Raw genomic sequence first — 52,712 nt, 5'->3', positions numbered from 1 at the left:
TTGGTCTGGGCATCCAACCTTCGCTGCTGGCTTCTTGTGGGGCCAACGGGAATTCCAGGTTGGGTTGAGCTGAGTGCCTTGGAAGCCCCATAGTTTGCCTCATCGCTGTTTGTGCAGGCAAGAGCTCAAGCTTTTCTAGGCTCTACAACACCCTCCCCCTTCGGCCTCCACACAAGAGGACTCCCAGAGGCTCAGTTCCAGGTTTCTCCTGCCACTTACAAGCAGAGAAGGATCACTCCCTCCAGGCCTCAAAGCCACATGCGTGCTGGGTTCTCCCCACAGGCTAAGGGCATTGCCCAAGGCCCCCACCTACCCACCATCAGCGAGCCCAGGTTGGAAGAAGAGGAAGGGGCTCCAGGAGCTTGGCCATTGCACTGAGCCCCACCCTTAGCAGAGCAGAGTGCCGAAAGGGACAAGAAAACTGACGACGCCCCATTCCAGGCCTTTGAACTGGATGGTGGGCACAGACTTGCTCACTCTGCCACCTCCCACCACCACCAGCTGCTACTTTTCCTCCCCTGGGCTTTCCCTACAGCCCGCGGCCATCGAAGAAGAGCCCAGGCTAGGAGAGGCGGGCTGGAAGGTGCAGGAGCGCCGCACAAATGCAAGTAGCGTGGTGTTCCTTCATCTTCTAGCCACTTCAACCCGTCTGTGCCACCAGCCCCCTCTTGCTGCAACAGTACCATTACATTGTCCTGGTTGGCGAGGGCTGCACTGCTTTTTGCATGTTGCACCTCCTGTAGATTTGCACATTACATGTGCCAACCCCTACTGTGAAGATTTCCAACCCTTCCACAGGTCGGTCCCATATTCCAGAGCTGCAGTAGTCACAAGACTGGCCCTTTGGTCATCCCAGAGCAGGTCATCCATGGCAGGTCAATACACCTGGGTGAGGAGCAGCTGCTCTTGGGTGACCAAAGGGTCAGTCTGTGACTACTGCAGCTCTGGAATATGGGGTCGACTTTCCCATCAATGTCAGCAAGCCACCTCGGGGTAGATTTCCCTCCCCTGAGGTTGGTCTTACCTTCCAGTTCCAGCTCATGTGGCTCTACTCAAAGTAAGGTTTGCGCTTGGTCAAAGGGTGGGGGCCAGCAGGTGGGTGGGCCATGTGGGTGGTGCGAGCCTTGTGTTCCCACGCAACCTGGATTAATTGCTTTGGGGGAAGGTGCTTTGGGGGGGGGGACATTTCTCTGCAAACCACCAAAATTTTCTCGTGGACCAGCAGTGGTCCTTAGTCCACCAGTTGGCGACCACTGTATTAGACAACGATGGCAAACTACACACCATTGACAGGAACACAGCACAAAGTTGAGCTTAACTCAAAGGATGTTTATTCAGGTAGTCCTTGACTTACAACAGTTCATTTAATGACCGTTCAAAGTTAGAATGGCACTGAGAAAAATAATTTATGACCATTTTCATACTTATGACTATTGCAGCATTCACATGGTCACATAATCAAAATTCAGATGCTTGGCAATTGGTTCATATTTATGATGGTTGCAGTGTCCTGGGATCATGTGATCTGCCCTTTTATAACCTTCTGACAAGTAAAGTCAATGGGGAAGACAGAGTCACTTAATCATGTTACTAATTTAACTGCAGTGATACTTAACAATGGTGGCAAGAAAGATTGCACAATGGAGCAAAATTCCCTTAACAAACGTCTCCCTTAGCAACAGAAATTTTGAGCTTAATTGTGGCCGTAAGCAAAGGACTACCTGTATACGCCAAGACACAAATAGCTAAAATGGTGCTCCTGTGGCCCTTTTGTTTAAAACTGAGGAGACATTCTGCCATTCAAATCTTTATTCCTAAAGTATTTTTATTGATGTGTTTCAATACTGCATTCAGAATTTAAAAACTGCAATGCTTTCACTGAATTTTTTTTTCTGAGTTCAGAGTTTACATAGATAAAAAAGTTTCCTGTTAGAATTTGTCCCACAATTTCAGAGGATAAAAAGGATAGCTAATTGCTCATCCCTACATCCTTAAATCTGTCAGGTGTTTATAGATCACATAAGCCAAGTAGGGTAATGTCACACTTGCATCTTTAGAAGCACTGATTATTATTGGTTTGCTGTATTTGGCAACTATCAAATGTGAAGGCAATGCATGTGGGCCTTTCTGTGGGAAAACCTGGAAGCTGGTGAACATGACTTTTAGTTGTTAGAAGGTATCTTTTTAGCATTCTGCATAGTACTTTGATGGATCTCTATAATAGGTTTACCAGCCTGGTCCTGTTTAATTAAACACAGTGATTTCAGATACATCTAATTCCACACAGGTTCACACATTTCAGTTGCATAATCTGTGCAAAATGTATCTTTCCTTGCAATAGAATTTAAGCTATCTTGGCAAGAAATGTTGAGGAAAAGATTGCTCAACTGGTTCTGCTAAATCACAGAACATTCATATTCTTTGGAATGTTGTGCTTTGATCTCCAGAATTAACTTGGTTTTGGATATAGATTAGAATGTCAATATGTGCCTCCCTGTATGTGGAGGTTTTTTATTTAGAACCAATGAAATATAAGATGGGTCTACAAATATGTTTTTATAGCTGAACATGCTTCCCTATCCTTTTTGCATTAGCTGTGGAGATTTTCAATACCTCAGTTCTAGCGTTTACTTAACAACCACATATCTTTGAGCGCATAGATAAGCATTGCCAGCCTGCTTTTATAATGGTGGCCAACTCTCAATTTTTTATTTATTTCAAACTGAGAACTATATGAGAGTATAATACCACTATCTTCATTGTGCTAAAATGGCAACTATTAAGGTAGTCACTAACCTGTTGTTTTTCAGTACATATGGCATAGGGTAATACTTAAATTAAGGGATACCATAGCTGGCATTCCTCTTGCATAATATCTTGATTTCTGTTTGATGAGCTGGATAGAAGGTTGAGGTCAAAGAGGGCCTCTCCAACCCAAAAACGTGTAGCAAATATGTACTGGCAAGGAAACTGGAGAACCATAGAAACAGAGTAGCTACAAGTAGTCAGATTTTGGCTCACCAGAAAGAAACATGTGCTACCTTCTAGGAGGAACCCATTGTGCATGTCATCGAGCTCAATATGCATGGGGCACCAGGGTTCCTCTGCTACCAAATATGCATAGGCATGAGGAAAGAAAGTGTGGTACAGTGCAATCACTGGTGTCACATTGAAGCTTGAAGTCTCCACATGCAAGGCCTGGAAATCCAGTAGATCCTGAACCCAGGAAGCCAGAGCCATAGAAGGATTGAATGTGGTCAGCAGCTTGTGGTGGTGGGTATTAAGGTAATCAAGAAAAGAATGTTCTCTGTTCTTCTCAAAAGCCCAACACTCCATCCATGTGCCTCTGTGATGCCAACACTCTTAAGTACTGCAGAAGAAAAGAGAGTGGAGCCACATCTTCCAAATCACAGATACTGGCTATATACCCATGGTGAATCAGCATTTAGCCATTAACAGATTGTGAATCTGGTCCTCTTTTGGTATTGTTAGTTCACAGGCCTTACAGTAAAAGGCTTCCAAGACTTTCAGGCAATTGTGACTACCTTCACTTGCAACTTGATACCTGGAACACTCTACACCAGTGAGGACATAATGAATTCATGGAGGTCAGAGAGGCCCTGACATACAAAACAATAGACTACCTCACATCCATGCCCATTAGCATCTTGACACCATATTGTATAGAGTTCAAAATCCTCAAGGAGGCAGGCAGCACATTCCAAGAAAAGGCAGTCAGGGAAGTGCTTCACAAGTATGCGAGGTGGCTAAGAAAATGTTATTAAGAACAGCCACATCCTCCTCAAAAACCAGTTTGATTTTGGCCTGTATCTGCCTTGAAGAGTCCATCTAGAACTCATACATCCCCTTATCTTTGGCTTATATTTCTCCAGATTCCAGATGAGGTCAGGTGCCAAGAAGCACTTGGAAATACTGTTTGTAATGCAGCTAGGCAGCCTCAAGCTGTCCAGTTGAAAGGCTCTTGAATAACAGTAGGAAATTTTTTTTAATTAATTTTGAGGAAAATCTAATTTGAGCAGTTTTGTGTACCCATGTTCTATATTATTGGTGCCTTTGCATGTGGTCTCTGAAATGAACTTTTATTTATCCTGTTGCAGCAGTGAGAAGATTGGCTGCACAGCCTCTATTACTCTGCACCTAGGCCCCAAAAATCGTCTAGTGGTAATTGAGGCCAGAATTGGAGCACAATCACTGCCTGACAGAACTGGAATTTGCACACTATTTCAAAAGGCAACAGCTTGTTCTCCCTCCCTAAAAGAAGGTGAATTAGCTGTAAAATGTTGCCAAAAATTGAAGAGGGGAAGCCACTAGGAAATAATTGAAAAAAATTAATAAATAATATTTATACAATTATATTCTACTTTTTCAAGATAAGATGGAACTTTCAAGTTGAATAATATTTTTATTATTTTATTATTATTACTTTTATTTGGCAGTATGTTTAAGATTTTATACATGGATGTGAACATCCAAAATACGGGTTTACTATAGATAGTATATATAAACTTCCTGAAATATTCCAATTTGAATAGATTCTCAGAATTTATTCAATTTATTATAGCTTATAGTTTCAATCAGACATTTAAATTCTGCTGATTAGAGTTCCTAATATGTATGCTTAGCTTCAAGCCTGATAGTGATTTCTAGTTTTTTAAAGTGATATATTTTATAATAGATAATTAATGATATATTGAAAAAGTGTAATTTCCATGATATTTTGTGGCACATGGTTAGAGTGCAGTCCTGCAGGCTACTTCTGCTGCCTGCTGCCTGCCTGCAATTTGGCAGTTCAAATCTTATCGGACTCAAGGTTGACTCAGCCTTCCATCCTTCCAAGGTCGATAAAATGAGGACCCAGATTGTTGGGGGATATATGCTGACTCTGTAAACCGCTTAGAGAGGGCTGGAAAGCACTGTGAAGCAGTATATAAGTCTAAGTGCTATTGCTGTATTTTAGTTACATTGTTTACTTATTTGTAATTTATTCCTTTACATGTTTTTAATCTCTTTTTGTTCTAATCTTCTAAAATGCTTAATTTATAAAAAAAGGAAAATATTTTTAATTGTATGCATTTATATGATTATGTTAACTTTAATACGTACCATGACGTAATGTTTAGTTAATCAGTACTGTTCATGTGCTTCCCAACAGCGGACAAGGAAAAATCTCAGGAATCTTTGGTAAGCATTACTGAGGCCTGTACACATATATGAATACACATATACAGATACAATACAACTTACAATCACAATTGAGACCAAGATTTCCATTGTTAAGCAAGGCAGTTGTTAAACGAGTCACCTGATTTTTGCCATGGTTGTGAATCACCACGTGAATCTTAAGTTAAGTGAATCTTAAAGCTATTACATAAATCCGGTTTCCCCCATTCACTATGCTTATTAGAAGCCAGCTGTGTAGGTCATAAATGTTGATCACATGGCCCAGGGATGCTGCAACCATCATGAGTACATGACGAATACATGACAAATACATAGTGCCTGAATTTTGACCATACGACTGCATCAGTTATAAGTGTGATGACTAGTTGTAAGTCACTTTTTGCAGTGTTGTAACTTTGTAACAAATAGTTATAAGTCGAGGACTATTGTGTGGTACACATTCAGATGGTGGGGGAATTTTGACCAATTTTTTTGCTAAATGAAAGTGTATGTGGAAAACTCTGTATGGAAATCCTCCCATTCTTCAGATTCAATATAAATGTAAGTGCATGAGTTATTGTTTCCAATTAAAAAATCTTATGTATATTACTTCTGATTGTGTCATAAACAGCTATGTTTAAAGAAAATAAGTTTCTTGTTTTACCTCATTGTGGCATTTTATCATTAAGAATCTAAATTCTATTAAGGATAACTTTGTATAATGTATTAAGTCATTTAGATAAGGCATCTAATAATGTTAAGGAGGGAGGAGTTTTTCAGAATCTGTTGTACAAATTTACTTTATTTCCATCCTTTGGAATAAGCTACCTGTTGGTTTGGATTCTTCTCTTGTTCATTCTTCTAAATTATGCCCTACAACATCATAGCTTGTGTATTATATGATCAGAATTAAATTAAATATAGCAGTATATCACAGATTTAAATAGGGGACATTAAATGGGACATCTGAGTTCCTTTCCATAAGTTGTATATTTTTACATTTCTTGGGAAGTGATTTTGTTTTCTACCATTTGCTTTGAAATTATTTTTAACTAGCTGCTGGAAATCAGATAGTATCTACAGCATATAAGGTAAAAAAAAGTATATTAAATACACTTGGAAATGATGCCTCAGCATTACAAAATTAGTATCTACCAGCAACCATATGGGACAACGTACCATTCTTGCTTAAAGCAAGCCTTTCTATGAATTAATATACTTTGCTTATTCTAAAAGGAACCCAAGAAGGAAAAGAACAATATAATAAATATGGGTATATTTTTATATGTACTTTTAAAAACCATCAGTAAGAACAGTTCCCTTATTTGTTACAAGCAAAAAATATGTTTGTTTACTGGGATTTTCATATAAATGTAATGCTGGAGCTGTCAAATCTAACTTTTGAAAATATTCATGTGAAAGAATAATGTATATCCACTTCAGTATGCACGTTTGTACACATGAAATCCAGTACAGAAGCCCGTCACCTGAGTTCCCATAAATTCAGCCCAGGAATCTCAACATTGAAAACAAATGCCTTCTGTGTGGATGCTGCTAGTCTGAAGAAATTCATGCATTGCAACACTGGTCAGAAGGGCCCAGCAGAGATTATATTACCCGAGACTTCTCAGAAAACAACAACTGAATGAAAAACTGTTGGTGACCTTCTACCGCTGCACCATAGAGAGTATCTTAACTTACTGCACCACCCAATTGTACAGTGGCAGATAGGAAAGCATTCCAGAGGGTTAACATCATTGCCTAGAAGATCATTGGTTGCCTCTCCCCTCTTTGGAAGAGCTTTATAGCTCCCGCTGCCTTAAAAAAGTTCAAAATATTCTCAAAGATCCATCTCATCCTGGGCACTCTTTTTTTGAACTGTTACCATCTGGCAGATGGTACAGAATAATAAAAACAAGCACAAATAGGCTGAAAAACAGCTTCTATTCCAGGGCAATAGCTCTTTTGAATTCTACTGTATAGTGCAGTGTTGGTGTGGTGTTGCGGGTTTTCTGTTCAATATGTGTAGTGTGAAGGATGTGTGTTTGTGTTTATTTTCATGGTCATGATAGAATAGAATAGAATACTTTATTGGCCAAGTGTGATTGGACACACAAGGAATTTGTCTTGGTGTAAATACTCTCAGTATACATACAAGAAAAGATACATTCGTTAAGAATCAAGAGTCATAATGTACAACACTTAATGATAGGCATAGAGTATAATCAGCAATCAAATCATACTAGGAAACAGTCAATATAAATCATAAGGATACAAGTGACAAAGTTACAGTCCTACAATCACAAGTGGGAGGGGATGGGTGATAAGGAGTGATGAGAAGAGCAAAGTGCAGACTTTGTAATAGTTGAACAGTGTTGAGGGAATTATTTGTTTAGCAGAGTGATGGCTTTCGGGAAATAACTGTTCTTGTGTCTAGTTGTTCTGGTGTGCAGTGCTCTATAGCGTTGTTTTGAGGGAAGGAGTTGAAACAGTTTATGTCCAGGATGTGAGAGGTCTGTAAATATTTTCACAGCCCTCTTTTTGACTCGTGCAATATACAGGTCCTCGATTGAAGGCAGGTGGGTAGTAATTGTTTTTCTGCAGTCCTAATTACTCTCTGTAGTCTGTGTCTGTCCTGTTGGGTTGCAGAACCAAACCAGAGAGTTATACAGGTGCAGATGACAGACTCAATCATTCCTCTGTAGAACTGGATCAGCAACTCCTTGGGCAGTTTGAGCTTCCTGAGTTGGTGCAGAAAGAACATTCTTTGTTGTGCTTTTTTGATGACGTTTTTGATGTTAGATGTCTAAAAATGGATCATTTGAGATGCAGTCATAGGTATATAGGGAGAAGTGGAGAAAGCACACAGCCTTGGGGGGGCCTTGTGCTGATTGTACAGGTATCAGATGTGATTCTGCCTAGCTTCACCTGCTGCTTCCTGTCTTTTAGGAAGCTTATGATCCACTTACAAGTGTGTTCAGGTACCACTAGTTGGTTTAATTTACTTAGAAGAGTGTCTGGAATGATGTGCACTGAAGATGGTGTTTGATTTTGTTGTACAAGGTGCAATGACAAAGTAAACTAAACTAAATCTGATTCTCTCCCAAACCTATGATTTTTATTATTTACCTGTCTCTGCAGGTAAGAAACCCAGTTTGAAGTACAAATGTGTGTATTTAATATATAATGCAGTAAATCAATATATACATATATTATGATGGGGATGATGGGTGAGGCACACACTAGAAGGGAAATGTATACAGATAGGCATATTTTTCTAAGCTTGACCGATCCAGAGCTCCGAACCCTGGATCCCAGCCATTTCAGCTGCAGTGTGCCCTCTGCTGTCTTTTAATCAAAACACGATTCCCTTCCTTCTGGAATCCACAGCAGTAGAACCATATTTGCCGGGCTTTCACCCAAACCCAGGTTGCAGCTGAAAACAGGCTTGAGCTCAGGGGAATAAACCCTCATCACTCCGTCTGGCCGAGCAAAGAGGTGAACCACGCACTTCCCCTGCTGGAGCTTCCAGCAGAACAATCAATTTAAAATGATGTCACCTGGCCAATGTTGAAAAATTAAACTGAGTGATGCTGAGAGGAGACGAGAATTGACGGGTATTAGGCGGAAGGTTTTGCAGTGTTAAGAGGTGACATGTGAAAGAGAGTAGCTCTAGGCATATATAAAGGGCTTTGAATCGGGAAGCTTGACATCGCAGCACATTGATGAGATGAGAATGCAATTCCCTGCATTTACACTCAGGGGTGGGATTCTACAGATTCACGCCTATTCGCTAGAACCGGTTGCTAACATTCTAAGCAGTTCGGAGAACCGGTTGTTAGAAGAAATAACTGGCTAATCCTGTAAGGAAGGCAGGAAGGAAACATTCTGGTGTTGCTTACAGAAACTGCCTCTCCGTTAACCCTTATTACATTCTTGGCAGGACTAGACTTCCTGTCTCTGGAACTTCTCTGGAAATTTTTCCCCTCCTTTGCTAGTACTTTGCTTGTGTGGAGTGTCCACTCAAAGTTACACTGGCACTGAAAAAAGTAACTTATAACCATTTTTCACACTTACGACTGTTGCAGCATCCCCAGTTACGAGAGGCCAGGCAAGGAGATGCATGCCTCGATGTGAGTGATGTTGAGTTGGCCACGTCCACCCAGTCACATGACCACCAAGCCATGCCCACCAACTAAGCCATGCTCACAGAACCAGTTGTTTTAAAAAAATTGAATCCCACCCCTGTTTACACTGTTGCAGCATAAATATTTGTTATTGCATGCAAAGCAAGCTTTGAAGATTGGGAAAATGCTTCAGTACCATAGTAGTTCCAAGAGGCCAATCTGCAAGCATATCTGTGTGCATGGGTTAAGTATGAGCAAGTCTTTACACTTTGCACATGCTCAACAATGCTGTCACTTTCACAGCCCCAAGACAGCCAAACCCAAAATATGTTATAGTAGTTATGGTACTGGCCTATAAGCAAAGAAACCCAGATGCTAGTTTCCCTTAATCTACTGGATAACTTTGACTTGTGTTCTCTCAACCCAATCAATCTCTTAGGGTTGTTCTTGTGAAAAAAAGCCCATATCTTTTACTGCATTTATGTCTACTACTGTATACCAGACACACCTATTATCAGGTCCAAAATAAACCTGTAAATCTAGCAGAACCGGGACAATGTTTCTAAAGTCGTTTCATGAGAGGAACAGCAGCAGCTTGATCTTGGGTCAAATGGAGTAAATATTTGTGAATAGTATAGTGATTATATCACTAGTGCTATCTGCAATCCTCATGGTCCACTGTGTCTGATATCTATTCAGATTATTTAGGTTGTTATAGCTCCTGTTTGAACTCAGTAGGATCCTGATCTCTGATAGACCCACTATAATGACTGTACTATGTTGAAAGCAAATGGAATTTCAAGTATGATCCTTCACCTCTTGTAGGAAGAGAAACTCAAATGGCAGGATGGATTATTCTATAAACAATTTATTTCTGCAGATGTAAAATGTCTTTGAATAACAACTGTTTTTTTTTCACTGCCTTGCTGTTTTGCAGTTCACAGCTCAAGTACTATTTTGATGTGACATTTTTGCTAAATTAAGATATTATAAATTCCACATGAACACTTGCATATGTTGCTACATACATTCCTCCTAATATCTGCTTTTTCAAAGGCACGAGCTTGCTGAAAGTAATTTTTTATAATGTGCATGTAGTCCAACTGATTTCTGATGCTTTTATGAAAATTCCAGAATTTGCTTTATCCATTAATTCTGATTTTTATAGAAGGGTGGGAGAGTTCCTTTAAATATTTATACTTTCCATTCACAAGTCACAACTCTGTGAAATGGAGATTGGGGACATAGGTCCATTAATGGCTACTGGGCTGTAGAACTATTTCCAGTTGAGTTTTCAAGACCAGTTGTCTGAGGTAAAGTTATACTTGAAAACTTCCAGCCTGGTTCTGCTACAATTGGAGACCCTCATACATGTACAGTGTGGATAGTTCAAATATATACCTAGATTTTATCCAAAGATAAATTAACTCAAATCAGGCAATTCAGTGTTTTCAGGATCTAAGGCAAAGGCAGACAAGATGCATAGCTCAGGATTGATGTGTTAGATTGTTGAGCGCTAAACTTGGTTTTATTATCCATCCAAATAATCTTCAGTGCTATGTTCTTAACATCAGCATTACCCCTCAGGACATCTTTGAAACATCTGATAATTTTTCATTCTAAATTCCTGACTAGAAAATATTTGTGAGAACTTGGGGCCAATACTGATATCTTCCTGGTTATCTTTTAGTAAATGGTCAGAGTTTGCAGGCTTGCCCACAAGTGAAGTGAGTGACTCAGCTGTGCCATTGTTTACTTTAGCAGATACCAAGTAGGCTCATGATGAGCTACAGATACAAAAGCTGATATGATAGATGAAAAATACAACCATCTTGAGAGTGGGCACAGTTGACATCTAGCAATTCCATCACTACCATAAACAGAAATCTATGACTTATGTAGCTTCTTTGGGGAACTTAGTTGTTCTAATTGAAGTCAATACCACACCAAGGAAGATATTAGGTTAATCTTCCTTCCAAGGTTAACATCAGATCAATAATCAAGTAAATAATATCTCAATCAAAAAACTGCCAAAGAGCCAACAGCAAACATCCCAACCAAATAATCTCTAAGTCCACCCCCACCAACACTGATAGGGCAAGCCACCAGAATATAACTGAAAGCATATAGCACTCCTTACTAGCACTGATGATGTTACCTAGTTTGGTTAATGAAATATCTGCAAGAAAACAAGCAAGCTGAGAGAGCACCAAGGACTCCTCATGTCAACCCTGAATTACAAATATTCTCCTTTACAAGGAAGATATCTTGGAATTTCTAATTAAGGAGCAACTCTTGACTGTCTTGCCTGAGGAAATGCAGAGATGGCTAAGGGAATATCATCTAGAAATATGTGATAAGAACAGAAAGAATAGTTCCACAATGGACAATTCAAAAGGCGAGGTCTGGGAAGCACATCTAAGATAGTAAGCATCCTCCCTCAAACCTTTTGAGTTTTGAATAGCCCCATCATAGATTCAGACTAGGTCTCCTTCAGATCTCTGCATGGAATTTCCCCCTTGGCTGATCTTAAGCAATATCAGTCTGTAGGGCATGTTAAAATAGTTTAGAGTCTTAAACCAATTCTTTTTTTTAGAAAGGGGGGAAGAACATATAACATGTTAATGAAGTGTTTGGTGCTGTTACTTTAGGCTTATCTTTTTAGCAAGTATCTTCTTTGGAGAGTCCTTAACAAGCCAATGCAGCTTTTAATGACAAAAGAAGATTGTGGCATTATCATTCATGAGGAACTTGTCAGGGATTATTTAGAAAACTTAAGTGCCTAGGGTAGAGAAAATATTCCAAAATTCAGGGAGGAAATGGTAGTGGACCTATCTTTTCATACTTACTTAGTCATTACATCATATTTGTCTGATGACCTTTGACAGTGAGAATCTTGCAATCAAATTAAACCTTTTAGTGGAGAAAAATATTAGTCATTTAACTGGATGGAATAATGGTCATGATAAAGATTAGAGAGCATGCTAATACATGGCAAGCAGCTTCCATATTTTTTTCTTTCTTAGCCATTCTCTATTGCCTAATGGGGACCAGAAGATTCTAATTTAACCTAAATTAGGACTACCAGATCTGGGAGTAAAAACCCAGATGCAGCAAAAGTTAGGTGGTTTTTTTAAAACCATCTATTAATCATCCAGATGTTTGCAGTCCGGATTGGGTATATTAACTGCTGGAGGTAATGGCTGGATTCATACAATAAGCTAACTTATTTTGTTTAATTTTGATAATTAACAAATTATCATGACGCAAACCATGGTAACATAATGAGAACTGCTATGGACTGACATGTTATACAGCTTCATTAGGAATTTAATTTAATAAAGGAATTTGGATCTTCTTTGACTCAATCAAAGACTCCAAATATAATACCATTCTGACTATCATGTTGTTAGATTAAATATTATACTGAATATTTTATTTACTAGACTTTATAAATTTATAAATACACACTCACGAACAATAGTCAGTTTGGTATAGTGGTTAAGGCATCAGGTTAACAATCGGAAAATTATGAATTATATGCCAGTGGTAAACCACTTCTGAACAACCTTGGCAAGAAAACTACTGGGACTTGTCAAGGCAGTCTCCAAGAAATGAGCACAACTGATTGGAAGAAAAAAAAAACACATTAATATTATTACTGAAAGTTTTGCATATTCAAGGAATCACGTGATATCCGTATCTATGGCAAGGATTTAAAATATAGAACTAAGATTATTTTATAAACAACCAAAGTTTTACAAAAGAATGTATGGTTTTTGAATTTTGTGGAATGTTTTTATTTCTGTGCTAATTTAGCTGATGAAAAGTTCTGTTAAAGCATGCATTTCTTAATAGTGTGAGGTTGCAATCTCTTCCTCATAGAGTAATACATAGCTGCAATTGTTTATTTAGTTTAAGAGGCAATGATAGAGTTACGTGGACAGTGCTTTCAGTATAGAATTTGGATTGCCAGGGGGCATTATTGAGATGGTCTGCTGACTTCTGGCAGCAGATTGGATGCAAGGAGTCTTTTCTACTCCAAGTATAAAGCAGCAAAGAGCCATTTCTTAAAAAATCTAGCAAGAATCCATTTCTTTTCTAACCAGATGTGTTAGAATTATCATTTTAAATTTCTAATCACCATGGCAATCTCATAAATCTGCACACTAACAGTTTGAGACATACTATATCTGTGAAGATATACAGTAAACAAATTTAAATCTAATTGGATTTTAAAATGAATAATTGATGCATCAGTATGATGTATTACTAAGAGATAAACCCTATTATATTTAGATTGATTCCCAGGTACATGTATCAAATTTTTGTGTATATTTTGCAGGTCATTTTGGTGTTGGTGAAGTGTCCTATGAAATGTCCAGATCCAATGCCAGTGGTTTCAGTTGGAGCTTGCAGGTGATTCAATTCCCAAAATATTTCATATGGTGAATATATTAATAGCTTAGCTTGCTCTGAAGCACATTTTAAAAATCAGAACCATGGGTTTATGGCTGAACTACAAATTAATAAAATTATCAATTCCCAGTTGTGAGAAATGAAGAACTATAAATTCTGATTTCAACATTAAACTTCTTTTAATGTGCAAACTAGAAAAAAATAAAGCTTTAATAAAAAAATTACAAAAACATTTTTTTCTCTTAAAAAAACTAACATTTACATGTGCAGCTATAACCATTGCAAAATTCCAAACATGCAGTTTTGGTACGTCAACAGTGTTAAAGGGATTAAAATTGGTAGTGTTAGAAGACCCTGAAATACTTACGATGTGCTTGACAGGAATTTACAAAGAACTAGATGATGAAATTAAAAAACTTCTACTTGCAGTACACTCAATTGGATTTTTGTCCCATCTTCAAAACACAAGATTCTTCCATTCTTAGCCACATCAGTTTTTAAAGTCACCATTTCAAAAGTTTGTCATGTGCTGCTGAGAACTATTGTCTGACAAACACAAACTGTAAATTTCCTTGGAAATGAGGCCAACTTTTCCAAGAGAGCTAATTCAGATGAGTTAAATCAAATTCCTTGTATTTCTGACCAGGGTGTCTGCTAAGCCAAGTCATTCTCTAGGTTGTATCTTGACTCTGGTGATTATTTTTGGAAAACAATTCTATTTTCAGGAAAACAAACATCCTAGGACAAAAAGGTCTAATAGAAAAGTTCCAATGAACCGTAAATATTATTGTGAATTTTACCATCCCTTATTGAGGTAAAAACAACAACACACACACAAAATTGACAGATCAACACCTCTATCACAGTTTCAAATACACAATTTTCAAGATCTCCACGAAAGAGGCACTAGATTGAAGGCCTTTAAGGTGACATTCCATTACACATTACCTAGAAATTTCCCCAAATTTGTAAAAAATCTCATCCATCATTCATTAGCTAATATATGACTGGATAAGCTTCCATCCATATGATTTTTATGCATAATCAATTAAAGACATTTTTGCACTTAAGAACATGACTGATCAACCTGAAAGCGAGATTTATTTTTTTATTGTTTAAGGACATTTGTAAAATTGATATTTACTAAAGACATTCTGTATCCAGTTGCAGAGCCTCAGCTATCTGAGCAGTTCATTGAAATATAGGCCCTTCAATTGAGTGTGCAAAACATTTTGAGATCGGACCATTCCATCCTTGAAATGTTCCATTTTGACGTGAGAGCATCTCTTCTGAGAATACAAAAGGAGGTCCAATCTTGAAACTCATTTAAAGATCAGACAGCTTTCGGTATATTCAGGTATCAAAGTGTACTGACATTGAAGCATTTTGCACATTTCTATGGTCAATCACATTTTGATTTCTGAGGAGGGTGAATTTCCACTAGCTTTTGCTGTGTGATTGTCTAGCTTTCTTCTGACTGTGGTATCAAGAAGAAAATATTTCTATTATCATTGAACGTTAGAACTTTGCTGCTCTTCTCCCTTCCCTTCCCCTGGATGATTTTAGAAATTAACAAATAACAAAACATTCAAACAGGTGAACTGAGCTACTGAAGGCATTTTTGCTTTGATCAATATTTAGGATAACTGCCTTGTCATCAGAAAGTGGTTCTGGCTTCTAGAAGACTCCAGGGCACAGAACATTTCCCTGATTTAGAATTATTTCTTAAAAAATTATTTGCACATTCAAGTCAGCTATACTGTGTTTCTCCCTAGGATTCAAGTCAGTTAAAGGATTCGCCCATGTCCTGCGTTGTTTGCTCCACACTGTACTGTGGTTCCAAACTGCCTGTGCATTCACAATACCCGGCCTTTCGCTCTTGGCTCCCTTGCCCTGAATTCCGTTTTGCATTTTTTCCACACAATGAACAACGGCTTGATTCTTCTCGCATATGGGTCCTCATGTGGTTCACCAGGTTGAATTTGTGCAAGAATCTTTTCCCACATTCAGTGCACTGATGGGGCTTGACCCCTGTATGTACTCTCCGGTGTCTAGTGAGGGTAGATTTACGTGAGAAGTTCTTCCCACATTCAGGGCAAGGGAAAAGTGCCTCTTGTTTGTGCAAGGGCTGTTTTTTTGAAGCTAGCTGACTGTTGGGTATCTGGTGAGCAAAGGCAGCCGCTTGCAAATTGGGAAGAAAGCGACTTCTCTGTCTTTTTGAACTTTCCTGTAACGGATACTCTTCTTCATTTTTAGTCTGGATTTCATCACCTGCTGGATTAAAAGAGAAAAAAGAGACTGATTTCCCCCCCCGGCAGCCATTGTAATTCCACAACAATTTTGCAAAATAAAATACGATAAGAAAGAGTAGAAGACCAGAAGTTTATGGTTGAAGAATTATTTGAACTTGGATCTTCTTAGTCCCAGAGTGACTCTCTGGCCCAATTTGGTCCCTTCAGATACGCTGTTTTTCAATCCCATAATCCCTAACTAAATGACTGTATTATCAGAGTTGACCCAAGATATTTGGAGTCTCAAAAAACCTTACCTACTGAGGAGGCATGCTCATTCAGCTCTTCCTTATTTTCTCTGCACAGAACCTGCTGGGTATCTGAGACCACTTGCTCACTTTCTGGTAAATTCACAGACTCCTCAATCATATATGGCCCTAGCACCTGAAACAGCAGTTAGACACTATTCAAGGCAAGGGAATACACCAAGCAGAGGGATACAATATTGTCAGGGGAAGGTAGAATGTAAGCAGGAAAATAGCAACATATGAGAAACATCTTCAATCACCTTTAGTGACTAGGGAAGCCAGTGGTGTAAGATAGATTCAAATATATCTGACTGTATAGGTGTCAATCCAGGAAAAAACACTTTACACGTGCTGAATTTAACTTAACCTGGGAGTCACCAAATCCTAACCAGACAATGCCAATTCTGGGCTGGATGCTGGATGTCACTATCACCTTGCAAAATGCATGAAGTCTTTTATTTCTGGTAGTTTAGAATTCACACTTGCTTGACATAAATGAACAAAACTTGATTCTCTCCAAGAGTCTTCTGGTATTATTTCTTTGAATTTTAATAGTGTATAAGGTTGCCTGTATCAGCTGGCATTCATTTAAATCATTCAGGTTCTCTCAGAATGCTGCTCTGCCCTAAAGATAGGAAACACTTTTTCTAGTGAAGGAAAGGGACGTCAACACTTGTGTGGTTAAACAATGTAAGACAATAAATGCTCCATGTCGCTTCCTCACTTTCAAGTTGTTTTCTCTTTGTGAACAAACAGAAAATTTAAAAAGCAGAAATTGAGTAAGAGCTAAATTTCAGCTCAGTGCAATAAATTTTCATAAATCACTTTCATTACATTTAAAGAATAGTTGTATATATAAACAAAGTAAGCACCTTTTTTAAACTATTAAAACGAACATAGCATTAACCTTTTTGGAAAGGGATATGATTTTGACATTATGGATGTTATCAAATAAATACTTGCCAGTGAAATAGGTGCTCAAATGGCCTTTGTAAAACTTGACCATTTCTATTATGTAAATCAGAACTGAGCCACCCTTTTAAAAAAATACACAAAAGAAAAAGTTTCTCATGGGAACTGGGCACTACTTAATAAAATTGTAAAAACAAAAACAAAAAAAGGGGGGAATGTTTCAGCAACAACTAGCTCCCTGAAGGTAGGTAGTGTCCCCCCCCCCGTCCATTCCCCCCCCCCCAGTTCCTGGATACTATCATGAGTCTAGGTAGAAGCTGGTGCTTTTAAAAGTGATTTAAAACTCTAATTGCATGTTAGGACATAAGCTCCCAGGTTTCATGCTGGAAAGTGCTCACCTGTTGATCCCATCTCTCATTGTCTTGCTGCTTCAGAAGAAAATGTTCTGCCAAGGTTACTGCCTGAATGCAGGTCTTTGGACGATATTCTTGAACCCATTCCTGCATTTCCTCGGGCAAGATAGTCAGAAACTGCTCTAGGATCAACAATTCTACAATTTGTTCCTTAGTGCGGCTGTCTGGCTCCAGCCAGCGATGGCAGAGCCCTCGCAGCCGAGAACACACATCACGGGGCCCTTCAGCCTCCTGGTAACGGAAATGCCTGAAATGCTGCCTCTGCCTCTCCAGACTGACAGCATCTTCTCGTAAGATTGCAGCTTTTACCTTTCCATAATCTCCACTTTCTCTGGGATCCAAGCTGTTGTAGGCCTGGAGGGCAGCTCCATTGAGGGCTGGCACTAACCGGGTCACCCACTGTTCCCGAGGCCATTTGCAGGCCTCAGCCACATCTTCAAAAGTAGTCAAGTAGGTCTCAATATCTTCTGTTAAGGTGAGTTCTGGTACTTGAAGATTCCTCCATGCAGGTGATTGGACTGGGGTAAGTTCTGGAGTTGGCAATTCTTGCCCTTGGATTTCCCAGCGTTGAGGTGCTTCTAGTCGTTCATTCCTGGTTTGCTGTGGTGTTACTAGCCGGATACCTCCTCCTCCTGTTCCTACTGGTACAATACGATATGTTTTTACAGAGCCTTCTGACATTCCTAACGAATCAGAGCCTGCTGGGTCTGGTTCTTTTTCCATTTTCACCAATGGTTGCACTCGTTGTTCAAATGGTGTCTGACACGGAAAGTACTGGGCCACCATATTCCGCTTTGCTGCTATTTTTCTCCTCATTCTTTGTTTGGATTTGGAGTTTATGTAGGCTTCTGCTGAAGCTTCCAATAACTGGTCTGCCAACTAGAAAGGGTATCAAGTGGAGAAATTCCTTGAGTGGTTTGGATCTCAAACTAGAGGGATAGACAATGACACAACAAACAGGAATATGAACACAGGTGGTTTTTTTTTTTAAAAAAAACTAAGTTACAATAGAACTACCTATTTTAATATATTAATTGATGACATCAATACATAAAGATTTTACAATTACATGCTACCAGAACAAATCAGACTTGACTGTCCAATAGGATGTATAACTATAATTAACATCAAAAGAAAGCTCGATATGACTAGAGAGGTAGGTTACAAAAGAGTACATAAAGCTAGTATTTGAAAGATAAGATGACACATTTCACATGTCTTTTGCTTTTTCCAAGCTAATCAACCTGCATTAAAAATTATTTAAACTAATAGTACCGTAAAATGACTGTGTGGACTTTCAGGTTAGCTAAACTGGAGAAAGCAGGATATTTTGATTAAAGTTATCTGTTCAGCTATTAAAACTACAATCCTTTGTATATTTGAATTCAGTAACATGGCCTAGAAGACAGGAGACTGAATTCTATCTAGTTCTGCTTTGAAGCTGTACATGAAAGTGTAACTTTGGGCTAGTCATTCTCTTTCACTTGAATTAATCTCACAGGATTGTTGTTGGGAAAATAGGAGGAGGAAGTAGGATTAGATATGTTCACTGTCTTGAGTTATTTATAAAAAGATAATAGAGGCAAGATAAAAATTAATAAATATAATTCTTCTGGAAATATATATTCCAGAGGTTCATAGTTTTCTTCAGATTGAAAACTTTGCAAAATCTTTTCTTGACAAGCACCCTAAAATGTTTCAGTTTGCAATTATCTGGTGATACTTGTAACATACTGTATAAGAATTCAACTTTCCCCTTTTGATGATTATATTCCAATTTTATTAAATGTAATACTTTCTATGTTATAATATCTCGAGAATTGAACTAAGCATGGCATGGAAGAGAAAGAGGAAAGCCAATCAATGAGAAAAGGGTAAAGTCTAAATTTGATTGGAATAAAGAAGCAGAAAAGAATGGTTTAAACTATTATTAGTTTTATGTTACTTTCCATAGTTTTTATAAGTTATGGTTTGAGGCCAACTCATTTATAATTTATCATAGTTTATGTTAAAAACTGTTGTACTAGCCTGTGGGCTGGAAATTTTGCATCCTCTAGATGTTTTGTCCTGGACCTTCCTAAAATTGATTATTCTAAGTTGTGATATCTTGAATAGTTTGAAAGGGGGACTAGGTACATTTTCTACCATCTAGAAAAATCAATGTTTGTCTCTAGGGCAGCATGACTCTAAACATCAACTGCATGATAATATCTTGCTTCTGATCAGGGCAATCTAGTTGTAATAAAAAAAATGCCGGACTAAGTTGGGCCCTTGTCTTATCCAATGGGGTTGTTCTTATATTCAGTAGTTATTTAAGTTATATTGCCCTATGTTGATAGAAATGATGGAAATTGAAATCCAAAACATATAGAAGCATTTCACATATTCCACATCAGAAACTATGAACACAAACTTTCAAATTCTTCCATCTACATGAAAAGAAATATTTTAGTTCTTATCAGATATTGTGTTAAATCAGATTTTGTTATATAGGCTTACTGAAACAAGAAATTATGTATTGTCTTTGCCATTAGTTCAGCTCTGAATTCTACTGGCTGAATGGTGCACAGGGCATTGAGTCAAGAAATGCCAAAACTTTTTCAACATGTACCAAAAACTGCATAAGGATTGACCAGATTTTTTTAGTTGGTAATTCAGTGGTGTGAAATCATGGTGGAATTAACTATTATACATTCTAACAATAATATATAATGCAATCAATCATGTTTACAGTAATAGTATTTTTAGCTACCTCCATTAAAAATGTGCCAGCTTTATCCATTATCCTGAGATTGATGTTTAAAAAAGAAAAAAAGAAAATTTTTGGGAGGTGGCATTTTTAAAATATCAATCTGATTTACTCCTATTATATAATCTGTGACAAGTGGATGGAAGCTTTTCTATTCAGGCTGACCAGCAAGACAAAACTAAGAATTATATTAAATCTTAATTTACAGATCATAAATAGCCATCAGTAGAAATGTAACAAAGATAAAGTGCCTTTTCTAAGCATGCAATGCTGGTCAAAAGTAAATTTAGGATTTACAAGCTTATGCCTCACTAAAAGTGAATCCATCTTTCCAAATCTTCCTTGCTTGCTGTATGGAGAAGAAAGGGACCAAAACCCTTAGAAAGCTGTAATATATCTGAATCTAAGTAACTCTTAGAAGTATCCAATTTTCTTTAATAGGGACTTTAGACCACCATACCAATATCTAATTCTCTGCAAACAAATTCATTGTTCCAAACAGCAGTTTTGCTAACTAAGGCATACTCAAGATATTAATGAAAGAAGATTTCAAATAGTTTCAAACAGACAAAGAATATTTTCAAGTGTAAGTACAATGCCAGGATAGATAGGGAAGAGGGGAGACAAAAAAATGAAATCTTACTAGTTTTGAGTCTTCTACTCATCCAGCTTTGCCAACCAAAAACTGTAGGTTCAGTCCAGCATGTGCTTGCTTGCCCACTCCAAATGCTTTACTTGGTGTCAGTTTTTTTAAAATACTTTTTAAGACCCCTCCTCAAAGACTTAGTTGACTCCTGCCTTTGTAGCCCTCACTTTCTTGAACCTGTTATTCAGGAATCCCACCCCCCATCTCAGAGCATGGTCAGATTAACAGAGTTGTGCAACAGACTAGGCCTCATTGCACCATGTGGTCTCACAACCCATTTTAGATTTCCCACAAACAGTGGGAAACTGTTAGTATGCATGCCATTGGTGTGCTTGCAAACAAAAGCCCAGCCCATAACAGCATTAACTTCACAAAAGCAAGCCATCAGCTATCCAGACTGCCTGGCTCCTTCTTTTTCCAGAGGTCTGCCCAATAAATATCTTTATCTTTACATGCACATCATTTTTATATGATGCACCATTCTATAGCCACAGAATCTAGCACCTCCATTTTAAAAAAATGTATAAGCTTGCAGTTGGGTCAGACTGATCCTGAAATAAGAATGCGCTCAGAAACAATATAAGTAACACCAACAGAATATAATGTTCCTAGAAAGAGAAAAAGGGTTGAAATTATCTAATGGAACACTTCTCAATAGGAAAAGCATAACTAGTTGATTTCAGGCTGTCATGAATATTTGAAATATCTATTCACAAGAAGTTTTACTTTTACTGAAGCTTATTTGCTAGTAAAAGCTTTTAGGAGTGATGTTTATCTGAATATAACATTAAAGACATCATTATATTCACGTACAAGCCATGGTTAACTGAACCATAATGAACTCAATCCAGTTTCCCCCCCCCCCTACAAATATCAGACTGACCACAGGGGTTGATTTCACACAGCAGGCTAAAATGAGGTGGGCTATTTACTGTGCAAAACACAATTGTTATCAGACTGTCCAGATGACTCAAACAAGTGGAGTCAAATGACTTGCCTCAAGGACAGGTTTAAATTACAATGATAAAGCAATTTAAGATAAAGGCCCCTTTGGACAGAACTGATTCTATGGAAATGTGTTACATCCATCAAATTTCTCTTGGCAACAGTACAGATGTAGTTCAACATTTCCTTCTTCTTGGATATTTTCTTAAGTAACTTCCCTCAAAATTAAATAAAACAGAGGCCAAGCTGCCCTGATCTAGATTTAAGACAATTAGATACAAAAGATACTAGAACTACCCTTGGAGTGGAATGGAATATGAGGGTGTGTTTCAGAAAGTGTGTGTTGGGATGGGGCAGTATATAAATCTGGATAGTAAACACGTATCTTCCACTGATGTAATAAAGCCATAACCGTAGATGCCCTTGCTTAAGTATAAGCTCTACTGAAACAATATGGTTTGTATCTAGTAGGCACTAGAAAGGGTTTGCCCTTTTAAAATACAAAATCAATTAATCCAGCATTCAAAAAGATGTTTTATCATTGCCCACCAGCCTTTAATTTCACTTATTTTACTTCTGTACCTCCATCCTAAGCCTGTGTACAGTATTGAGGAGCAAAGCTCGCTGCGTTCAATTAAGTCCCGAAATATAACGCAGATTATATTTGTCTAAGAGCCAGACTGAAGCTGCGTGCTGGGAGGAGTATTATCTGCTCCGCCCATTGATTATTAGGAGGAAGATTAAAAAAACCAAACCCCTGAACAGTACAGAACTCCTGAAGAATATTTCTGATCACTCCTACCCCAAGATCCCACCTTTCCCTTAATGTTAACGACTGTGACAAGTTCCTTCACCCAGCTTATCTTCCAAGCCAACAGTGGATTTTTTAAACTAGCACACATTTATCATGTCAGCAGAGTACTTAGACCCTTTCTCAATTTGCTTCCTCCTTCCCTTTCCCAGCCAGTTTGCAGGTTGCACAAAAGTCTTTATCAGGAAGAGATCTCTGATCTAAAACGGGAAGTGACCGGATCCTTTAACCTAAGCCCTTCACCTACGGCGTTACAGCTGATGGAGCAGTTCCAAAGAGAAGAACTATACCTTTGTCGAGCCCTGGCTGAAATTAAGTTCTGCCCAGCAGCGTGCACTCAACACCAATCCCAGTAAGATTCGCGACCATGGTTTCAAATAAGGAATCCTGGTAACGCAACTTTGCCCAAGGATGCCGCAGACTATTTCCCTTGAGCTTCTGCCAGCGGATAATTTCCAAATTAAAAAAAAAAAAAAAAAGGTGCCGGGGCTCAAAGCTGCCCGGAAGCCACTTCCCCCTGACCCGGGAAGTCCTTCCCCCTAATCATCCCAAAAATGTAGAAATTGACTTCAGTGATGCATTGCAGCGGGAAGGTATTTTGGAAATGTTGGGAGGTGGTTTTTTTTTTTTAACCCTTTTCTCTTCCATCCTTGGGTGCTTATTCATTTATTCCCGCCATTAAGGCTTTCTGTGCAGAAAAGCGGCTCCCGGTGTTGCGAGCAAATTCTCACAGTGGAAAGTAAGGTGAGAACGAGTGAAAGGGGCAGCGCTTTCAGGGTCCTAGAACCGTCTGTCACGATTAGGGAATTAAAACTCTTTTTAAGACGTTTAAGAGTTTAGTTCCCCAATTCCCCGATCCCGCAAGGCTTAGAGGATTCGGTGTAGAAGTTTTTAAGAGTGAGTTTGGGGTGAGGACACCAGAGAAGAGGAGGCTTGGAAGAAGACGGTAGGGATTAACTATACCACTTTGGTTATTGTGGATGTAGGAAATACAAATTGGAATATATTTCACATACAAATTTCATGCAGGTTGCATGTTTGTGTAGCAGACTTATAAACTAATCAGTGAACCAAACTTGGTTCAGTAATCCTGAGGTTTACTAATGGCTAACCCCATTTTTACCTCACTTTGAGAAGCCTGGACCTGCTAAAGAGGTTTGCTACCCACTCCTTGCTTTGGTTTGTACCCCTTTTTGGTTTTTCATCCAAAAAGCCTGAGTATTTCTATTAGACAGTTAATCTTCTTAAATGCTGTAGTGTTCTGTTTTAGGGAATCCTCCCCTAAAATATTTTTTTTTGTTTTTAAGATGGCCATTTTTCAAATTTAGTCTGTTGCTGTACCTTTAAGAGCAGTTTTATTGGCAGATGACAGTGCTTAGTTGGCCTTGGCTGATGTCAGAAAAACTAAGCAGACTTTGGCTCCGTTAGTAGTAGAATAGGCATTGGAAATCCAGCCATTATAGGTTAGACTATAACGTGGAAAAGAAAGAAGTCATCAGCTTCAAAAGACTCTCACGATATTGTATTTTAGAAATCATTTGTTTGGACCCTCAATTTCTGGATAATAAATGAAGTCCAAGATCACTGTCCTGTAGTTTGTTCAGGTCAGAATCAGTTTTAATTCCTGATTGTTTGCATATGAGCGGAGGAAGTGATTTTTGAGGAAGCAAAATAATTAACTGCAGCCATCTGATTTGTTTTGGATATCTTTCATAAGAGGTGACGGGATTCCCAGGAGGGAGAAAATAGTATTATTAGAGGGGGGGGGAATCACTTCTCATGAACTATGTTGCTTCTGGATGTTTTAGAACATATCTCCCATAAGTCCTAGCTACTGACCTGGGATGATAGGAGCTGCAGTCCGAAACTTCCTAAGGGCATCCTATTGAGTGTCATCTTTTAGGAAGGCATCTACTTCACACAATACTCTGTTGTAAGGATTTTTTGTCTTTATCTTTGCTCAGCAAGCAAAATACCATCTTTAAGTCAGTGTTTCAGTTCTCATAAGAAGCTAAGGCCTATATGAAAAATATTATTTATCTAAACCTAGCTCTCCTTGTAATTTGGGGGATCATTTTACTCTCCCAACTTACAGCATTTCCTGAAGGTGCAGGTTCTATGTCATACAAGCAAGAGAGAATGGCACCCAGTTATAAACTGGAAAGGTTGCATTGAATATTGGTAGCCTATTTGTATATTATATAGGTACAAGAGCTGTGCCTAAATAATGGTCTTCTTTATATTTTCTCTGTAGATATATACTGCTTGTATATTGCAATAGACCTACAAGAAAGGTTAATTTTTACAATGGAGACAAGATATCCAGTTTATTCAGGAAGAACAGGAAATGAGAGAAGAGGCCTTTCTACTTTGGGGGTGGAGTTGCTCAAAGTTCCCTTCAACTGGAAATTAAGGGGGCTTGGGTCAGATGGCAAGAGTTGGGCATTATGGAATATCCCTCCTCCAAAGTGAGATCAGCCTCACCCCTTATTTCCCAGAAATCCCTAAAGACCTGGCTTTGTTATCATGCCTAGGGTTCTCGGGAGACCAATGAGCTCTTGAGGTGGCTCATTGCTAATCCAATTATATGGGGCAGTTTATATGTTTGTGTTCAATATGTTTATTGTGTGTGTGTGTGTGTGTGTGTATGTATGTATGTATGTATGTATATAAAAATAAATAATTTTGCCACACACTGCCCAGAGTAATGTCTTGGGAGATGGCTGTATAAATTTGATAAATAATAAAGCATATTTCATCCAGAAGTACAATTTTCTCCTACTTTCCTTGTGTTCAGGAAGACAATGAAAATGACTTTATTTCAATGGGGCTTTGGGCTCCGGAATGATTTCATGTGTATCTCTATATTCTTGTGATTTTTTGTTGTTATTTGAATTGTTTTTCTCAGTGGGGAGATATTCAATTACATTGATTTAGAATCATGCATATAGGAGTGGTCTCTTGAGTAATCAAATACTTTGCCACCCCAGACATTTTGTGGGAGACATTTATTCTTGAATGCCCTGTCATCAGTTTAGACCCCTGCCTTAATATCCACTGGCCACACTAATGATTTCAATTCGTGCTTAGTAATATTGAGTGGGTCATAAGATTCTTCTGCTGAGGTACCGTAACTGAAATGATTGAGTGTGTTAATGTCTGGCTTTTAATTTCTCATTTTCCTAGGGATCTGCAATCTCTCTTGTTTTGATGAAATCCCAGAAGAGAAAATTGTGTGGAAACATCTCCCACAGGACTTTTTCAGTTAGGGAGCCTAGGTATCAAGGACACTGCAGAGTTATTGAGAGAGATATAAGAAAAACAACTTCAGCACACTCAAAAATGCCATCTAAGAAATGGTGAAAAACGAGGTCAAAACAGTAGAAATAAAAACCAATTTCAGTTATTTCCATATATCTCAGCAGACCTTACTGCAACCTTTTAAGGTAGCTTAGCATCTCTATTAAAAATTGAAGTCTAAAATTAGGGCTTTACCTAGTGCAACTGGGTGAACTCTGATTAAGACTAGATTTGAATGGGACCCCTGTCCCCCAAACTAAAGCTGTAGATTTAGTAAGATATGTTGTCATGGAGTCAAATCTGATAAGCTCTAATCATCCAAGTATAGAACTATTTAAAAATCTGAGCTGCAAAAATCTGAATGACTACTAGATGGCAACACAGACATACAGAAACCTCATTTTTAGTACCATCTACTGGTCATGCGAACTGATGGGTTGTAGAATATAATCTTTGGAGAAGCACCACTAACTCTCTTATGGGGATATTTAGACTTTTGTAGCTATTAATTTGCTTTACTCCAGAGCACTTTGGGATATTTTTTCATTAATTTTTAAAAATGTAATTATTACCCAGTTACTGTCCTTCTATTTTACCTTTGCTATATGTGGCAAAAGTCTAATTGTTATGCATATAATCTGAGATAATTTCAAAAATGATGCATTGGATTCCATTATTTGTACAACAGCACTGAACAGAGTGGCCTCTGAGCATTTTTCACATTTACAACCGTTGCAGCATCCCTGTAGTCATGTGGTCAAAATTTGGATTCTTGGCAACCGGTTCATATTTATGACGAGATCATGTGAACAGCTTTTGAAACCTTCTGACAAGCAAAATCAATGAGGAAGGCAGATTCACTTAATAGCCATGCTACTTCCTTAACTGCAATGATTCACTTAACAACTGTGGCTAAAAAGGTCATAAAATGGGGAAAACTCATAAATGTCTCCCTTAACATAAATTTTGGGCTCAGCTGTGATTATAAGTCAAGGACTATCTGCAGTCAAAGCCTATTAAACTGATTTAATCTGGGAACAAATCTGAACTGGATCACTTTAAAGAAGATTTAAGACTGTGGGGGAAGGTCTTGTTGATATCCTTGACCAAAGCTTATGTAGCCTTCTATTTAATAGGGTCTTATTATGCTTATCTTCTTAGCTCAGGCAATATTGGAGAGATGCTGCCATCTGCTGAGAGATTACATGCAATGTTATTTACAGGCTTTATCTTGACAATTTGAACAGGTGTGCCTATCCTAGAAAATTCTCATTTGTTTAGGAAAAGTATTTGACTTAAGGGTCTGTTGTAGCACATCTTGTCAAATAGTAGATCATTAATGCATCTTAGAAACTTTGTTAATTTCACTCCCTCAGTAATCTATTTCATTGAGGATGACCCCCACAACAAGTACCTGTCCAAAAAGTAAAGTCACATTTATATCCAAGAGAAAAACAAAGGCCAGTTTTTAATCACAGCATTAAATCTTTATGCAGAGTAGTTATTCTATTCATTATATAAATGGTATGTATACCATCTATTCAAGATGTCTGGGGTGGTTATTAGAGAATAATCACCTTCAAATTCAATAAATCCAAAATTCTTTGTATATTGATAAACTCCAAGTGTTGCATAATTCATTTTAAACCTATTGTTCCAATTTCCAAACTTTATTAACATATTTATGGATATTAAATCAAACTACAAAAATAGTGAGAGAAACTCATATTATATTTTTAAGCATGAGTGTACCTTTGAGTTATTGTTGACTTTTGGTAAAGGCTGGAGTAGACACTGCAGTTTGTTTTTTGGTAAGGTTTTTCAGCAGTGGTTTACCATTGCCTGCTTCCAAAGGCTAAGAGTATAATTAGCTCAAGATCACCCAGCTGTTTTGTGCCTGAAGCAAGACTCAAAACAACTTGATTTCTGCTTGATGCCTTAATCACTATACCAAAGTGGTTCTTTTTGTAAGCATCTCCTTCATTATTTTATATTGCCAGCGTAATAAAATTGACAACCAATCAGAAACATTATCTTAACATTATCTTTTTATTCTTAACTAGATCGTTTAATCCTTTATTGCTCTCTCAGATCAGTAAAAAATCTCATTTATTATAGGAATCCATCTCAGGCTTTGCTGGGATTAGGAATGCATCCCTAATTTTTAATTAGTGGAGGATGCATACATACTTATGTTCCAAGGTCTTAATATAAACTTTAACAAATTAAAGCAGAAATATTGGGGTGGTAGGTGTTAGTCTTAATTTTCATTCTTTCAAAAGTGATGTTTTCCCCCCAGGCACATATATATATATATATATATATAGCATGGAATAAATATAAATCTATTGGTGGGATAGATTTAGAATATAAATCTATTGGTGGGATAGTGTTTAGAATACAGTATTACCAGCAAACTCTGCACACAGGAGTTCAATCCTGATAGGGCTCAAAGTTGTCTCAGCCTTCCATCCTTCCAAGACTGATAAAATGAGGACCCAGACAGTTGGGGGCAATATGCAAATAATGCTTCAATATTGTAAACCTCCCAGAGAGTGCTGTAAAATGCTATAGGGTGATATATAAGCCTAAATACTCACTATTGCTACATTTGTGCCTAGAATGCTTGCATATCAATGCACCAGTAGAGCAATTTGTGATGCATTAGAACTTAGTGAGTTTGTAAGCAATGCACTGGTACTTTCAAGGGAATGACAACCCAGAACCTAGTAGATTCTAATGGAGGTTGTAGCAGATTACATTGCAGCAAGAAAAGAAGCAGAATAGATGCAGATGTCCCAGTTTCAGGCATAGGATGACACTGTAAACTCAGAGCCCAAATACCTGGGGGCTGACTCTGCTTCCCAGAACTTCATTGCCAGCATTCACACACTTAGCCAGTTGATCTCCTGTAAATGAATAGTCAAGAATCAGGATCATTCAACAATACCCACTTCAGTTTAAACAACATAATAGCATTTAGCACATCTTCCAATGTCCAAAATTCACATGAATCTAGATGCCCTGTAAACTTTAGGAAGTCAACTCTCAGAATTCTCAGCAGCGGCTATTATGGCTGGGGGAATCTTAAGGAACTGATCCATCAAAAAAGTATTCACCAAATCTCTTTTTCCATAAAACAAAGATTCCCTTGAATCAAATTCCTGGTTTGCCTCATGGACATTTCAAGGTAGCCTTGGCAATAATGTACAATTGATCCTACTGCCTTCTTTTAAGATGCTTCTTCAACTCTCAGTCTGGGAAGCAGTCCCAGGATTTCCCCATGGTCTCCAAGTACTAACAAGATGTGGTATTGATTAGTTGTTTCCATAATCACCCCAGGTAGATTAAGGACTGTCACTCACTTGTATTTCTTATCCTGAGATAGATTTCCTTTGACAAGCTGCTCTCAATACATCACCTGAATTCACTTGGAGCCAATGGACAGCTTTTCCTTCCAGCAGTTCCCATTCATCTCTCTTCTCTGCAGCATTCAAATGAAGCCAGAGAATAGCCAGCACTGTTGCCCATATATCTGGGGTCACCTGAAAGCAATGGTAGGGAAAAGATGCTACATGAGCCTTACATATTATTCCTGTACAGAAGTGCAAAATATTGTTTCCAAATGATGGCTAAAATAACTATTCAGTAACAAAATCAGAAATACAAGCGAGCTGTTATCCGGAATTCAAAACAATAGGTTGAAATAGATAATGGATTCCATGGATTTAACAATAGTTAAGACTCTATGTTTTCCATGGAGTGAAATTCAATTAAGACATCTTCCCTACCTTTCCAACCCCTGATTATTGGCAACCACCTCCAGGGTCTAGTCCACTCTGTGTCCTAATGCTGAGATAGCTTTGTTGAGTGAGCTAAATGCTCCGTAATATGTATGAAGTATTGAAGATGTTAAAATATTTTTAGGAAGGGCCACATAAGATGGCTGTGCCCTTCCATCCCCCATCATGGCAAAATCAGGGATTAAGGGCAGAGTAAACACGCATTGCCTTGTCTTCCTACCTGTTATGACAGCTCCTACATTCCTAAAAAATGCCTGCTTACTTTCTATCAGTGTCACAGGTTTTTTTAGTTTGTTCTGAACTCTGGAATTTGCTATCCTCTAGATTTTCTGGAATACAACTTTCACAATTTCTTGCTTCTATCCTTGCTACCTGCAATGGGTGATTTGATGCCCACTGCATTTGGAAGGTTCTAAAATGCTTACATGATTTTAATTCTGTAGTCCTTTACCTCAAATTAACTGGACATGGACTCAAGAAAGCTTTTTCTATCGATAGACAATAATAAATGAATAAAGCTTTTGCTGTTCATTACAGAAACTTACATGGGTTGGTGCTTTGTCTGAGATCTCAGCTTCACTCAGGTCTAGTATGGTGGCTAAGGCAGGCCCATGAGGCCAGGAGCCATCTGCATTCTGCAGGGATACCAACTTCAAAAGAGGAGATTCTTCTTCCTTAGTGCTGCTTCTTGAGCTGGTGAAAAAGGGGATCTTAGAAATGGAGATGTTCAAAACCCATCAAAGTTTACCTTCAATTTCCTCTTAGCTGGTTGTTTTACATTGAATGTGTCAACTTGCCTGTTCAAAGCTTTTGCTGGATGGGGTGATTTTCTCACTAAATACAGAAGCAAAAATCATAGTGTAAGAGTGGAACTACTATTATAACTCTAGATTATTTACTTATTTAATCATATCCATATAACTGATCATCTCACAAATGTTATCTTCACCTTTTCATTTGCTGTCCATCTTAACTTTTTACCAAAGAGACTACTCTTAATAAGGTGAAATCGTGTTTTAATAAAACCAAATAGGCTTTAAATAAAAGAACAAATCCATTCTGATATTTACATTTTATTTTTGAGTTGAGGCAGGGGAAAAAAGAAACAATGTTAATCCAGGTGTTGTATTTTAGCTTTTTTAACCAGAGCTGGAACAATGGAATTAGATCCTTTTTGTGTTATCTACAGGTAGTCCTCGGCTTACAATAGTTCATTTAGTGATTGTTCAAAGTTACAACAGCACGAAAAAAGTGATTTACGGCCATTTTTCACAGTTACAACTTTTGTACCATCCCCATGATGATACAATTTTGATCATGTGATCAAAATTCAGATGCTTGGAAACTGGTTCATACTTATGACCGTGGGAGCATCCCAAGATCATGTGATCTCATTTTGCGACCTCCTGACAAGCAAAGTCAATGGGCAAGCTGGATTCACTTAACAGACGTTACTAACTTATCAACTGCAGTGATTCACTTAACTGTGGCAAGAAAAGTTGTAGAATGGGGCAAAACTCACTTAACAAATGTTTCACTTAACAACAAATTTGGGGCTCAATTGTGGTCATCTACCTGTATTAATATGAAACCTTGAAGAGATTTAAAAACAGGATTTTGAAGTACAAGTCTCTAGATCTCACTTACTGGTTACTAAATTGCCCGTTTCATCCCTCCTCTATGTTTATCTTTTAAATCTGACTATCTGCAACATCAGACATGAAACTTTGGGTGATACAAATCCTAGGGCTCTGCTCAAAGATCCAATGTTGAACACTCATATTTTTCCACCCCATTCTACTAACCTCACAAAAGCAAAATATTGGATATCAGAAAATACAACATAACCTAAAACAAAGATATGCAACCAGGTTATTTGTAGGACCACCTGCCTCTCTCATTTGTGCTTGTGAACAGGTTATGTTTTAGGTCCCTTTGTCACCTGGCTGAATCGAAGAAACATGTCTTTTTTATGCAGTACCTGCATCTTGGATTGATTTGTGTCCTCCCCCCCCCCCCAAAAAAAAAAAAACCTTCAAGATTTGATTAACCTCAATCCTGCCAGCTTTTCAAAAGACACTAACAATCTGTTTTTCCCCCCTGGATATTTGGGATGTTAAATGTACCCATCTCAGAAGGCTGGCAGTAGGAAGTATTATTTGTTCTTATTGATATTACTGTTGATTATTTTAGGTTAGCCACCCAGGTTTGGTTTGGCAAGCTTGGGTAGTCATATAAATAAATGGAGAAGGAGAATCAACAGCCCCCAGGTCCGGAGGTGGTTGATGAAGAAGAAGAGGAACACTGGGTCTAGTGCCTGACGTGCGGCTGCACAAAAGGCAGAAAAGGGGAGAGCAGTGGAAAGCCCTGGCCGATCCTGGGGAAGGAAGAACCATCTCTGCTAGCAAGGCCGCACCTAATTCTGGGGATAAAAAGCAGGGGGCGGAGATGAGTAAGTGTGGCAGACAACTATTCATCTTCCGGCTGGCTGGACTTGTTAGTCTGCAAAAGAAACTTTTTGCCGGGGCTTCTGGCATTCCTAATAAAGGAATCTTTTGAGTTCACATCAGAGGGTTTGTTGTGTTTGGGAAGCTGGGTCAGAACAATTTTAGTCACCTTGCAGTTATTGACACAGCTACATTCCATGTTTGACATACGCAAAATATAAGGGACATTTGTCTATGGAGATTCTCAGTCATCCAGGTCATGGTTGTCCCAGAGGTGCTTTTTCAAGAGGCAACTAGACTTTCTGGTTAAAGAAAGTCTAGTTGCCTCTTGCAAAAGCACCTTTAGGATCATGGACATTTGTGAAAATGGCCTTTTAAAAAAATAGCCTTCCACTGTGATTATGGGAATTACCTTTACATTCCATTTGTGGTACAGCACATCTCTTCGCCCTCACATTGAAAACTGAACCTAACGACCGTGAGCCGAAATATGTTCCATGATCTGATTTGGCAGCTGTGGAAATTCCAAAATAAAACATCACAGGACAACTTTTGCAATAAAAGCTGTAAGTTAACGTTTCCTTCTGTGTCTTTCCAGTCCTTCATGAGCTCTGGATGGTTTAGATCAGTACAATATTTCTCAACTTCAACGTTTAAGATATTTAAAACAATTAGTCCCCTTTAATAATTTAAACAATATAATTAAAAGATGAACAGCGGTAGATGCAAGCATTTTGTATTGACTAGTCAGTACAAACTTACAATAGCACGGTTAAAATCAGCATAGAGATCTAGCGAGAATATTAATTAAATGTATAACGTGTGTGAGGAACCAACCAATGATAAACCTTACACCCATGAAAGGTGTAGATTGATACACCGCTGTTACTGCATGCACAAAGGATTCAATTGATTGATGGAAACTGCTTCAGCAAACCATAGAAAATGAGAGTTCCAGCAAATCATGGCCATAAGATGCCTTCTTTGGTTATCACGAGACATATACTAGCTAAGGGTCACCAAGTCGATCCAAACATCACGTTCTAAGTTTTATTGTGCCACAGGAACTCTCATTTTCTGCAGTTTGCTGAAGCAGTTGCCATCAATCGATTGAAGCCTCCTTTGCGTGTTCAGAAACAGCTATATCAATCTATGCCTTCTGTGGGTGTAAGGTTTGTCATTGGTTGGTTCCTCGCACACGATATATGTTTAATTAATGTTCTTGCTAGACCCTCTATTTTATGCCGCTTTTAACCATGTTATTCTAAATTTGGTACTGATGGATCAGTACGAAATGCTTGCATCTACCACTCACTGTCCATCTTTTAATTGTACTGTTTAAAATTCATGGACTTTTACTCCCAGAATTCCCCAGCTAAGTGAAGTCCACATATTTTAAAATTGACAAGGTTGAAATGCCCTCACTAAAAATCATTGTTTCAATCAGTCACTAAACGACAGGTTTCTAGAGCTCCTTATTATTAACAATAAAACTGCCTGTTTCATTCCTCCCGCCATGTCACAATACTTTACATTTTGTTACCTGCAGCTTCAAAAATAAGACTTTCAGAGGCCCAAATGTTAGGCATTGTCTTAAAGGACCAATTTTGGATTCCCAACAGTTGTTTTCATCTCAATTCTGCCAGCCTCACAAAAATTAGTGATTGCAGCAAAACTGAAAACAACATTACACAAATAATATTTTACAAGTATTTATTGTATTTATTAATATGAGCAAATGCACTCCATGTTTGATCTTCATACAGAATGTAAAGAAAATTAATGAGAATAGTATTTCATTTGCTTGTACAATGACTGACAGGAATTACCTTTCTGGTTTTGATACATACTTGCCCCTAGACATTCACCTGAACTGCATTTATTTTTACCTGGTGATCCCGCTTTCATTCGGAGCGCTACTGGCGATGCATATGTGAAAACTGCAGCTGTTCCAAAGTAAAACAGAACATAGGAAAATGTTTTGCAATAGGAACTATAATAAGACAAGATTAATTTTTCCTTCTCTTCGTGTCCTATTCCCCCATGAGCGCTGAATGGTCTAGAATAGATCATATAGATGAGTATTTCTCAACCGTGACAACTTTTAAGATGCATGGGCTTCAAGTTTATATAATTCCCTAGTGAGGTTAAGTCCACACATCTTAAGGTTGCCATAGTTAAGAAATGTTAGCCTAAATTCCAGTAGATGCAGAGTGAATGAGATAGCAAGTCTGAGCTGGAATATGATTGGCAGCCTGAATTATCTTTTTAAAATAGCCAGAAAGCAGGACATGTGAGTTTTAGTTCTGTCACAAAGTCAGCTGGGTGAACTGGAGCCCACCCCTTTATCTTAATTCTGAGAGAAAGGCAATAGCAAACCACTTTTGAAACTTTGACAAGTAAACTTGTTGAGGCAGTCACCAGGTATCAATACTGATTTGAAGGCACAAGTACACACACATACTTCTTAGAATAACCCCAGTCTGTAGTTTCAAAACCTGGGAAAATAGGGACTATCTGGAGCATTATGCATCATTGTCCAATTCTTTACCAACATTAAACATTGTGACCCCCCAAACTACTAAAAAGCTGCTCTCCCATCCCTATAAGGATAATAACTTTCTCAAGAAAGATTTGCAGCTGCCTACAAGGAGAAGTCAGAAAAATGCCTGGAATGGTTTCTTCTCTGAAGGAAAGAGGGAATGGCCTAATACAGAAATCATTACTTTATCTATTATTTTAGATTGTACAATCAACGATTCCTATTCAGATATTAAACATCCAACAACCTGACAGCTCAGGGAGGAAGTAAAAAACTAGCAATCCAGCTAGGTCATTACAAAAATATGGTATGTTGACAATACCTGGCAATCAATACGAGTGGATACCTGCAACTTGCTCTGCCAACTAATGGAAAGCTAAAATCCAGGGAGCACTGGGCTTTTTAACAGAAGCTCTACCAGGCAAGACTTCAGACTATCTGGAGAAGCTCAGCTGCAAATCGGACCCCTAGTTGATTCAATGGCCACTCAAGGCCTGGGACTGATCCGCCACCTTTTGCTCCCAACTCACCTGGAAGGGGGACATCTCGGCGGAGGAGAGGTCCTTGAACCGGCTTGCCCAGCTCCGTGTTCACACCCACATAGGCTGTCTGGGAACACACCACCCCAGAGCTCAGGCTTGTCTCTAGCGCCAGGAGCCGCTTTTCCTCCACCATCTCCTTGTCCTCTTCTAATTCCTGCAACAGCGCCTGAGCTGCAAGACGGTGAACAGGGAGCCTGCACAGAAAGGGCAAGGATGTGTAGAGAAAGGGCTGACATTACATCACACACCAAGCCTTAATTGATTGTCAGTTCCTTCTATATCATGGTTTTCTGCCCAGAGGGTCAGCTGACAGTAAATACAGGAAAAAATGAATAGCGACTAACTGCTTGTTTTGCATTTTAACTCATGAAGCTGAAAAATCTAGGCTAAAAATCTAGGCTCTCCTTGTTGTCTCTTCTCTGAAAAGAGAAAAAGCAGAGCCTGAATGTACCCCTTGGGGAACACTTCTATAGCCTGGAAGTAACATGAAAGAGCACGTGTTTTATTTTGCATTGGCTTGAGCTGTTGGTCTTTAGTTAATGTCTTGTTAACTATATTTTCATTCTGAAAACTGACAGAACAATTATGAAACCAGCCAAATCTCTTGGCTAAAGGATATGAATCCAGAGGGCAAGAAATGACACACAGATCTGAGCAATAAAGTTGATTAAGGTGGTGGTTTCCTACTTTCATTTGGCATTAACATACAAAGGACATATTATCTCCAAGAGGAAATGACTGTGCTGGGTGAAAAGCACCTCTCTTTGAATCAACGAAACAGCTTCATCTTTTTCTTGGTTCATAAGCTGCTCCTGGTTGCATCATGTATGAAGAGATAGCTGGGAGCAGCTCATGAAGAAACTCTGTGAATCTGAAAAAAGAGGCATCTGCTTCAGGATTCAGAGACATGATTTGAATGTGCTCCCACTAACATACTCATGTGCCTCTTTTAAAGGGTTTGTTCAGACTTGGGTTGCACCTTGAAGGAAAAGTTCTGGGTTCTACCTGTCTGTCTTCTCAAGTTGGAATGAGAATTTTGTTGTTTCTGTGGGACTCTCATTTTGGAAATTATACCGAACAATGGCTGTCCCCTCCATGGAGCCTGTCGTCTGCATAAAAACAAAAGAAAGGAAGGGGAAAAGAAGGGAAATTCTTTCTGAGAACCAGGATGTTTTGGAATTAGAGCTGCCAAGGAAGGGCCACTGAAATACCCTTAGCTGAACCAGCACAAGTCATAGTCCACACCACAGGAGGGAGGATTTCTCAAGTTGGTGGGCCCCAGGTGGATCACTTGCCTGAAGTTGGCCCCGGATCTGGGCATAGATGAGGCAGCGCTGACCTTGGAAAATGACCTGAGGGCCTGACCCCACAGGTTTGGCCTCAAGGCCAGATGGCAGTTCCCAGTTCAGAGAGATCCCTGATACCGCTGGCTGAAGGGCTTTCTTCAAACTTTGCAAAGCCTGCAGGAAACAGGAATTTTATAAAGAAGCAATATAAGATTTCAGCATCCTCTGATAAATAAAATACAAAATTTATTTTTAAAATATTAAGGTTGTCAGTGCTCTAGCTTTGAGATTACGGAACAGCATCTGCAAAAACAATCAACATTTCAGCTGCACATAGATGTTCTCTTCTGCTCCCACTCCACATGACACAGCAAGTCCTCTGGACTGTGACTGGTAATAATAGTAGCAAAACAAAAAAACTTGATTGAAAACTAAATATAAACTGCAGCTTTTGGCTGCAAAGAAGGCAACCCTAACCCTAACTAAACATAAGTTGAAGATTACCTGTAATAATTTTATTATTAATCCCCAAGCTCCAAATAACAAGGAGACAAGGATCTATATCTACTACCCCAAAACTTGTGCCTCATGCAGAACATGTATTATAAACCAAAACAAACAATTGGTTTTCAATTAGTTCTTGTTGGCATTAAAGAACTGAATCCATGTAATTTCTAATGCCCCCCACCTTATCTCAAAGGTATTAAACTACTGCAGCTGAAATATTAAAAACTTATAATTAAGTGGCAGCCAAAAAGATGGTAAATCCTGGAACTACAGTATATATCAACGACATGCAGCAAAATTAAAACCCATTAAGAGGAAGAGACCTCACCTTGGCCTGCATGCGTTCTTTGCCAGTGATGAATTCAGCACTGCCTCCAGCAGCTCGAGCAATGCCTTTGACCAGGGATGTGGAAGCCCCTTCCCCAATTCCAAAGGAGAAGCACCTGTTTGGTGAAGAAGTAAGAAGCTGATGGAAACCAAGCAACAAGAACATTAAGAAAATAATTGCATCCTCTCTTCTTACCTGTTCCGTGAGCACTGTGCACTAGAATTGGACATGACTGACAGGGAAACCTTTACCTTTTCTTACCTATGGAAGTGACTGTTACGTCGAACTTCAGCAATGACCTCATTTGTATTGGACACTTCTCCATCAGTGAACACAAAGATCTGTGGAGACAGAGAATAACTTGAAGTGAAAATTGTATAGGAAAGGAAGAAGATTGGAAATAAGAAGAAATTTAATTTGAACTTTCTATGGCTTGTCAAAGAGACAACAGGACTGGAATGAAGCCAAGGATTTGCTTAACAATTCAACATTCCACAAACTGGTTTGGTTCTAGAAATGGTGACCTGCTCTTATATAGTCACTGTTTCTGTTCTACCAATGTTGGTGAGTATGTTGGCTTGCGAAGTAGTCTCTATATTAGAAATTTTAACCTGATAAAAATAATACAAGCAAATTTGGAGTGAAATTCATATTGGTTTTCTTGGTGGAATATTGACCAAAATATACTCAAACTTATCAGTAGTATTTACCATTAATAAAGAATGCTGCATGTAGTATTGGTATAACTGAGACTGGTAACCTAGTTCAGTAGCCTCCAACTTTTGTGGCTCGGCTGGTGGTGAAGATGGGAACTGGTCCACATGAGTGGTGGGCTGGTGTGTGTGTGTATGTGTGTGCGTGCGTGCGTGCGTGCAGCTCTACTTACAAGAGAGAAGTTTTTGGGGCATGGTTTTGAGCTCCTTCATGCTTTTCTGCACCAAAAGCTTTTGCAAAGGGGCAGAAGGCTTGAATCTGTGTGAGATCACTCCCCCAAATCCTTTCATTCGTTTGCAAAAGCTTTTGGCACGGAGAAGAGAAGCCTTTGGGGGCACAGTCTCATGCTCCTTCATATTAACTGGGGCTGCCCAATCCTCCAAAAGCAGATCAGATGTCCTGTGCAGGCAGCTCACTCAATCAGAAAAGCCGAGCAAGGCACTCTTACCCCACTCAGCCTCTTCTTTCACAGCTCCACTTTTGGAGCAGGCGGCTGGTGGCCTGGTGTAGGGAGAGAGGGGCACTGGGCCATGTGAATGGTGGATGCACATGCACACTCACGCAAGAGAGATCTTTGTGGGGCTGCTCACGTGAATGGATCTGTGTGCACTCACCAGCCCACCTATCATGCGGTCTGGTTCTGAATAGGCCACGGCCCAGTAGTGAACCGCCACCTGCAGGTTGGGGACTCCTGACCAATATTTTCCCTATCTTATTAAAAGTGGCATGTGAAGACTTTAATGATCTAATGCCATGATGGCTTTGGAGGTCAATATTTATGGGCCCACCAGGTGATAACAATTACATTTGGAAGAATATAAGAGTATGAAACGTATAGAATGCAGATTAATGGAATAAATGGAAGAAAAACAGAAATGTACCTGTAAAATTAAGAACAAGAGAAAGATGTAATAGATCTAAATGAAGGTCTTGTAGAATAGCATTGCTATATATACAGAAATGAATGTGAACATTTAGTTATGGATGAAAGGTCTCAACTGTATGGTAGAAAATACAAATTGGTATAATCTAAATCTATTTGGTTGCAAGCCAAAAAAGACTATGCAAGCCATACATGACTATGTTTGTAACACTTATAGCATATAATAAAATTTAAAGCTTGTTCTAGCTTATTGTTAAAGCTTATTGGTAGTTACAGGCATTATTATATGCTTTTCTATAAATCTTTTTGTGCTCGTGTATAAATCCTGATTCTATCTAAAAAGAAAGATCTTATTAGAACTGAATACCTGTCGAGGATGTCCTTCAAAGCATGGCTGGCTGTAAATAGCCTTCAGGGGTTTTACAATCTCTGTACCTCCCAAGTCACAATCCAACTCCTTCACACGTTGGACAGATGTATCCATAGTTTCCTGGGTATACTTAACACTCTGCCTGCGGAGGGTGCAAGAGAGTGAAAGCTATTACTAAGCTAAACCAAGTTCTATGATAAAGCTTTCAGATGATTTTCAAGTTAAGAAAAGGAAGTGGCACATGCAAGACACATCACTGTGTAATTTTTTTTTCTTCTACTCCTAATTTCAGGACTTTGGAGTTTCTTCTATTTTAAACCTGTATTTGTGTTAAAAGCCAATTATTCATTTGATTCTTTCCAACTATATTTTACATAACAAGGAGGAGCTGGAGAAACCAAGAAATAAAAAGATGGAGAAAAGGCATCTTTTAATACTCACGGGTAAAATGAGTCATAAGTAGAGCCAAAACCATAGATGTTGAAGTAACATCCCAGAGGGAGACTCTTTAGCAAGAAAATCAAGGTCTCCTGAAATGGAACGGGGAGAGAAACATCCAGAGTCACTTTAGATACTCCGGCACATCTTTTCAGATTCAAAATGGCAGTTTCCATATTTATCATCTCTACTTTTCTGAGGTCCTCCCTTTGCAAGGTCAACTGTTGTGTTTGGATGTAGGTTAAAGAGACTTGGGCTTCAATTATCATCCCAGCTCTCACTTTGTGACCTTCCCTAGATACTGTACTTCACAGAGTTGTTTTTACAGGTCAGAGGGAAAGGACCCTGTACAGCACCTTGAAAGATTAAGCACCTTAAAAGATTTGAGGAAATTCTACACAGACAATACATGCACCCTATAAATATTGTAGACCAGCCTTTTCTTCACCACAGACCCCGTTTAAATACCTTTTGTGGCCATAAACCATGGCCATGGACCATCCCAGACTTAACTCATGATTTAACTCATGATATTTCTTCAAGCTTTCATGGACCCCCTATGATGACATAGCAGCCCCACAGGACTCCAGGTTGCAAACCACTGTTCTAGACCACTTTTCATTCTCCATTCTTTAACAATTGAACTGATTCACCCACTCATCCACCTTTAAAGTACCTTAGCACTCTCGATGCGTGATTGTGAGCCCAAACTATAACCAATGAAGGTACCCATGCTGCCAGAGCGATCCAGAAGGAAGATAAACTCTCCAGGAACACACTGACCTGCTTTGGCAACTGGAATGTTTGGGTACAGGCTTAGCAGGAGGGCTGGGTCTCCCATCAGTGAACCTATATTTGCAGGAAGAAAGCAATCAATAGGTGTTTTCAAACGAGGTCCAGGCAGCAGAAGAACATCATGGCTTCAAAACCTATGGGATTGGTTTGGACACTTAACTCAACAGCACTTTTTCATGCGATTGTTGATAAAAACAGGATCGCCAATATGATTGCCAACATCCGATGATGGATATGGCACAAGAAGGAGGAGGAGGCATTTTCACTCAAGGCAGAACTCCTCCAATTCTTAGGACTTCTACTTCAGCCACAAGATAGCTTATGCCAAAGATAAAGAACCTGTGTTCCTCCATATGTTGCTGAGTTGCATGTCTCAGCATCCTTCACTGGTAGGCCTAGTTCCCAGAGGGATTGCTGAGAACTGTAGCACAGAGGCATAAATTCCCACCTCTGCCTTCAGCTTTGCTTACCTGGAGTAGCTCCAGATTTCCCAGCCTCTAAAATGGTACTAGTCTTGTGCACATCTTCATAATATATCAGCAGTTCCACATCACGGTCAAATTGGTGCCCTTTAGCCAAGGAGACCTTTAGGAAGATAAGTGAAATCAAAGTGCTTGCAGATTGTAGTTCTAACATTGTGGTAGACCCCAGGCCATTAATTCTTGTGGCAAATGCTATGCTAAGTAGCTAAAACAAGGAAGTTGCTTAAAATTTTGTTATGTAAACACTGCCTTGGCTTAAGTCTTCCATTAAGTGGGGATCGCTTTTAACTGTGATAGGAGCACTGATAGGAGCAGTTCATCCAGATACCTAGCCATTTGGCCCATTCTAAGAGGACTTTCAGAAGATTTGTTTAGCCTTGCAAGCACATCTACCCTTTGTCAGAATGCCATGCTTTTTTGGGAATAATGGGACTGGTAGCATAACATATCCGAAGACTACCTGATTGGGGAACAGGCAACTGGGAATCTTTTGGCCAGCACAATCAGTCCTTAGAACCCTAAATAATATCATCAGGGCAAGTGAGTGGGGGTTGGTTCATTATTTCTAATTATTATTTCTAATAATGATTATTTCTAATAATTATTTGGGAAACCATGTACAGGTAACCCTTGACTTACAACCACAATTATCACATAATCTCAGTCATTGAACGAGACCCCATATGACTGCTTTGCTCAACAGCTAGAATCCCAGCAGAGACAGACACTTGTGTGCAGCTTGTGCTGGACCTGCCTCTTCACTCCTTTTATCAAACTGCTTCTCTGCTCAGGAGCTGAAAGTCTTCTTTGCCAAACTCCAAGCAGGATTTTCAGTCCCTGAACAAAGACAAGGCCTGTGCTGGGCTTGTCCCATCCATCAGGCACCTCACACTCCTTGGCTTACCACGCAGTCTCTCCATTTAGATTTTGGTGCCCTCTTGTCTTTGGTGGCTGGCTGAAAGACCTGTCTGCCAAAGGAGTTCAGCTCTCCTCATTTCCAATGACGATTACATGATTGAGAGGTGCTTGGCAACTGATTGTAAGGTTGCCAGGCACCCAGACAGTGTTATTATGATTGTTGGGGTTTTGCAATGGTCTTTAGGAAAGGATGCTTTATGCCTGTAAAGCATCCTTTCCTAAGCTATTGTAATTCTACATCATCATTAAATAAATGAGCAGATGTTAAGTCGAGCATTACTCGTACCAGAAGATCAGATGGCCAGCATGCATATGCGCGTTGGGAGCTGCTCTTCTGGTTACTGGCGCTCCTGCTTGCGCAAAGTCCAGATGGCTGGCAAGCGCTGGAACTTGGAAGAGCAATGGGCGACAGCTAGCATGCCCAGAGAGATGGCTCTGCGTGCCACTTCTGGCACATGTGCCATAGGTTAACTATCATGGGCCTGTTCTATTGGGGCTGCAGCACCACTGCTTTTCAGCATCAGTCTTAATCCCACATCTTATTTTTGTTTTTTTCTTCTAAAAGGCAGTTCAAATGATGTGAAAAATCCTGTATTTCATTTTTTTGTTGGCTTCATACAGACTATTGATGTGGTGTAGGAAGTGTGCAGATGCTGAAAAACTACTTTTTATCCAAAGTTTCTCCCAATCCAACTCTTTAGGTCCTGGGCAGCCTTACCTGGGCAGCAGTGCGATCCTCTGACATATTTTGTATAAGACTGCATTTTGAGTCCACCCGGTTGATGCCATAGGGGGACTCCACCTTGGCACTGAGGGTGAGAGCATAAGGTAGAGCTTCTGTGGACACTCGTGGTATCTGCTGGGAAACGGTGCCCCCTTCTGAGCCTGATAAGAGAAAACACATGTGAGGTTCTGCCTATACAAAGTGGGGAGGCTCTTTGAGGATTCCCAGGGATGGCTGCCTTTTTGGGGCAAGCATACCATCCAAAATAGGAAAGAGGCACTGTGGTGCTGGGATTATTACGTTAGACCAAGGATATCAAACACAAGGCCCACAGGCTGGATCCAGCTTGTCCTGGAAAATGTAAGAGGCTGGCCTGTTTTGCTTTGGTCCAATATACCCAATGCGAAAAGGAAACATTGGGCCGACGTGGCTTCGGCCTGGTCTACCCAGTGTGAAGAGGAAACGTGACAGCAGTTTGGGGAGTGGCATCAAGCTGGCCACACCCACCCAGCTGGCCATGCCTCCCTGAGGTCAACCACAGCCCTGATGTGGCCCTTAATGAAATTGAGTTTAACACCCCTGCTTTAGACCAAGACACCTCAGGTTCAAAACTCTGTATGGTCACAATCTTCACTCTGGTTTTTTATTCCAGCAGATGCTTTACTTGGACTCCAAAGCTACGCAGAGAGGGATATGCTTACTATTTGGCTACCGCAGAAGAAACCAATTACTCCTGCCAAGAAAAGGAGGTGTCCACAAAACCATAAAGAATCCTGCTCAAATTGGAGGATATGTTATCTTGTCCTAAGCCCCCAGCCTGCAAACCTAGCCTACTTCATGAAGATGGTGTTAGAAGAAAATAGGAAGGGAAGAAAAGCACTTTATATCAGTATTTCTTTTCAATTTGGAAAGAAAAATAATGGGTTGTGATAGTTGAAGGTCTTCAAGACCTTTGCATCTTCTTCTACTCATCTGGAGGGCACCATCTTGCAGAAGTCTGGTTTAGTAACTGCACATCGTTTTGAGCTCTACCCATTAAAGAAAATGGTAAAATTAAATGGAAAAGATCAATGGCAGCATGCATCTCTCTCAAGCTTCTTACTTCAATAGTTTATTGTTTTAATGGCAAACCATAGCTGTGTTTGCACATTGTGACTGAAACACTATTAGCTGCACATCCCCAAAGAATGTACACAACATGTCGACTCCTATGCAAGCATTGTACATTATGCCTTCGTATCTTGTATGAATCTAGCCACAGCTGTTGGTTTTTAGGATGAAACTGAGTTAATTATCCCAGTGCCTGACAACATTGAGCAGGGAGGGCAGCGAAGGGACCTATTAGAGGCTTTGTTTTGGGGACTCCATGCTGGACTTGGGAATATAGTTAGTTACCTTCAGGAACATAGCGGGGGTTCAAGACAGCTGGCAGGACAAAACGGACTGCATCATCTGGTTCCACTGCTAGTGCTTGAACATAGCGCAGTTTCAGTGTGGCTTCCCCACCAGGAGGAAGATTGCCCAGGTTGCATGTGAAAATGTCACTGGTATTTTCTTCTCTCCCAAGCAGAAAAGCCTGGCGGCCTTCACTCAGGGCATCATCATATTCTTGCTCTGCCTGGGTTGAAGAAGAGGGAGAAAGAGGCAAGAACAGGACAAGTGATTAAAGTGGTCACAAATAAAGTACCTCTGGGGGTTTAAAAAAAAAAATCCCAGGCAGCAATGGCAATTCACTTTCATAATGTTGGCAAGATTACATGCACCTAGTTCTCAGACAAGGAGTTTAGTAACCTTTCCAGATAGTCTTCCTTTCAAATAAAAAACACATTCACAGGTGTGCGCAGTTACACTATTCCTACCATCACTTAATTTTTCACTATGGTAGAGGAACAAATGTCATCAAGAAAATATATAAAACCTGAAAGAAATGTATTTAAACCTGTGTAGCATAGTTTATTTATTTATTTATTATTATTTTATTTGGTTTGTCAATTGCTTACAAGATAATAGGTATAAATAAAAACATAGTTATGAATACATGGATACATATAAGAAAAATAAAAGAAACAATAGGACAGGGACGGTAGGCACGTTGGTGTGCTTATGCACGCCCCCTACAGACCTCTTAGGAAAGGGATGAGGTCAATAGTAGAAAGTCTAAGGTAAAAATTTTGGGGGTTTGGGTAAGAAACCACAGAGTCAGGTAGAGTATTCCAGACATTGACCACTCTGTTGCTGAAGTCGTATTTCCTGCAATCAAGTTTGGTGCGATTAACCTTGAGTTTGTATCTATTGTTTGCTCTTGTGTTGTTATGGCTGAAGCTGAAGTATTCATTGACAGGTAGGACATTGCAATGTATGATCTTATATACTATACTTAGATCGGACCGAAGGCGGCGTAGTTCTAGGTTTTCTAGGTCTAGAATTTCAAGTCTGGTGGCATAAGGTATTCTGCAACGAGTAGAGGAGTGGAGAACTCTTCTTGTGAAATATTTCTGGACTTTCTCAACTGTGTTAACATCAGATACGTAATGTGGGTTCCAGACTGATGAGCTGTATTCGAGTATTGGTCTAGCAAATGTTTTGTATGCTCTAGTTAGTAGTGTAATATTACCAGAGAAAAAGCTATGTAAGATTAGGTTAACAACTCTTAATGCCTTTTTGGCTATGTAGTTACAGTGGGCTCTAGCACTTAGATCATGAGAGATGAGTACTCCAAGATCCTTGACAGAGTTTGGATCATCAACAAGGTCTTGACTATTCAGCTTGTATTTTATTTTCTGATCTTTTTTTGCCAATATATAAGACAGAGCATTTATTTGTTGAGATTTGAAGTTGCCATTTGTTTGACCATTCTGATACATAGTCGAGGTCTTTTTGAAGGGTAGCAATATTGTCTGTGGTATTGAATAGCTTTACATCGTCAGCGAAGAGAATGCAGTTGCTCTTAATATGATCACAGAGGTCATTTATGCAGAGTATGAAGAGAGTTGGTCCTAGAATGCTGCCTTGGGGGACACCACTGTTGACAGGTACAGAATTTGACAGGACGCTCCCAATTTTGACCATTTGTTGTCTGTTTGAGAGGAGTGCTTCTATCCAGTTATGCAGATGTCCAGAGATACCATAAGATTTTAGTTGATTATGATGTGTAGCTGGGTGCAGCAATATAACCTCTTATGCCTTCCCAAAGCTAGACCCTTGCAAAATGAAATGTTTTATTACTTTGTACCTGCTTCTTCTCTCGGATCTGGGCCTCAATCCTTTTCCCATCTATCAGACCTTCAAAGGCATATACTGCAGCTTCATCATCCAGAGGGAAGACAAAAGTGGCCTCCACTGGATTCTTTTCCTCATTCTGGTACTGGAGTTCCGATACGACGTCAGCCACGAAACCTCGTATAATGACATCCACCGAAATGCTTTTCAAAGGCACTGGGGTGTGGAAATAACAAAGAGGTTAGTTAACTCAGTATCTGGCCTGGCCCAGAGCAGAAAACCCTCTGCTAAGAGTTAACTGCTGAAAGTGCTGACAAAATATTTTTTGTAGGTGTTATGCCCCTATCCCAAGATCTGTAACCCCCAAATCATTATTAATGTATGGGATTTATATGGCAACCCATCTTACATGTGCAAACCCTGGGCACCATACATAATTTAAAAAAATGAACAATCGCAAAATCCAATAATCAAAACCAATTAAAAATGCAAAAACCATAGTAACAAAAAGGCAAGTGGAACACCTTCTAAACTTATATACAATGCAACCAATTGGGGCTCTACAATTGCATGGGATTCAGAAGCTTGATGCATATACAGGTTTTGAGGGCCTTTTTTGAGGGCCCAGCAGGATGGAGCTAGCTTCACCTCAGGGGAAAGTTGTTCCAAAAGATGGATGCCGTAACAGAAAAGCTCTCTTCTTAGATCTGTAAATTGCTTAGAGAGGGCTGTAAAGCACTGTATATAAGTTTAAGTTTTATTGCTATCCCACTAAGGGGGGCATGACATGATTTTAATTTGTTAACTAACATAATTACTTTGTATTTTAATTTAACTTATTTTTCTCTCTTTTAAAATGGCATTAAGGCTCATTACATTGGGACACAGTGGCTCAGCCAAGACGCTGAGCTTGTCAATTAGAAAGGTCGGCAGTTCGAATCCCTAGCACCACGTAACGGAGTGAGCTCCTGTTACTTTGTCCCAGCTTCTGCCAGCCTAGCAGTTTGAAAGCATGTAAAAATGCAAGTAGAAAAATAGGGTGAGAAGGTAACAGCGTTCCATATGCCTTCAGCGTTTAGTCACGCTGGCCACATGGCCACAGGGATGTCTTCGGACAACGCTGGCTCTTCATAGATGAGCACCGCCCCCTAAAGCCGGAAATTACTAGCGTGGGGAACCTTTACCTTTTAAGGCTCATTACAGGCTGGAATGTAGGAGATGTTTTTACTCGGCTGCTGTATGTATTGATTGATAGCTTTTAACTTCCTAAACTGAAAAGATAAACTATAGAAGGGAGGGCTGGAGATTATCTCCCAAAGAAAAAGTTTGTTAGTGCTAATTCTGGTTTGTCTGTTTGTGAACTCCAAACAGCCTTTTTCTTGCTAACATCTTAAATTTTATGCCTCTTCTGAAATCAGATCTCATTTAAATGGACATACATGTAACATGTTTGACTTTATGTAGTTGATTTACTTTATTTTAACATGTTTGACTTTATGTAGTTGATTTAAAAGGGGTTACTTTTAACCTGTTCTATCAACTTTTCCTCTTGCATTGTCTTTGTTGTGTTAACTATAAAATGGAATGTAAAATAAGGATCTGTTTTCCCTCTTTGAGAAGAATGCCTTTTGTCTGAATATTCTGATAAATTGTCATTAAATGATCTTTCTGTCTTTGAAATATCTCTATGGTCACGTGATCAGAATTCGGATGCTTGACAACAAGTTCACTTTTATGACAGTTGCAGTATCCTGGGGTCATGTGATCTCCTTTTTTGATCTTCTGACAAGCAAAGTTATTGGGGAAGCCAGATTCACTGCGTTACTAACTTATCAACTGCAGTGATTCACTTAACAACTGGGGCAAGGCAGGTCGTAGAATGGGACAAAGCTCACTTAACAAATGCCTCAACAACAGAAATTTGGGCTCAATTGTGATTGTAAGTTGAGGACTACCTGTAATTAGCATCTTGAACTGGATCAGGAAGCAAACTGGCAACCAAAGCAGTTTACAGAGCAGAGGTGCAATTTGTGCAGGTCTTGGCGCACACAAAGCTATCTACCTTGTTGTATTTTACACTACTAAAACATCCAGATATTCTTCAAGGGCAGAGTATACAAATGATCCTCAAAGCTATACAATTAAAATCATAAGCTGAAAGACATCATAGCTTCCTTTTAAAGTGCAACTTGCCATTTTACTCAACATTAACCGGCAATCAGATACTCAATTTACCTGGCTCTTTAAAGGATGTGAGAAGGCCACATCGATGCATAATTAATGCTCTATGGAGAAGAAACAAGGCACGCCAACTGTGAAAGACAAAAAAAATTACCTTTTTTATTTTAAGAGAATAGTATATTCCCACACCTTTGATAAGTCATTTCAACTGGGAAAAGAAATCTGACACAGTACAGGGATTGTTTTAGCTAAGCAAAATGGCTCATCTGGCCAATTCCTGGTGTGAATTCTTTCATTTTTAGCCATTATTACCTTGTGTCTTCTGTGAATTAGCTAGAGCAGTGATCCCCAACCTTTTTTATGCCGCGGCCCGGTACCGGCATCAGCTGGGCGCCGCGACCCGGTACCGGCATCAGCTGGGCGCCGCCATCTTTTTTGATGAAAAAGTGCTTCCTGTGACGTCACCGGAAGCACTTTTTCATCAAAAAGATGGCAGCGCCACGCTTCGGTGAGCTTTTCCGGTAGAAATGGCTTTCTACCGGAAAAGCTCACCGAAGCACTTTTTCATCAAAAAAAGATGGCGGTGCCCAGCAACCAGCGGCCCGGTAGGACTTGTTCCGCGGACCGGTACCGGTCCGCGGACCGGTGGTTGGGGACCCCTGAGCTAGAGGTTTGATGGGCCACAACACAAACCTGGAATAACCATGTTTCCCTGTTTGCACAGTCCATTATGTCACATCTGCAATCAGGAATCCAGCAGAGAATAATTGAATAATCAAATCATAGGACAACAAGGGACTTTCAAGATCTTAGTTTAACTCTTTAAAATCAAGGGTTATTTACTGACCCTGTATGCATCATGATAAGCCAAATTAAATAAACCATATTGTAGTTTAATTCAGTTTGTGAATTCACCCAGAGAAAGATTTCTGCAGCTAAAGCAGGCTAAAACTTTGCTTTCTTCAGCAGAATCTATTACTGCAGTAGAATTTTCTGTTCTGTTAAAGCCACTGAGATTGAACATCATCAAAAATATAAAACCCACAGACAAACAACACTTTAGCTATCTCTACGCAATGAAAAGCTAATACAACATCCCACTAAGAAAGATTTGAGAGAAAATATTTCATGCTCTTCTTTAGGGGAGATTTCAAAATACATGCAAATCGATTACAGCCGCTATCACTTCCTGCTACATGAAATGACTTTTCTGGATAGTCAGATATAAGAGATAACAGCAAATGCAAAAAACTCAAGCCAGATATTCTTTCTATAATGTAATTTTGTATTGTCACCCTATAAGGTAGGGTCACAAAAATGACTCCACTGAAAGTCTAGAATTTATTTTAATGCAGATCCTTCTCCATTTGTTGTCTTAACAGCTTCTAGATGGCTTCTCCGTAGTCATATCTGTGGCTCCCTATACATTTCAAGGTAAGAGACAAAGACGTTTCCCAAATATACCAATCTAAGTTAAAGCTAGGAATTGTACGGTTCCAGAGCTTGTTTGATTCCCATAAACCCATGCCAACATCACTAATTATCAGAAGTTAGGGGAAGTGTAGTGTAACAACTGGCCATTTTGCTTGCTCTGATTTATGAGATTAACTAGACTCCTGGAAGTCATTCTTGAGAGCAATGAATTTTCTAGATTTTAGGCAGGGCTGTTAGCCAACTCTGGAGAAGGCGGCTTTGATCAGGGACTTAACTTTCTTGATAGCAATTGGAATGGAAACACTGGCTGCTCAGCACTTGTCTAATAGACATTCTGTCTCATTCTTCATTTTCTTTAGACAATAGGAATTCACCTAGTGTTCACTGCCAGTCAAAGATTTTGAAAGCTCAGCCCGCATAAACATCTAGAAATGAAGTGGGCCTGGGTAGGGCTGAGGACAGTACCACTTGCCATAGACCTCATTTCTCCAACCAGATGCTATTCAAGATCTTGTTGGACTGCAATTCTAATAATTTCCAACAACCCTATTTTGGAATGTGGATGTTGCAGTCCAGTGCAGGCTGTTTTGAAATTCCAGATTTAAGGTAGAGGTAAATTCTCAGAGTGCCAGTTTGGTGCAAATTAAGGCACTGGGCTAGAAACTGGGAGACCCTGAGTTTTACTCCCACCTTAGATATATATAGCCAGCAGGGTGATCTTGGGCCAGTCATACTTTCTCAGCCATAAGAAGGAGGCAATGGCAAACTGCTTCCAAAATTTTGCCCAGAGAACTGCAGTGATATTGTAAGTTGAGTGAAAATTTCCCCAATTATTAACTTATTAACAATCAGAGACATTTGTAAGCTATGATGAACGTTAGCCAGAATTACTGACTGTGCCTTTGCCACTTTTTAAACATCAGCCAGCAAGAGCTGACACAAATAGGCTGACCACAAATATCTCTTATACAGACTACTGATAGGATGTGGCTTTAACACTTGCCTAAAATACATTGCAAGCCAACCCATAATTAGAAATGTAAGGTGACATGATATTTACTTTAAAGAATGGTTAGGGACCTCCAGACACTCAGGGTCTAGAGATGAATGAAGTTTACCAGTAGCATAATAAAAACCACATCCAAAGGTAGTCAACTTATACGGTAATGAAGTGGGAGTAACTAGTTAATAGAGCATTATTGCTTCAGACAGGAAGGCAGTGCAGAGAGTGGTGAAGATGGCAGAAAAGATTATTGGCAGTTCACTTCTTTCTATCCAGGACATAGCATATAAGCAAATGCTTGAGCAAACCACAGGATTGTCTGGGACGCTACACATCCTCTTCAGAACTTGCTTTCCTTGTTACCTTCTGGAAGGGGCTTCGTGGTATCCAAAGCAGAACATCCAGATTCAGTCACAGTTTTGTTCCATACAGCACCAACCTTATAAACTCTCAAGTTTCCTCTTTCCGTTATGTATTCAAAATAGACAGTGATTAATATTTATACATACATACATACATACTTACATACATATATGGTGTATTTGTGTGTATGTGTGTTATGTGTATGGGTAGATATATACTTTCTTTTCAGAGCAGGCAACAGAACTTCAGTTTTAATTCTCCTTCATCTTGAGCGGAAATTGACTTCCTCAATTTCCCTACTTAGTCAGACTTCTAGCCTCCAACATATCCAGATAGTGGCCAGAAATCAGTGCTGGCTGGAAGATATACGTGCCTTTCTGTTGTTGTTTTTTTTAGTTCACTAAGAGGAGCCAGAATATTGGAAATTATATATGTGATTAGGGCAAGGGTCTTCAAACTTGATAGCTTTAAGACTTGTGGACTTCAACTCCCAGAATTCCTGAGCTAACATGACTGGAGGAGGAATTCTGGGAGTTGAAGTCCACAAGTCTTAAAGTCTTCAAGTTTGGAGATCCCCGGCATAGAAGTTGTTTGATTCTTTGAGAAACTTGAGTGCAAAGGGGTGGAGTTCGCAAAAAATCCAGAACAGGAGATCGTGACAGTAACGTATCGGGAAGGCAAGTTTACACTATTTTGTTTTTCCTGTAGGCGAAGCAGTATAAACGGTAGTCGTGAGAAAGATGCAAGAAAGCGCTCCAATACGCAAGACAATTTGGCCTACCTTAAAGGATCTGGACGCTGTCGCCTTTTCCTCTTTGATTAAAACCCAGCAGAAAGCGAAAGCTATTGTTTTCTCGAGAAATTTCCGATTATGCCCGCCCCTTGTTCGGGAAGCACCCACCAGCGCCAGTCTCGGTTCCGTAGCTGCGCTCTGCGAGACCACTCCTTCTTAGCCCTGTGACCACTCCCTCTTTTCCTCCGTTTTGGAAAAATTAAACCCAACGGCGAGCCTTTCAAAATTCCTTTTATCCGAGGATGCTAAATGCCCCATTCTCTTTGTCTCTCTCTCTGGAGAGACAGCTTGGCCTTTCAGTCTTTCCTTCGTCCCTCACCTTACAACCAACGTGGACTCCGCGTCATCCTTGGAAATGCCCGTTACTCCACCCACCCACCCTTACTCAAATACAACAATCCAACACGGAAGGGACCAATAAAAGAATAATATTTGTAGCTCAGGTGTTGACGTGAGGGGTCCTTGGTGGTCTCTGAGCTTGCTTGTTTTCTTGCAGACGTTTCATTACCCAAACTAAGCAACATCAGTGACTAGCACTGATGATGTTACCTAGTTTGGGTAATGAAATACCTGCAAATAAACAAGCAGGGGAACCATCAGGTAATGAAATGTGTGCAAAGAAACAAGGACACAAGCTACTTTTGCTGCCCAGTGATGATGTTACCTACTTTGGATAATGAAACGACTGCAGGAAAACAAGTTCAGAGAGCACAAAGAAACCCTCAGTATGGAAGGTGGGTGACAGGACTCCCACAATTCCTACAGTTCACCATCATCTTCTGGGACTCTTAGTTCTCCTAACCCCCAGCCTATGATTTTGTTGTGAGGATTTGACGGAAGCTGCAGCTGAAATGACTGAAAGATGCATCAATAGCGAAATGGTGATCTCATCCCGGTT

At 39.4% G+C, this 52,712-nt stretch overlaps 3 protein-coding genes and 2 long non-coding RNA genes across 17 annotated transcripts; 2 read left to right on the top strand and 3 right to left on the bottom strand.

Annotated features, from left to right (window-relative positions):
- Positions 1 to 2,832: 2,832 nt before the first annotated feature.
- Positions 2,833 to 5,850, bottom strand: ZSWIM9 (zinc finger SWIM-type containing 9). Its single transcript, XM_026684246.1, is given in 9 exon segments — positions 2,833 to 3,363; positions 3,365 to 3,410; positions 3,412 to 3,450; positions 3,452 to 3,533; positions 3,536 to 3,756; positions 3,758 to 3,823; positions 3,825 to 3,857; positions 3,859 to 3,981; positions 5,846 to 5,850. Coding segments are annotated over 9 exon segments (1,146 nt in total).
- Positions 5,851 to 7,656: 1,806 nt separating this feature from the next.
- On the top strand, positions 7,657 to 16,280 carry LOC148129090 (uncharacterized). The gene is made up of 3 exons (XR_015745854.1): positions 7,657 to 7,694; positions 13,654 to 13,727; positions 15,984 to 16,280. It is a non-coding gene; the product is annotated as an uncharacterized LOC148129090 (long non-coding RNA).
- LOC113423015 (uncharacterized) lies at positions 13,885 to 23,277 on the bottom strand. Of its 7 annotated transcripts, none has more exons than XM_087946622.1 (5): positions 23,033 to 23,271; positions 20,984 to 21,594; positions 17,577 to 18,520; positions 16,276 to 16,402; positions 13,885 to 16,001 (listed from the first exon to the last, which is right to left on the bottom strand). In XM_087946622.1, the coding sequence occupies exons 3-5, from the start codon at positions 18,405 to 18,407 to the stop codon at positions 15,511 to 15,513; spliced, it is 1,449 nt and encodes a 482-aa protein (XP_087802748.1). In that variant the 5' UTR covers positions 18,408 to 18,520; positions 20,984 to 21,594; positions 23,033 to 23,271; the 3' UTR covers positions 13,885 to 15,510. The 7 variants fall into 7 exon arrangements, with proteins under 7 accessions (XP_087802748.1, XP_087802749.1, XP_087802747.1 ...); XM_087946623.1 differs by having other exon boundaries at positions 13,885 to 15,998; positions 23,033 to 23,250; XM_087946621.1 differs by lacking the exon at positions 20,984 to 21,594 and having other exon boundaries at positions 13,885 to 15,998; positions 17,577 to 18,470; positions 23,033 to 23,277.
- Positions 23,257 to 26,698, top strand: LOC148129089 (uncharacterized). 3 transcript variants are annotated; one of them, XR_015745852.1, is made up of 4 exons: positions 23,257 to 23,335; positions 23,426 to 23,486; positions 24,274 to 24,346; positions 25,929 to 26,698. It is a non-coding gene; the product is annotated as an uncharacterized LOC148129089 (long non-coding RNA). The 3 variants fall into 3 exon arrangements; XR_015745853.1 differs by lacking the exons at positions 24,274 to 24,346; positions 25,929 to 26,698 and adding an exon at positions 24,997 to 25,119 and having other exon boundaries at positions 23,267 to 23,335; XR_015745851.1 differs by lacking the exons at positions 23,426 to 23,486; positions 24,274 to 24,346 and having other exon boundaries at positions 23,266 to 23,335.
- Positions 26,699 to 27,708: 1,010 nt separating this feature from the next.
- On the bottom strand, positions 27,709 to 52,151 carry LOC113423002 (von Willebrand factor A domain-containing protein 5A-like). 5 transcript variants are annotated; one of them, XM_087946614.1, is made up of 20 exons: positions 51,803 to 52,151; positions 48,276 to 48,352; positions 46,054 to 46,256; positions 44,217 to 44,439; positions 42,816 to 42,982; positions 41,168 to 41,282; positions 40,579 to 40,751; positions 39,906 to 39,994; positions 39,462 to 39,606; positions 37,759 to 37,838; positions 37,498 to 37,612; positions 36,672 to 36,836; positions 36,382 to 36,485; positions 35,365 to 35,570; positions 34,122 to 34,238; positions 32,705 to 32,806; positions 30,643 to 30,679; positions 30,391 to 30,538; positions 29,464 to 29,587; positions 27,709 to 28,951 (listed from the first exon to the last, which is right to left on the bottom strand). In XM_087946614.1, exons 2-20 carry the CDS (start codon positions 48,313 to 48,315, stop codon positions 28,872 to 28,874), a joined length of 2,433 nt encoding a protein of 810 aa, XP_087802740.1. In that variant the 5' UTR covers positions 48,316 to 48,352; positions 51,803 to 52,151; the 3' UTR covers positions 27,709 to 28,871. The 5 variants fall into 5 exon arrangements, with proteins under 5 accessions (XP_087802740.1, XP_087802741.1, XP_087802742.1 ...); XM_087946615.1 differs by having other exon boundaries at positions 34,143 to 34,238; XM_087946616.1 differs by having other exon boundaries at positions 34,161 to 34,238.
- Positions 52,152 to 52,712: the final 561 nt, after the last annotated feature.

This window comes from Notechis scutatus, chromosome Z (assembly GCF_049901735.1).
Source record: "Notechis scutatus isolate UNSWTSFEM ecotype Mainland chromosome Z, rNotScu1.2, whole genome shotgun sequence".
NCBI lineage: Eukaryota > Metazoa > Chordata > Lepidosauria > Squamata > Elapidae > Notechis > Notechis scutatus.
This window is presented reverse-complemented; position numbering and strand designations above follow the sequence as displayed.

Bases quoted from the DNA above. Each gene is read 5' to 3' on its own strand.
- LOC113423015 (XM_087946622.1), bottom strand. From the start codon at position 18,407: ATGAGGAGAAAAATAGCAGCAAAGCGGAATATGGTGGCCCAGTACTTT. The intron at 16,403-17,576 runs GTGAGCACTTTC...CTGCTGTTTCAG, and splicing joins ATGAGAGATGGGATCAACAG to GTGCTAGGGCCATATATGAT. The intron at 16,002-16,275 runs GTAAGGTTTTTT...CTTTTAATCCAG, and splicing joins TGAGCATGCCTCCTCAGTAG to CAGGTGATGAAATCCAGACT.
- LOC113423002 (XM_087946614.1), bottom strand. From the start codon at position 48,315: ATGCATCGATGTGGCCTTCTCACATCCTTTAAAGAGCCAG. The intron at 40,752-41,167 runs GTAAGCAAAGCT...CTGCAAATATAG, and splicing joins GAAATCTGGAGCTACTCCAG to GTTCACTGATGGGAGACCCA. The intron at 36,837-37,497 runs GTGAGGTCTCTT...TGTTTCCTGCAG, and splicing joins AAGAACGCATGCAGGCCAAG to GCTTTGCAAAGTTTGAAGAA.